At 37.9% G+C, this 63,228-nt stretch overlaps 1 protein-coding gene and 1 long non-coding RNA gene across 5 annotated transcripts; one reads left to right on the top strand and one right to left on the bottom strand.

The window, feature by feature from the left end:
* Positions 1 to 506: 506 nt before the first annotated feature.
* TMEM41B (transmembrane protein 41B) lies at positions 507 to 37,423 on the bottom strand. Of its 4 annotated transcripts, none has more exons than XM_019728837.2 (8): positions 25,006 to 25,150; positions 24,762 to 24,887; positions 15,414 to 15,531; positions 12,422 to 12,550; positions 5,800 to 5,893; positions 5,050 to 5,154; positions 3,611 to 3,749; positions 507 to 2,149 (listed from the first exon to the last, which is right to left on the bottom strand). In XM_019728837.2, the coding sequence occupies exons 2-8, from the start codon at positions 24,880 to 24,882 to the stop codon at positions 1,980 to 1,982; spliced, it is 876 nt and encodes a 291-aa protein (XP_019584396.2). In that variant the 5' UTR covers positions 24,883 to 24,887; positions 25,006 to 25,150; the 3' UTR covers positions 507 to 1,979. The 4 variants fall into 4 exon arrangements, with proteins under 4 accessions (XP_019584396.2, XP_019584416.2, XP_019584407.2 ...); XM_019728857.2 differs by having other exon boundaries at positions 24,762 to 24,884; positions 25,006 to 25,149; XM_019728848.2 differs by lacking the exon at positions 25,006 to 25,150 and having other exon boundaries at positions 24,762 to 24,999.
* On the top strand, positions 25,231 to 26,731 carry LOC141572231 (uncharacterized). Its single transcript, XR_012497507.1, has 3 exons — positions 25,231 to 25,528; positions 25,714 to 25,924; positions 26,451 to 26,731. It is a non-coding gene; the product is annotated as an uncharacterized LOC141572231 (long non-coding RNA).
* Positions 37,424 to 63,228: the final 25,805 nt, after the last annotated feature.

The following is a 63,228-nucleotide window of genomic DNA, read 5'->3' on the forward strand; positions in this document are numbered from 1 at the left end:
CCAGTAAAGGGAAAGAATCAATGATAAGGATAGGGAAAATACCTGAGAATAGAGTTAAGTACAATATATACACACTGGAGTAAATAGTGAGGCTTCTCAGGGCGGCCAGTTAGCTCAGTTGGTTAGAGCAAGGTGCTCATAACACCAAGGTTTGCCGGTTCAATCCCCGTATGGGCCACTGTGAGCTGCGCCCTCCACAATTAGACTGAAACAACTACTTGACTTGGAGCTGATGGGTCCTGGAAAAACACTCTTAAAATAAAGTTTAAAAAAAAAATAGTGAGGCTTCTCCTGAGTCCAAACTCTTACTTTTATTTTTAAAAGTCTGGTAAAAATTTATTCAATTACATTTTATACAGTAATAGTTAGTGAACTTTGTCCAAAAGGTTATGTTTTAAGTTCATTTGTAAAAATAACAAAAGCTTTATCACTCAGTCTCTGGTCAATAAGAAAGGAAGGAAACCCTGCTAGAAATAACAATAAATAATTTCACACAAAAGGCCAGATGACATAAGAATAGTATATTACTCAATATATTTTCTTTGTATTTACAGTAAATCCATTTGTTAATACTGTGATAGAAAAAATAATAAATCAGTCCACATTATGTAGTAGAAACAGGCTTTGAGGATGATCATACCTCTCACAATAAAAACATACAAGGATTTTCCCCACAGCTGAAGTACTTTTCAACATAACAGTCTTGGGTAAAGGTAAAACTGACAGAGTACTTTACGTGTAAGTTATGTCCAAGAATCAAGCATATACCATTAAGTAGCAGCAAAATGCTGTTTCGTTTTTCCAGGACTATTTAAATAGAGTTGTGATCATGTGAGAAGTTAATTATACTTTGAGTTATAAAAAGTGAAAACACTAAATTGGGAAACTGCATTAATCAAAAACAGCTCCAAACAAAAAAGCCATCAACAGAAATGAAACAAGGCATTCTTGTAAGTGTATCATGCAAAGGATAATTACATAATACATACTTTAATGACCAGACTAATAAATAAATGAGGTAAATTTTACAGTCATTGAACAAATAAACTATACCTTAAATGTTGCGCTGTCACTATTTCTGTTTCAAAATATAAAGTAATATTAAATCTAACATCTAAAAACTACATACTTTGAATGTTTGCTTTTTTGATCCCCTTTTAAGATAGTAGAGGGGAACTGTGTAACAAAATATTTCTGAATATAAATTATCACCAATATGATACAATTATCATGTAATCACTATTTTGTATATGCACAGTGGAAATACTGTGAAAACTAGAAAAAAAGATGAAAATAGACTGGTCAGAATTTTAAATTTCAGACTAATCCATGATATAATCTAGAACAGCAAAAAACAATAACAAAATTCACTAAATAAATATAACTTGATATCCTTCCCAAAGTCAGTAGTCCACTAAGATGCAACTTCTGAACAAATCCATTACCGCAAACAGAAAAAGAGGAAAAAGATGTAAATATCTTTTGAGCTTTAGTTTTAAGTTTATGCTCTGAAAGAAGGCTAGTATTAGCCAGAACTACAATATTATTTATAAAAATCTAGAATCTTTCCTTTTATATATCTATTTTAGTTATTAGTAAGAGATGAGAGAGAAAACTATTAAAATATCAAGTCAAGGGTAAGTATCTATAGCCAGTTCATGAATATATTAAATTGAATGAATCAACTAGGTCAAGAATTTCTTACCATGCCATTACTAATTATCTATAGCTACCCTTGGAATAGTAATTTACAAGATGGCTACCATAACTACTGACAGCATTTTCCATAGTATATCAATTTTCATTCTCATTTTCTTCTGTCCCTTGACACTTAAATGCGTTATTTTAACTGTCTTATAGGAAATTTTATTTTACAAATCCCTTGTTTCAATTACTAAAGAGGTGATTTTAACACATAAACCTGCCAATCCTGAGATGATGATGATGATGATAGGAAAACTAAAAGCCAGATGATTTTTTCACACAAATTTCTGCTTTAGTTTTTTTTGGAAGATGGCTGGGAGGATAGAGAGAAGAGCCAAAATCATTAGAACAAATACTGAGTTCCAGGAAACAGCTTCCCCTGCTGTTGTAAGCTGGTACAGTGTTGTTCCTGCCTTGATCGCTACAAAAGAGGGAGGTGCGACACCTAAAAACAAAAACAGTAAGAATCATCAATTGTTTTTTATAATTAAAATTTTCTGCATGTAAAAAATTTATTTTAAGAATACAGTAATCTCCATTTTGGAAATTTTTAATTTCATTTAAAGCCCCCCAAGTTAATATTTCCATATAAAGAATTACATATTTCATAATCACGTCTTAAGGATAATAGATTTAAAAACCCAAGAAAAGTTCCCAGGAAATTATTTTATTTGTTGGTGCAAAAGTAATTGCGGTTTAAAAGGTTAAACATAATTGCAAAAACCGCAATTATTTTTGCACCAACTTAATATAACATTTATCAAGAGCCTTTAAAAAAAAAAGAATATGCTCTGATCCAGAAATTTCAACTTTAGGAAATAACAGTACGTATGAGCAAAGATCTAGTCTCAAGAACGTTCATCAAATCATTATAGTAATAAAAATCTGGAAATAATCCAAATGTGCAAAAATAAGACTGAGTAAATTGTCTTCATCCCTGGTAGAATATACTTAAAAATGAAGTGGTAGGTGATACTCAGAAATGGAAAGATACTCCAAATATGAGTAAAAGAATATTTTAAACAAGAGCACATGCAAAATGATCACATTTCATTAAAAACCAGAACAAACTGAAAAAAAATGCTTTACCCCAAACTGAAATTAACTAAATCTCTAGGTATTTCATCTGTAAAATTTGGACAAAAAATCTCTTCTCATTCCATGAATGCTAACATTATTTTATAAAATCCAAAATTACCCCAATGAGATTTTTAAGTTTGTCAATGAATTTTTCAAAAAGTAACAATAAAAAAATTGATTTTGATTCTTTTCAAAAAGATCTATTCTCATAAGTATTAAATTTTAATTTAACACTCACTGTATGAAAAATCTGCTAAACAATTCAACTTAAATCTGAAAGAGCAGAATACTCTTACTTAAGAACCATCAGAATTAATAAAATATATAAATGAATCTTTATGTCCACTGATTAATTTCAAAATTAAATGTCAGCTCCTTGAAAGCAAGAACATTTGTTAATCCTTGTTTCCCCCATACTTTTGGTACTGCCCATAATAAATAATGGTTTTAATAAAGTGAAAAATAGGATCAACTCTCTACTGAAAATTAAAGTTCAATATTTCAGTACTTGATTAGAAAACAAAGGAGAAAATTATTCAAAAACAGCACCTTGATTTTTCCCCCCCTCTCCACTGAAGGAGAGAATGGAGTTTTAAAATGCTGCTTAATACTTCATGATTGAAAAAATATCCAGTAGAGTGCTCTTCTTTAAAAGAAGTATCACAAAAATCAACATAGTCCAACAAACATATCTGAGCATCTATTTATGAAGGCCAGGCTGTGTCATGGTCCTGGCACGTCTGTGAAGAGGTGAATTCTAGCCTAGCTGGACATTGGTAGTTATGTACACAATGAGTTCTAACACAGCATAAACTAGGGGCCTTACCTAGAAAAGTGCCAATAAAAAAAACTTTCAAAGGTACATTTATTACAGGAGATGTAATGTTAATAAACCAATTAGGCAGAAATGGTGTTATTCTCAAAAATATAATGTAGTTAATAAGATGTTCTCTATGACGTTCAACCTGTCATAAGAAAGAAAAGAATTAGGATCAAGATGTAGTCAATCTTGAAAATAAATGCTTAATATAAAATACTTTATTTCAAATTCTCCTCTTTGATAGTTCAGAGTTTATCCATTAGAAATGATCAAAAGAGGAGTTTGAAATTATAATGAACTACTTATCAAATGCTCATTACCAGAACTAAATAATATGGAATGAGAGGTTTTTTTAAATTGTGCTTCTAGCTTAACATTACACTACTAAAGATGGTTCTCCATCAGCCTATGAGTACATAATGATGGCTCAACAATGACATTTTAAACATAAAATGGCAAATTTAAACTTATGACTAGATATAAAATATACATCAAGTAACCAACATTTTAAGGCCTTTAACTTCCTACAATGTAAAGGACTAGGATAACACATCAATATACCTAGCCTCCAATTTTTTAAAAATTCAGATAATCTTTATTTCATGTTATTATAATATCACATGAGTGAATTCATTCATTATTGATAAATGAGATTAAACAAGTATATGGAAATATTTAATCAATTAAATATAAGCAGTGGTTACAGTTAACATTTCTTTGAATAACTAATAAGCTCAATTACAGAAAACAGCAATTCAAAAGAAAACTTACATGTAAAATGATTTTAATATTCATTACATATGTGGTAAAGTGAGAAGAGCATTAACCTACAAGTCTAGATCTTGCTTTACATGGAAATGTGATTTGGGGCCAAATGTTTAATTTCCGTTAAAGTCCTAGTCAGTAAAACAAAGGGGTAAGGCTAAGATCTCTAAAATTCCCCCAAGATTTAACAGTGTTTCTTTTGATTCTTTATTAAAATAGGATTTTCTAAGCAATATATGTTGGACTTTTCTGTGTAACAGTGCTTATTTTTATTATTGCTAGTCTTTACAGTAATCCTAAATGAAGATAACGTTGTTCCCTCTGATGAAATGCTTTATTAAAGGAGCGGGCTGATACAAGTTCTTCAGTGACCCGCTGACAGCATAACTGCATCAACACAGAACAGGTGAGGCAGCTACATATGTGGATTCCTTTACATCGACATTTTGACTTCTGCTCTAATTGAACTTACTAGGAATGAAGATTTATAATTACTGTTATAGGTACAAAAACTTTGTATTTGAAATTATTAACCTTCATTATTTACCTACCGCTTGATTTTGTTTTGGCCAAAAGATCATTTTTATTAAAGCCCTGAGTCTGTTAATTTATGTAGAACTATACATTAACCCCCAATTAGCCAAAGAATTACATTAAATAATTAAAAACTACATGTTTACCTGCTGTGACCATTTTACTGCTTTCTCTGTTAGGTATTTGTACACAACTGGCCTCCCAACTAAATACGAGAGCATGTAGCAGAATGAGGCACCGAGTCCAGAACACTAGAAAATAACAAGAAGCCATAAGCATTTTGTATTTTTCCATCTTATTCACATGAATGTATTCATTGAAGGAAAAGCTCGACTAGTTTACTTCTCTTGGGGCGTAGGGAGAACACTCTGCATGGCATCCCTTGCAGAGAACAGGAACCCATTGCATCTAGTCCTTTCTCAAACCAAATTATAACTAAAATGAGACCAGCTACAACAAACTGGCATTTGTGATTAAATTTAGTGACTATATCCAAATAGTTAATGTTAGCCTTTAGCCTAAGAATAAAACTTCAAGAGCCGATTTTGTTTTCAATTGCAATGCTTGAAAATACCACCCCCAGCCCTGGGCCTTAACTCATTTTGCCCACCGACACTCTTGGACTATTTTTATAAAACACATAAGAAAAGGTAAAAACAGAGCCTATGAATGCAATTAAGGCTATGATACCCCAGTCCGAGGGAAAAAAAACCAAACCAAACTATAACACCTCCTTATGAAGGGTCTTAGATATTACTTTAACATTAAACACCTCTTAAAACTAATGAGTTTATGCTTATATTAACTAGCGGGATTAGTAATGCCATCCTCCTCCTCATTCTATTTAAAGTATGATTTTTTTTTTCTAGTCTCCCAATTTTACTTTATATACTTACCAAACAAACAAGAAATAAGGCCAGTGGAAAGGGATAAAGAAACCCTGAGAGTATACTGAGGAATATGGAGCCTGGAATAGCAAATGTTTGCAAGCTGTTAACTTTTAAGTTAAGGATTAAAACATAATTAAGTGGAATTTTTAAAAGACAAATCCAACATTTCAGGAAAAAAGTATCAGTACATAAATTAGCATGTTAAGATTATATCCATATTGCAGTATTAAAAAATAAAATTATAGTCAAAAATTTAAAAATATGACTCCTTGGTTGTAATGCCTTTAACTCGAAATTGAACATTTACTAACACGTACCAGATACAGAGGAATTCGGCCAAAAAAACAGGAATTAGGAATTGGAAGGAAATAAAAAAAGACACAGAAGAAAAAGTTCTTCAGTAACCTGTTAAATAATATGCTTCTCAAATGCATTGCATTTACTCCCCAATGTTTTCAGGAAACATGATTTCCGTGGAAATCTAGGTACATATAAAGTATAATAATTACTTATTTCTAATTTAACTTATTGATATTTGCCTCAATTCACTAATTTAAAGAATGGGTGAAAATTATAGTAAAAATCACAAATCTTATTTTGAAAACAATTGTTTTCAACTTTCCTCTAGTTGCTAGTTTTGTCTTGGAGCCAAAACTAAGCCACATGATTTACTTACAAGGCAGACTGAGTGAACTCCTTCAACATCTCTCCTTCCTACTTTAAAATTTCTATCTTCATCCATTAAATCTCCTTTTTTCTCTAGTTTCCATTTTACTCATGTTTTCATTTCAGTTTTCTTCCTTCTGGGTTCTTTCTCAAATTCTTGCTCTTTCATGGGATCTGTCCTGTATAAAACCACTCAGATGTCCATAAACCAAAGAATATCTAGGCTTTCCCTGACAGAGGTGTATCTGTCTCCTTGTTACCCAGCTTACCGGTCCACCTCCTTACTGAAATATCCTCGCAGCCTAAGTTAACGACTTTTTCTCAGGTCATTTTTTAGTGACCCCTGCATAGGATTAAACATCCTCTCTCATGAAACTTCCTTTTCTTCCACATTACAGATCATTCCTTCTCTAGTTTTTTCCTTCTCCTCATCCTCAAATCTGGGGCCTCTCTAATGCTGTTAGCCACACTCTCCCTTTCCTTTAACAAAGACAGCAATTTCCATGGCTTCAAGTATATGGCCATATATACCGATAACTGAATTCTCTATCTCCCATTCAACCTTTCCAGTCAAATAACCATCTCAAATAACCGTCTTTCCAGTCTTAAATTTTCCGTCTACTGCATATCTCCATTAAAAAATAATTAAAAATAAGCTTTATTACTTTATTACAGAGCTCTTCAGAACTTGATGGAAAGTTTGAAACACATATGAAAGTAGAAAAACTAGTATTATAATGTCCTATAAAGCCATACACAGCTTCAACAATTAACACACAATCTTGGTTTGTCTGTATCTCTTACATTGGATTATTTTGAAGAAAACCCCACATATATCATTAAAAATACGCAACTACTTTAATACCTTTAAAAGAATTCCTTTTCTTTTTAACATAAGTATAATACCACAGTCAGAATTCAAGAAATTAACTATAATACCTTACTATCCTAAATATCTACTGGGGATGCCAGAAAAATGTATCCACATGACTTGTATTCATCTTTTGTTATTGGTATATATTTTTACAATTTTAATAGTTTTTCCTTTTTCTTTTATCAGTATATATTTTTACAATTTTAAAAGTTTTTCCTTTTCAAAAATGTGCACACATTTTTTTGATACCCTCTGTATTTAGTCTGTGTTCAGATTTCCCAAAATTTTTCTTTTACAGCTAGTTTGTTCAAATCAGGATTAAAAAAAAAAGCCCACACATGGCATTTGCTCACTGTAGCACTTAAGTGTAGTTTCCTTTTTTTTTTTCCTTTCAATTTATTTGTTGAAGAAACCAGGTCATTTGTGGAATTTACCACTGTTTGAATTCTGCCTATTGTATCCCTTAGAACGGTTTAATACATTCCTCTTTTATTTTTTAGTATTAACAAAGCCATTTTTCTCTCTGCATGAAAATGTAACTTGAGCTTAACTTTCTAGTTTTATTTAGATCTGTATTTCTTTTCTCTTACATGAAAAAAACTTCGTTCTTAATGTCACAAATACCTATTTGCTTTACATACTATTAAATATGTCTTATATAAAATATATACAGTAGTATAGTTCTGAGACTTTTTATATATTTAAGAATTTCAGAACAATATTACCAACAATATAATAACTGAGAATAGTTTGATTTCTTTTGTATTTATCCCAGAAGGGATATACAGTCACATTATTGTTTTCAAGGTTATTTGAAATAATTCCTCTAGATAGTCACATCCCCAACAACTGAATATACTGTTAAATTCATCATTTAATTTTGCTTTAGATTTTAAAAAATTTTGGTAAAATTTACCATCTGAACCATTTTCAAGGGTACAGTTTGGTATTAGTTAAGTACTATCACATTGTTGTGCAACCCATCTCCAGAACTCTTTCCATTGTGCAAAACTGAAACTCTATACTCTTAAACAACACTCCCCATTTCCTCCTCATCATAGCCCCTGATAACTATTCATTGACTTTCAGTCTCTATGAATTGGACTACTCTAGGTACCTCATACACACAGAATTATATGGCATGTCTTTTTGCAACTGGCTTATTTCACTTAACATGATGTCCTTAAGGTTCATCCATGTTGTAGCATGCATTAGAATTTCCTTTTTTTTTAAGGCTGAATAACATTCCATGGTATGTACATACCACATTTTATTTATTCATCCATTAAAAAACACTTGGGTTGCTTCCACCTTTTGGGTATTGTAACACTGCTATGAACATGGGTATCTCTTCAAGACGCTGCTTTCAATTCTTTTGGTTATATACCCAGAAATGGGATTGCCGAATCATATGGGAATTCTGTTTTTCATTTTTTGCAAAGACATTATCTGTTTTCCACAGTCGCCGCACCATTTTACATTTCCATCAAGCATGCATAGGGGTTTCAATTTCTCCATATCCTCACCAAAACTCGTTATTTTCTAGTTTTTTATAGTACCCATCATAATGGGTATGAGGTTGCTTTAGTTTTCAGATTCCTGTTTCTCTTTTCATTTTAATTGGTTTTATAATGATGTGAAATATAAAGTCAAACTTTAAAATAATTTTGACACAATAAAATAATTTAGAGAAGTTTCACTTTGATCCCTGTTTCATCTCTATCACTTAATAATATATCCTCGATATAACGCCTTAAGAGCACATATACTTCTCACCCTTTTTAACAGCTACATAGTACTCGTGTTTACATTTACCATGGTTTCTTCAACCAGTCCCCTACTGACTGACATTTGGGTATAGATACTTCTATTTGAATATTTAAAACTCAGTATATCTTTTTTTTTTTCTTTTTTTTTGCTCAAGGTGCCGTGTTCAATCTTAGTTGCAGGGCGCTGCCTACCATTACTTGCGTGACTCCAGAAATTGAACTGGCAACCTTGTGGTTGAGAGTCCACTGGCCCATGTGGGAATCAAACCGGCAGCCTTTGGAGTTAGGAGCACGGAGCTCTAACCGCCTGAGCCACCGGGCCGGCCCCAAAACTCAGTATATCTTAAATCAAAGTAAATGTTAATCTCCTTTCCCAACCACAAACAGGGCCCTTTACCTATTTCACTTTTTTCTAATAGGTCAAAAATACAAATTCAAAGAACTTCCAAAAATAAGACCGGCATAATATTAATAATTGCTGAAAATGGGTGATGGACACATAGGAGTTCATTATATGATTTTCTTCACTTTTGTGTATGTTTTAAACTTCCCATAAGAAATTTTTAAGTTACTCTTTTAGCCTCAGGGAAACAAACAGGAATGAGATGTTGGTGACACTTTTACTGTCAAAAGTTCTCAATGACTACTCAATACCAAATGGATATTCTAAATTCCTTAGCGTGGTACTCGAAGATCTCCATAATCTGAGTACAGTGCCTAGACAATCTTCCTAAAATTAATTCTAAATAAATAAATAAATAATAAAATTAATTCTTAACCCTCCCCTGCCCGCACCTTATACCCTACCTAAACTGGATTACTGATCACTTCCTAATCATGCCTGGTGCTCGTAAGCGCTGCTCTAGACTTGCTCTGTCTAGAATGCGCCATATCTCTACCCATAACTACCTATTATTCCAGATGGAAATAGTTCTGCTTTTGAATGCTCAAAACTAGATTTGTACTTAGCATATAATTAGTATTTTTAAAAGCTGGTTAAATGAATACGTGCTAGGGATGAAGTAATTGTAATGTAAAAAGTGATTTCTATACAAGAGTTTGAAGCTAGGTATTATAAATGAAGGTCCTAGGACTGCACTGTTGAGTAGAGCCCACTAGCCACATGCACCTGTGGAGACGATGAAATGTGTCTAGTCTGAACTGAGATGTGCTGTAAGTATAAAATACACACATTTCAAAGACTTACTATCAAAAAATAATGTAAATTACCTCAGTAATAATTTTTATGTTGATTACATGTTGAAGCAATATTTTTGATATATTGGTTCAAGTAAAATGTATCATTAAAATGCATTTCAGGTGTTTTCTTTTTACTTTTTCAAATGTGCCAGCTAGAAAATTTTTAAATTACATGTGGTTCATATTAAATTTCTATTAACCAGTGCTGTACTAGTTATATGCCCTAAGATAAAGTTTTTCTCATTCTAAAAAAGTATCTTTTTAATACTCAACTTAAGATTCAAAAGTGTAAATAAAAAAAAATTCATAAAACATTAACAAATTATCTTATAAAAACTCTAAAACGTGATGCAAAATCATTACAATTATTTAATTATTAAACAAACAGTAATATGCAATAAAACCTTATAAATGGACATTAACCAATAATTTAAAATTTACAACCAAGTGTATTTTGTAATAATAAACCCATTCCTACACTTCTAACTCACTTTCTACAGGGCACTTTATTCTCTTCTACTAATTTGCATGCAGATATTAAGACAATCAGGCTACAACATTACCTGATAGGTGGTCAATATTCATTTATACTATCTGGCTGATTGACCCAATGGGTGGGCATTGCCTTTATTCCTCAGCCATATATCCCTCCCTAAATGGGGCAAAAATGATGATTTTCTAAAGTAAATAGAAACTATATGCCATGTTCATAAAATGTTCATAAAAACTTTACAAAGCCAAATAAAAGAGATAAACCAAGTTTTTTTCTTATTTGGGGAAAATATTTTAATTTATGGTTAAAGAATATAGACGGAAAATAACCTGTGAGCCTAATACTAAAGATTTCAGATGGGTGACAAAATGGAATAGGAAAAGGCAGCAGTTATGGATTTCTTAAACCAGTTTATATACAATTAAAACAGTTTATATACAAATAACTGCCCCAAGTGACCTGTCAAAAGACAGGTGTGTAATAATTATTCTCCAAATTTTCCCCAAATTCGAATTTTTCTAATAATACATAGGGAAGATAATGACAAAGCATATATCTACATAAAGTATGCTACCTAAGTAAAACTGTATGTCACCAGCTGAGTAAAAGAGCAATGTTTGTATTAACAGCAAAAGCTTTCATAAATGTATTTGTCACTAAGATATATATATATATATATATATATATATATATATATATATTCCAAAAGAAATCCAAGAAAAGAAAATGCTATTGAATTTTATGAGAAAAGGTTTTAGTTGAAAAGTCCAACAAACCAAAAGAAATTCTGGACACAAAAAAGAGAAGCAAGCATAAAAATAGTATGAGAGAATAACAAAGCAACTTGCCTTTTTAAAACAAAAGCTGGTTTTAAAAGGACAATGATTACTGTTACAACATCAAAGATGTTTTTCATTAACTGAGATTTGGAAAATAGAATAAAAGATACAAAAAATCAGAAATTAAAGTCCACAAATTGCAAGATTTAATCACTAGTAGCATAAGCAGCTTGAAAATATTTAGAAAGAATAAAGTTATTTTCCTGACTAGTTAAAATACAACACATACATTTATAAAACAAAGAAATAAGTACTTACATACTATGAAAAAAAAAAATCCTTACTCTTTAAATGACTAAGTATCCTCTTAGGATTTTTTTTTTACAGAAAAAACGATTAAATGGAAGAAAAAAAATCATGAGGAAAAATGCATAATATAACATGTAGAAAAGCAAAAATATTAAATACAAATTATATCGTCAAACCTAAGGAAATTTTTAAAAATTATGGTATGATGACTATTAATTCAAAATAATTATTTAAATTAAGACAATCAATTAACTAATAATAGTAAATAAAATAATTATCTCAAATACAAAGGAAAGGAAAATGTTTATAAGTAGAATGAGCAGAATACAACAAAACTGGTAATAAATATCCAGAAATAATAACTGAGTTGAAGATATAGGATTAAAGAATTTTTTACAATTTTTCAATATTCTATTTAATATCACTATACTGCATTAACAATTTGTTAAAGGAAAAAGTTACGCATAACTGAACAAATCTTTTACAAAAATCTTTTTCTTGAACAAAAGTAGAAAACATTTTTCAATTAAAAGGATACAAAATATATGTAGCAAAATATGCTACAAGTACTTGTACATAAAAGGTGTCCTTATATTTGGATAAAACTTTTCCTAGAGCCTTGGCATCATCCATATCTCTGGGAACCTTCATATTCACTCTTTCTTCTCTACAGAAATAAAAGTGAAAAATTTTAGATCAGAAATTTGCCAAGATAATTAACATTACAGTCAGTCAACTTCAAAACATGAAGTTTTATCCAAAATGATGGTGCCTTGATCTGTAACATGTTAAGTATAAATTCACAATTTTTAAGTTCAAAAGTCTAAAATTATTTGTTTTTCAGTGCTTTAATATAATTAATATAGTGAAACATGTACTCTATATATGAAAGCTCAGGATGACCCAAATTAAGAAGATTAAAAGCATCTGCTTCAAAGTTAGTGTAAATTTTGAATTAAGAAATGAACCACTGATGTTAGCAATATTTAAAACATTTTTAACATTATTTTGGGTAATTCTCATGATAAGCTTAAGTCAATAATCAATTACAACTGAAATTAAGTAAAAATTTTATTGAATTTATAATTTACACCTTTTCTGCAATATTCCACTCGAAGTTCAGATAAAAACTTAAACATTGTCTATGTTGTACATCTGAAACTAATATAATATTATATGTCAACTATAATTGAATAATAAATTTAAAAAAAACTTAAAACATTTCCCTTTCTATTAATTTTACTTTATATTTGGTTTCTTGTTTGGAATGGAATGATTTCTTGCTCATAAAAACCTCAAATAATTATCTTTGCATTTAATGTATATTGTGCCAATTTATTTACATGATAAAATTTAACTGACCTTGGACAATAATGACAGAATGCTGTTTAAGTCCTATAAAAATAGCAGGTAAATGGGTTTTCCCATCACAAATTTAAAAACTGAGAAAACTCTTTATAGGGGTGTACATGCACACACATACAACACAAACACAGAAAGAAATAAGAATAAAAGGTTTATAATAGCATATTATACATGTGATGTTATTTTCAGAACAGACTGGGAACAAAGACAATCTTAATCTACACTCTACATTCTTTCCCTCTTTCAAGTCAGCTTTTTATTTCTTACTGTTTGATCAAAACCAGAAAGGATCTAAAATTCAATCATACTAATATTAACACAATACAACATGCCATCCTCCCAAAGGCATTTACATTGATGCAGAAATCAAAGTATTAAAATATAAACAGGTTTAACTATAAATTTTCAAGCATAAGAAATTGTTAATGAAAGGAATTTAGAGGAACAGGAACTTCCTGATACCTTGAAATGACATTTCAGTTATACATTACCCCACCAGGCTGGCCCTGGTTGAAAGTCTAACTACATTTTAGTAGTCCCATACGTAATCCATGATTACACAAGGGTCGTATTATTGTGGTTAAATAGCCATGGGATATTTTGCCCTATTAAAGTATGTTTCAGGTCCATAATCTCTTCCCTAAAATTCAAGAAACTCTGAAAACCAACAGTTCTTTATAATTTGTCAGCAAAACTTAACCCACACTTACATGAAGTTCTTTATAGTCTTTTATGATGCAGGTTTCTCTGCAAAACTATTAATGTATTTGATTATGGGTTGCTGCCCCAGATTCCTGCTGGAGGTACTACATAAAGTTATTTTTCAAAAATGAAAAAACTGTAATTCTGAAACTCATGTCACCCCGAACGTTTTCGCTAATTGGGGATGTGTATTAGATATGCAAGTCTTTTATAAGGTCCATTTTACTGTGAAAAGTACCTATTCAACACTATATCATTTCCATAAAACATGGAAGAGAAAAAGAGCTAAGTGACACAGATGTGGTAAGTGAGGAAATGAATAGAAGCAAGACAAAAATTGGTCACAAGGAAAAGCAGGAAGAGTGAACACAGGTATAGAAAAGGCGGAAAGCAGAGACCATCAGTGTTTTTCAAACTGCAGGTCAATACCTTTATGGACTGTAAAATAAATTTACTTGGTCACTACTAGCATTAAAAAATAAAATGAGCTCTTCCCTTAAGCAGCCTGAGGTAACTCAGAAAATGGTTCGTTATTCGCTTGACCCAGAGAACCCCACAAAAGCATGTAAATCAAGAGGCTCAAATCTTCATGTTCATTTTAAGAACACTCGTGAAACTGCCATCAAGGGTATACATATCTGACAAGCCACCAAGTATCTAAAGGATGTCACGTCACAAAAGCAACGTGTGCCGTTCCGTCATTACAATGGTGGAGTTGGGAGACATGCCCAGGCCAAACAGTAGGATTGGACACAGGGTCAGTGGCCCAAAAAGCGCGCAGAATTTTTACTGCACATGCTTAAAAATGCAGCAAGTAATGCTGAACTTAAGGGTTTAGATGTGGACTCTCTGGTCATTGAGCACATCCAGGTGAGAAAAGCTCCCAAGATGCAGCACAGAATTTACAGAGTTCATGGGTGGAAGAGGAGGTTGCACAGAAGAAAAAGGTCACCCAGAAAAAAATTGAAGAAATAAAAACGTATGGCCCAGGAGTAAATTTAACATCAAATAAATGCTAATAAAACTATAAATAAATAAATTAATAAAATAAGATAAAATAAAAGATATAATAAAAGTAAAAATAAAATAATAGTTTAGAAAATATCAGAAACCACCATCCATTTCACAAAACTTGAACTTAGTTTTGTATGTATATATACATGCAAGTGAAGGGGGAAGAGGAGGAAGGCATAGGCACATGTATGTAGGATCATCAGAAAGATGAGGCCTTAACTAGGGGAGCAGAGCTAGGAAAACCCTGCATAGAAAATCAAGAGGCAGACCTGGAGAAAAGTATTTAAATAACAGTGTCAACATGGACTCCTACAAGCCATAAGAGCTGATATACTACAATCAGCTCTGTTGCTTACAACAGTTCTATTGCTTAAAATTTAGTTTAAGTTTTAATCCACTTTCAGCTCTATAGATGTCTAGACTTTTGCAGTTTCTTTCAGTATACTTACTCACTAAGCTGAGGAAAATTTTTATATACCAAAAACATAACAAAAGCTGCAGATAAGAAAATGGACACCAATATAAGAAGCGACATTCTTGCTGACCCAGCTTCTACACAGGCTTTTTCTGAAAAGGAAAAACAAAAAAAGCTATAATTAAGATAAATATAAAGGACGACAGTATTCCAAGCCAGCAAATAATTTCCTTAAAGGCTTTCCTCCCAAAAAAGTGTTCACACTCTGGCCAAAACACTGTGTCATTAAATTTTAAGTACAACTGTATTTGATGTTTATTAACTGGGCATAGTACTTTTCAGGGCTCTGTCCATTTTAGAAGCACGAAAAAGCAGAACACCAGAATCTATAGCTTTGGTTTGTTGAGAAGCCAAATGGGGGGAAAAGGCATTACTCTAACTGTTGCTATCACTGACTTGCAGTTGTATGTATCTATGTTGGGAGCTGACAGCACAAACAGAATGGTCTCTTAGGAAAAATGAGGCATCTGGCATGACTTCAACTGTCATAAGAACCCAAAGATTCGCTAATGCAACTGGTGAATGTTATACTTTCTCTTTACACCAAAGGCTTCAGCATATAGTTGAACCTCAAATGTTCTGGGTGGCTCTGTCTGTAATTCCAGGAATGGGAGAATTTGTTTGCCTTCCCTCACAAGGTAATTCTTAGTGTCATCTCAAAAATTACATGCGAAATAAAAGAAATGAGATCCAGGAAACAGCAAGCAGAAGAATGAGCAGGGCTGTTTCTCCCAGAAGCAAGTCAATAGTGGGGAGGCCAGGACACCTTAATACCTAGTACTGATTGCGAAAGAGGAAGAAGTGGGCGGTTCAATTTGTGTTGCCTACATTTACCATTACCCCATGTATATAATACTGATAACACTCAGGGAATTTTAAAAATATATGTATACTATAATTAGGATTTATCATTTTTAGTTCTCTGAGAATGTTCTCTACCACTGTGCCCCAAACTACTGCCTATGTAACTTTTATATATGCTTTTATGAAGTATCCTAAACAAAACTATAGGGCTGTTCGTACTCTACTAATTTAGCAAATCATTCTTCATAAACATTCATAAAGGTGTATTAGACAGGTGTCCTTGCCTGCTCTACTTACCGCTCCCCTTCTCTGGAAACTAGCACCTTTTCCATGCCCACACATCACCCTCCCCCAAAAAGGCACCAATCTCACTGGCCCTATTCTTACCATGAGATTCCAACACTACCTCCCAAACATAGTAGGCTGACTCGCCCAAGGTTGGACATCTGATCCAAGTAGAAACATTCATTATTGGCTGACCAAATTTTCTCTTCAGAATTTAAAGAAAAAGAGATACTGTTTTCAAAGAATAGTAAATCTCGAGGCTGAGGGTCAAGCAGTGAAGGTCACAGTCAATAACATGGCAAGCCAAAGACACGTGCCAGAAAATGTAAGAGGGGAGGTTGGAACAGGAACCCAGAGAGCAGAAATGGGAGAGATAGCTAACTTGCTCAATTTTTTAAATTTTCCACTTCCCTTGAAGCCTAGTTAGATTTCATTTCTTGTTCATGGATACCAGCGAAACAGTCTCTTATGTTCCTAGAACTTCCCTTCTTTCTTTGTGCTGGTTTAAACTGATTTCTGTTCCTTTTCAACCAAAAAGCCTTAACTTTCATTTTATCCCTTCTCTCACTATGGCAGTTTTATATACGTTACAACTGAATTAGTAAGATTTTGCTAAATTTTATGTTGAACATAGAGCAGCAGCAACCATCCAGCCCCTTCCTACTCAAAGTGTGTTCTGCGAACTACGTGAATCAGCAAGCATCACCAGTGAGCTTGTTAGAAATGCAGACACTAAGCCAGCATCCCAGACTTACTAAATCAGAACCTGCATTTTAATAAGATACCCAGGTGATTTACATGCACAGTAAAGCATAAGAAACAACAATCTGGTTCACCCTACCTATTTTACCCGATGAAAATTTACATCCGCTGACGGCGGTGTTCAAGTTTACCCTATGGGCTCAAAAAAATTTTTCCCTCTACTGTGGAGTTCAAGTACACAGGCATAAAATAGTCAAAATATCAACTTTTTTGTGTGTGGATTTTGGACACATTTAAAAAAAAAACAACACAAAACTTGAAATCAATTAAAGCAGCGAAAGGGTTAAAGTAAACAGAGGCCCAAAGGAGGTTGCACTATCTGTTAAAAAACAAACCCTAAGCAACTGAATAGTGTTAAGTATATCTCCAAAGCATTTTACTATCCATTTATAACACATTCAATTTCTGCTGAAACACCAACTGCTAAATATATTAAATATAAATTATTCTTATCTGTTCATTGAAGCAGGTTTCTGAGACACAATATTAGGTTTATCGAGTTCTAGTGTATGAACAGTAAGGTTAAAAAATAGTCTTTTCCAATTTTCTGTAACCTAAACATATTAGTTAATCAGCCTGCTCTCCCAACTAGTCCCTATCATTTTATCTTTATGTTTCATCTTAATCTCAAAAACGACTTTTACTTCAAAAACCAAGTCACAAATAGAAACTTATTTGCTGATATCATAGTTCTAAAATTTACTGCAGGAAGAAATGGGATCATAAAATAATACAAAAGATGCCTTCAATGGAATAATAAGCCAGGCATCCCTGCCTCCTAATACTCTAGTTCATTAATTCACTAATGTATTTATATTCATGCTTTTTTGCAGAACAGAGAATTAAACAGAGACTTTAAACATCTGAGGTGGGTCAAATATGAAAAGATCTCTGCAGAATCTTATGACAAATGTCGAATTGTCCACTACATTTTGCCCTGATTATATCTAATTCAATGCCTGTCTTGAAGACTGTTATCTACTCACCCTAAAAAGAAAAAGAGTAATCAGCCAAAAGTTAACAAAAATTACAAGTGTGCACCAAAACCAATTCAACCAAAAAACTCCTATTTAAACACAAACTGTTCTCACAAGGCTAAATGGTTATTTTCCTACTTTACTAAATAAAGAGGCACTCTACTAGAAAAGGAATTAAGAGTAATACATAAATAGTGAGTATTTAGCACAGGTGTCTATGGGTTGACATCAAAGCAAAGACATGTTAACACTGTGTGATTTTTCTGGAGGCCTATTAATTCTTAAAGGTATGCTTTTTTAAAATCTATCTGGAATTAATTAGCCCAGCCCTCACTTTTCATTTGCCTGTTAGAATCAGGTTGAGCACAAAAAGTACTGATACAAATAATTTAATATTATGGATATCTTTCAAACTCTTCAAAACCATTAACAACTTTGTTTTTTGTTTGTTTTTCAGCCTGTAAATATTTATAGACACTGAATTTACCTGTAAGAATAAATGGCTGATTTTTTCTCCCTTTCTTGGAACTTCTCTTTAGGGTTTCTACTACGCAAGGTATGCACTCAAATGTAGAGTTGCTTAGGACTATCTGCTGAGCAACTGTTATGTACAAAATATTTTGCTTAATGTCGTTCCCAAGAAGCTATATCCTCAAGACATGGTACAAAGGGGCTTCAAGTTGATAGGAAAGCAAGATTATTGGTCTAGAGTGACCAAAGCAAGATTCAGGGGACGGGGAAATTTAGTTGAAGACGACAAGACGAGAAAAGAGTTTACATCCTTCTAACCTGTATTGCAGCTAAACATATTTTTGACACTTCAACAGGTAACACAGTTCTCAAATTAAAAATTAAATAAGACATTTAGCATGCTGGCTCCAAAATTAAACGATAATATTTTTCTTCCCACTATGAATTCACCAGTCCTAAATAAGGGATCAGAGGGGAGAATGGTATCAAACATTTAACTGGACTATATAGAACACTGTCTACCCTGAGAATTCTCTGAGTACACAATCACTCTGAGTGCTACTTGTCGTCTCACAGTCAGATGATGGAATATATATACACTTAAACAAAATTAATCCAGGTTAATTTTCTTCACTTTCTAAAATAAGGCAAACTTTTGTAAGCACTGTGTAACACAAAAAAAACAACTGATAAGAATGCAATAAAACTACGTGACGTTCAATTATGAAGCTCTCTCACACAAACTGGTAAATAGGGAGTGTTGGCTATTATGATTCAAAAATCCTTCTTGAGTATAATTCTAATAAACCCAGCAGCTAGCATGTAATTCATTTAGTTCTAAACAGAGAGAAAAGGTAAAGATCTTGTTCTAACTATAACTCTACATCTAAGTGTGTAGCATACAAATTTATAATATGTCCTTTTCCAGCTGCATTAGACACGTGTGTTATTTAGCATTTAGAGCTACCTACACCAGTACTTTATACATTCATTAACCTCTAAATCTTCCATCATACTAACTCCCAATCTGAATTATCCCATTATCTACTTTTCCAATCCCCTCCCAGGCCAAAGGTACTGTTAGAGAAAGTCAGATCATCATGCTCCCTTGGCCTACAACTAGTTCACATGTTTTTCCATCTTCAACTAAGGTTATCACTGGCAAACAATAATCCTTTTACAACACTCTCCAAAAGGGCTATTTCAAGCCTCTTCAAGCTTTTAATTCTACCTTTCCCTACTTTCAACCAATGATACTGCCTCCATACTTTATGAGCTCCCCAATCTATAACTCAAGGTCTGCTCACAAAATTATCTTCCGTTGTCCCTTTCCCTTATCTTTGCATTAAATGCAAGCGCACTTCTGTCCAGATCTTGCTCTCAAAATTCTCCATTCACCCTGTATCTTCAATTCTTTCCTCTTACAAGCGCCTTTTCTCTAACTTCTATCCTGAAAAATCATAACCTTAATGCCCCTGCAGTAGTTCCGTTTCTCTTATTACTTTCATATCAAAATTTTTTGAAAAGCAAAATCTTCCTCTGCCTACAAGATCTTAGGAATGACTTTTAATGGTCGTCTAGTCCACTAGTTTTCAACATTCAGTATTTCCTAAACCTATACTTGATCCCACCATGAAGGAAGCAAAGACCCATTTCTCCTGAGGACATAACTTCACAGGGACTCACAAGTTTCTTAAGGTCTCAAAAATCGATTGCTGTATTGCTGGAAGTAAATTTTGTTTCAAGGGCTTTCAAATTTTTAAATTATTTCAATAAAAAGTGGCCGTATAGAGTATAAATTTAAACAGCTAAAAATAACTATAAAATACAAAGAATTAACCATTACACACACACACAGAGCATGTTTGTAGGTAGCAGAAGAAATAGCACTACCAATTTGATATAAAAGCTCATTCATTTTCCAAGGTTTATGCCCTGCAACTCTGTTACCATTCAACCCACACACCCTCACTCATTATCATCTGACCACTTTCAGGCACCTCCCCCAGTTTGCTGAAGACAGTCCAAGCTTACAGTAAACTTCTTAATAATCTTAAAAGATTCATCATCCATTTAGATGATCCACCCAGCCTCAAAGTTCTTATTGCTATTTCTATTCAACTTTAGCCACCCCCTTCCAGGGGTATCCTAAGTTCTCTCATCACCAGAGACTGCTCTACCTTGGACATTTTAAATCCCAATATGCCATTCCTTGATCACCTGTATTCTTTGATGAGCTTATTCCTTCCATTTCCTCCCCTCTGTTGGACTCCTCATTTCTCTTCCTTCCATGCCCTGCCTGGACTCCATGGTGTATCATCTGAAGCAGCACCTTTGTTTGGAATCCTTATTCTTTCCTTATATCTAATCTAACCCAAAATCGGTGCTTACAAGTTCACTTTCTTCAGTCCTACACCAAGATAGTTAAACACAAATAGAGAAACATCATGAGAGATCCATCACAGAGATCCATGTCTTTGGGAAAACTGACTTAGCCTAATTCCTACTCCCTTTTCTAGGTGTAGGACACGAAGCAGGCTGAGCCAATCAGGTTACTCACACCCTCTGACAACAGTGATAGGTTCAGGGACAAGCATTTGATCTGAGGCAGTATCATCAGAGTGACTATCTAGACTTTTATTGGTAATGCTAGGAAAAAGCTTCTCAAAATTAATAAGGAAGCATTTACCTGGACCTTCAGGAGGAAACAACTTTAAGGTAAAGCCGACATCAAGTAAGCAAACCAAACAAAGAAATATGATCCTGATGAGATCACTGAGCCCCTGGTTCCAGACTAAAGCCAGTGAGTCCCACTTAAGCTCTCGACTATTTAGTTCTACGAACCAATAAACTTCCTTTCAGCAAGGGTTTCAATTGTGTTTTCTATTGATTATAAGCAAAAGAATCCTGACACCTAATATTTGGGTTGAAACTGGCATCAACCAATAGGCTGATACCTTGATGTCCAGTTGCCAATTTTAACCTTTAGTTCCCAGTTATCAGTAATCAGAGCTTCTTTGTTCTTCTTAGCCAGTGTCTTGCTCATAGCAGATCTTCAAAGAGTATTTGTTGAACCTAATTAGCAAGGCAGGATCTAGAATAGGCATCTGAGAGGGATTAATTATCCAAGTTCGAACAATATTGTATTCTAAAAATAATAAAACCAACTTCAAGACAGTGTTTCTCACACTTTTTTTTTTTTTTTTTAACTGCATTCCACAAGAAGCAATATATCATGATCTGGTACACACAAAATCTATATAACTGGGAAAAAAAAATTCAAAGAACAATACCCCCTACTACATGCAAAGCTATTTTCTCTTCCATTTAAAAAAAGGGGGGGGGGGGCTCATCATTACTAACCAAATTCATTTCACATTGCTCACAAGGGTAATGACATATATGTTGAAAAATATAGTCCTAGGAGTTCTCTTAAATCAAAATGGGGAATTTCTATGACTTGCCAGGAAACATATCAGCCAGGGCAAACAACACAAAAGAAAATAAAATACCCTGGTTCAGGCACCCTTGCACACAGATTAGGGGAAGAGCCTTTTAGGTGGTCTACCTGTTGTCTGGTCTCACCCTTCCTTGTCATGCAAGAATTAGACTTTCAGTGTTATGTTATTGCCTTGCTCAAGTCTTCAAAGTGGTCCTCAGTCTATAAGGCTCAGTCAGACGTTAGACTAGAGATCAAAGTAATGGCAAAGAACCCAGTAAATGTACCAAACACTGCATCAAGCACGGAAAATACTTCAAACATACACAGAATTATTTGTCAAAGTTTGTAGATATCTCAGTGAACAAAAATACAAATTCATTTAAAGTGTCATTACTATGTATTTCTCAATCAAGAGTTACTTAAATTTTTACCTAGTCTCCAAAATCTTTCCTTTTTGAATGCCAAGTTAACATCTGCAATTATCGAAAACTGTTTTTCATAACCTGAAAAAAAGGTGGCTAAGTAGTTACTAATGACATCACATCCCCAGCTAACTAATACCAGCAAGCAAATCAAACCCTCTTATGTAAAAGGTCCACAAAATCTTTTGTCTAAAGAGAGAATTTCTAACACTAATTAGAGAGAGAGAGGGAAAGGAAGAGAAGAAAAAGAATAAACTGGGAATTACTAATAAAAAGGAAGGATCAAAAAACTTCCTTTGCTTAGCACTTTAAAGCCCTCTATACTACGTAGCACACCATTTTGACCAACTTTATCTCTTACTACGCACCACCCAACAAAAATCCTTCACTCCTGACGAGTTACTCTTTATTCACACATAAAAGATTCATTCTAACCCTCAAGCCTACTGATTACCCTGCCCGGAATCCCATTCCCTTCTCTTATTTAAAACCTATTTATCCAAACCCTGCTTGTCTATGAAGGCATGCCTTCACATCTACTCCCCTCTACCTTCCTATAGATTTATTTGTTGTCCACAGAAGTCATTTGACAACATCATAAAAATAATTGTTGAATGTGTTGTGCATATGATAAAATAAGATAAACAGTTTAAAAGCACTTTGGAGATTTCAAGGTTTTATTTTCTGAACAGCATTAGATTTAAAAAACAAAAACCAGTAATAAGTCAACTGACTGTTATCACAAATCAAATGACAATCTTTAGGGATACCCTACCTGGTAAACACTTTTTCAGGAAACCCCTGGATTATTGTTACTCTCATCAGTACCATCTTTAAAACAACGTTCCTTTAATTTAGAGTGCATTTATATACATTGAGAACAATTCATTTCTGAGCTATTGAAGTTATTTGGCTCTACTGTCTATACGGTGGGAAAATACCCACATACATAAAGCTTAAAAAACCAAGTAAACTGAGACATTTTAAATTAATTGAAAATTAAATATCATTTTCAGTTAGACATTCTTTTTGCATTTAATGTTTTAAATGATTTGAAAAGTACTTCAGCTGAATGTTAAACATATTATGTTTATACATATAAATGTTAAGTGCACAGTATTTTATTGTTGAATGTAGTGACAATGTTGCTTGACATTCTTAAAAGACCTTCTCTTTACCCGTCACTAGTGGTGGATCATACTAGTGTCAGTAAGCTGCAAACAACATAACGGCCATTTGTTAGGATCTCCTCAAGTTAATGGGCTTTAACAGCATCTACAGAGCTTGATCATTTCAACTGCTGAAAAGCAATGAAAACTCTATGCCAAGATGGAATCAAAGTATTTAATTTCTAGATACACTTTTTTTCTTAAAATAATACTTAAAGCCCTGAGAAATGCCAGGATGATGTAGTGTGGAAAACGCTTTTAGAATAAGAGATCTTAGCTATAATAGTAATTGCTAACATTTATTTAGTTTTCGCTTCATGTAAGCCAAGCATTACACTAAAACCTTTACATGAATTATTTCACGTAATCCACGCACCAAACTAAGTTGATACTATTACTATCATCATCCCCACTATACAGTTTAGACGTTGAGCTTTAAAAGATAACAAGTCCAAAGTCATAAGTAAATGGTAAAGCAGGGACTCAAACCCAAGTGTTCCTGCCTCCTGGAAGTTGCACTTGGACGTAATTAAGTCTCTGCTCTTTACCTACTACTCGATTAATGTGGTTTTGTCACTTTGTGCAAGTCACATATCCATTCTGGGCCTCAGTTTCCTCATCCACAAAAATAAAGCGAATGCTAAAGTTCCTCACAGCTCTGCCTAGCCTCGATATTATCAACTTTACAATCTCCCTGGGTGTCCACATGCCAGTGTCATTCCTTTTAACTGAATTCAACTGAAAAAACATTTACGACGCACTTACTTGGTGTCCGGCCTTGCGGTGGGCAGCGGCCCAAGCCCAGGTGCTCCACTCTCTCTGCTCCCTCCGCTGGGTGCCAACGGACGCCTTCCACCCTCCCCACTCTCCCCCACCCACCCCCACCCCCGCAAACCCCGGGACCTGCTGGGGTCCTTCCCCCTCCGGAGCCCCTACCGACACACTCCCGCCTCTGGGCCAGGCCCAGGTCTGGTCCCTAAATCCACTCACCCTTCAGGTGGTCTCCGCTGCCTGGCGCCGTGGGACTCTGCGTCCCCACTGCCCGGTCCCCCGCTGGGGTCGTACGGAGTGCCCCAGTCTGCGATCGTTCGGTAAGTCTACTTTTCGCCATGGCTGCTGGGGGGAATGGACAGGGAGAAAGGGGTGATGCTGCGCCACCTTAACAATTCCGCCCCAGTTCCTTATAACACACTGGGGGCCACAGCTACAGCCACTTCCGGAGTGACCACCTCACCTGAGACGACCTCAGCCCCGCGATAACACCGACGCTCGACTGAGCCCTGCTGTGCCCACTAGCACTAGGCGCCGCCCCGCACCGCCCCGCACCGCCCCGGAGCCTCGCGCGCTCGCGCCTGCGGAGTAAACAGCAGACAAGTCAGGGTGCTGGCCCTCCCCATTCAGTGCCCTGCCCCGCCTCGCGACTGAGAGGAGCATGCGCAGTCGCCGCTCTGGAGTCACCTGGTGTGACTCGCGGACCCAGACGTCTAATGCGCAGCTTTAATTATCCGGAAGTGAAGTTTCAGCGACTCAAACCCTCTCTCCCGGTCGCCGGAAGTGCCCGCGAGTGATTAGTGGCGTTTGTCGGTGGGTGCTGATTCAGTCGACTCGTTTCTCCACCAATTCCACAAGCTACTGTCCTGAAATTGGAGGGGCTAGAGAATGCTGGGTCTGAAGATGTTGGAAAACCTAAAACCTGAGCCGAGTTTCCACCGAGTTTTCGGAAACAAAAGCTCAAGAAGGCGCTATAACCCGTCAAGGTCATAGGGTGGCAGAAATGGGTTTAGAATCTGGTTTTCTTGTTCCCAAGCAAAAGCTTTCCTTTATCATCACCCTGCAGCCCCTCACGAGTAAACCCAGATCTGCTCATTAGATTTGTCTTTGCTTTTTGCTAAGCCCAAACCTGCCCTTTTTTGACAATTAACTTTTTCCATTCCTATCTCAGAGCAGTATTCTGTCTACATCATTGGAGAGTTTACTGGAATTCCCTCTTGAAAGCAACTTGGCAGTGTGTGTGAAAATACTGTTCCTGTCCAATAATTACATTCCTTGGAAACTATTCCTTGGAAATAACAGAGAGAGTTGCTCTGCATTAATAAATATAATGGTAAATGTGGAAGCAATCTATAAACCCAACACTAAAGAAAAATGTTTAAGTAAGTTATGGGAGATCCACTTAATGGAACTGTATTATGTGTGCGTCCTCTGCCTACTTCTAGTGGCCTTTGGGTGACCACTGTAAGAGGTAGTTCTGTTGTGGGAGGCTCGGTTCTTGCCAATGCAGTGAAGAATCAAAAGTCAGCAAGCTGATGAGTTTGCAAGCAGGGTTTATTAATGATTATCTTCTCAGGAAAGAGAACCAGCCTAGACACAAGGTAGGGGAGAGAGGCCTAGGCCTCTGGTCCCCTAGTACCAACAACTTACAGTTTGCTGGGTGGGGTGAGGGAGTTACATATTGATTTGACAGAAAACAGTGGTGCGACCTCCTGAGATTTGTGGAGGTCTGTTGACTCATCCTTACCTTGCCCCAGACCACCTCTTCTCATGTGCTGTAAAAACATATGCTGGGGCTGGAGGCAGTTAAAGCTATTTATGAGCTTATTCTTTAGGACCCCCTCACTCTTCCTCCTCCTCCATTTTCTGACTTCTACCTAACAGTTCTTCATTTTATTTCCTTCATAGTGGTTATTAAAAGCAATAATTATTTGGGCCGGCCCGGTGGATCAGGCGGTTGGAGCTCCATGCTCCTAACTCTGAAGGCTGCCGGTTCGATTCCCACATGGGCCAGTGGGCTCTCAACCACAAGGTTGCCAGTTCAATTCCTCGAGACCCACAAGGGATGGTGGGCAGCACCCCCTGTAACTAAGATTGAACACAGCACCTTGAGCTGAGCTGCCGCTGAGCTCCCGGATGGCTCAGTTGGTTGGAGCGCATCCTCTCAACCACAAGGTTGCTGGTTTGACTCCCGCAATGGATGGTGGGCTGCGCCCCCCCCCCCCCCCCCGCAACTCGCAACGGCAACTGGACCTGGAGCTGAGCTGTGCCCTCCACAACTAAGACTGAAAGGACAACAACTTAAAGCTGAACGGCACCCTCCACAACTATGATTGAAAAGACAACAACTTGACTTGGTAAAAAGTCCTGAAAGTACACACTGTTCCTCAATAAAGTCCTGTTCCCCTTCCCCAATAAAAAATCTTTAAAAAAAAAATTGTCATGGTAGAATAAAGATAGTTTAGATATAAAAAAGGAAAAAAAATAAAAGCAATAATTATTTGGATTATTTACTTGTTTATTCTCTACCTCTACGTCTAGATTGTAGGCTCTATTAAGGTAAGCGCCTTGTCTCTGTGTTCATCATTGTGTCTCCCAGCAGTTAAGTGGGCATTCTATAAATTAGTTGAATAAATTTTCAACCATAGAAAATGATGTTTATGGGGATACGAACATTGTGGACAATGCATATTCAAAGACAATTCCAAGAGATAATTACAAAAAACAAAAATATTGGAAGAAATAGACTCGTATAAGCAAATAAATTTATATATTTAGTGTAGAGGTGTTCCAGAGCAAGATATTAAAATTTTACTACACAGAAAAATTAAAAATGAAGTATGACAAAAACACCAGAAAATAAACTCTAACACTAAGAACAGACTGAGAAAAAATATTTGCTACACAAATAAGAATTATGACAAATCAATAAGAAAAGCAAAACACGAAACGAAAGTGGACAAAAACTATTAATAGTCAATTCACAGAAGAAAAAATTAAATAGTCAACAAATTTAACCGCATTAATACAGTGTGATAACACTGAGAGGTGTGTGGATTGCAATGGCAAAAGAGAGGGGTATCTAAATTAGAATGGGGATGCAGGGAAGTTCTCCTAGGAAGAATGATTTTTAAACTGATTTAAAGGATGAGTGAGAAATAACAAAGAAAGGAAGAAAGCTTTTCTAAGGCTGGAAGCTACTGTTTATTTTTGAACAAGCTGCAAGCAAAGAGAAGGACAATGGAAAGAAATGAGATGAAACAGATAAAACAAAGACCTTATGACAAAGTGCTAGAAGTTTGAACTTAACCCTCAAAGATACCCGAAACCATTGAAGAACTTTTAACTAGAGAGGGACATATTAAGATTTGTATTTACAAAGCTTATTCTGACTGCCCACTGACAGAATTGGAGGAGTGCCACACTAGCAGCAGAAAGAGAAGCTAAGAGGTTATTGTAATAATCCTGGCTTGAGCCAGGGTAGTAGACTGGAAGCAAAGAGATGACATCAGATACAAGATAATGTATGAGAAAGACTATTTAAACATTTATTACTTTAATTACATAAATACATACATTGTCATTCCAGAAAAGTATTGAAAAAGCAAATTATAAGACAGAAAAACATAAAAATCATCTTTAATACCACCATCCATAGATAATCATCATATTTGGGATTTACCCTTCTGGAATATTTGAAATGTTAAGGAAGTAGAATCTAGAGGACTAATACCCTAATTAGACAAAGATACTAGTGAAAGTGAAGAGGCTAGGTACTTAGAGAGTTCCTGGCTTAGGAGGCTGAAGGGAATACTTGCTGTGAGGACAGAGCCAGGAGAGCAGTTTCCAGGCTCTAGACCTCATGTGGAAAGGTGCTGGCTCGGGTAGTAGATGGCCATCAGCTGTAACCAGTTAGCCATTAGCCACTAATATAACTGCCATGGCTACGCTAGGGGATGGGTTGGTTGGCAGAAAAGTGGTTGGTGGATTGCACATCGTGTGGAGCCTACTTCCTGTATCTCCAACCCAGCCACCAGCAAAACTATAGTGGCATGAACCCCGCATCCATGGCTCTGTTGGTGTTCCTCTTTGGCCTCACCATATCCTGTGTTCTTATGCGGGGAGCGGGACCAGAGATCCCGCATGATACTTGCATTTAAGAGATTACAGGAAGAGGAGTTAGATTGGAGGGAAAGACACTGAATTTCGTTTTGGATATTCTCTAACTATACGTACTTAATTCCTGACTACCACCTTTTCTCAGCTGAAACTGCTCTCATTAAGATCACCAGTGAGCTTCTTTTCATTGGATTTAGTGGTCAGTTTTTAATCATTGCTACCTCTCTGCATTGCTTAATACATTAACTATTCCCTCCTTCATGGTTTCCATGATAATTCTGACCAGTTAATAAACCCTTTTGAAGAACACTCTTCTTTTTCCCACCCCTTAAATGCTGGTGTTCCTTCCAGAGATCCACTCTCTTCTCAGACAAACTTTTTTCTAGGCAATCTTGGCCATGACTTCAATAATCACTTACACATACATAGATGACAAATGTTTACCTCAAATACCAGAATGGCACATAAAACTCAGTAGATGTTTCCTCCAGGGTATACCACAAGCACCTTTTTAAACTAAAAATCTTTAATTCCCATAACTGAAGTCTTTTTTTAAGTAAGGTTTTATTGAGCCAAAAATGCTAACCAAAAAGAAGACCGGTCTTGGGGCATGGATTTAAACCACCAGCATCATGACTAGGTAGAAAAGACAACATGTCCACTATCCCAGTTTGCAAGCATTTTTATACATCCAGTAGGGGGAAGGGGGAAAAGGTACTCTGAAAGAATTTACATGAGCTATAGGCAAAGGGGTGGGAGAAGGTGAAGCTGGGCCAGCTCTGGCATAGCAGAATCCGATAAAGAAATGTCCTCTTCTGTGGATTGGCTATGGGCAGTAGTTCGGAATGTCCACGTGTAATCTATAAGTGGTGGCTCCTGGAGTTACGTGGCGCCTGGATACAGTAATATTTGGGAATAGCCACCTGGACATTAATCCGAAGTTCCAACAGGCAAGAGAGGAATGTGAGAAGCCTTTTGTTAGCTGGTCAGCAGCTATTAACAGAGTAGCAGTTCTGCCTCTTTCTGTCACTCTCCACCACTCTAATTTAGAACATCTCAGGATTATTTTTCTTATCAACCTCAAACTCAGGACATCCAAATCTGAAAGCAATATCTTACCTCCTAAATTTTATCCACTCCTTGTATTCCCAATCTTGGGAGATGGCACCATCAGCTCCTCTCTTGCTCAAGCCATAAACCTAAGAATTCTCATTTAACATTCATTAAATTCAACTTGTTGAATAAATGAATGAATGAATTCCTTCTTGTCTTCACACCCATATCCAAACACTGGGTCTAGTCAGATCGCAATCTCCTTACCCTCCTCATTCAGATTTTATGATCTCTCTTCTCACTCACCTCTAAGCAGTTTTTCACATTACCACTAGAGTGGTTTCCAGGAGACAATCTTGAAGCCCTTCTTGATTTGACACAGGCTCAAATGGTCTAGCTCACTCTGAAGCCAACATAAATAAACAAATAAATAAAAGAAACCATTCTGACAACACGTAGTACCCTTAGCGTGCCATACATACTCATTTGTGCTGCTGTGCCTTTGTAATAGTTATCCCTGTGCCTTAAATATCTTCTCCCCGGTGTTTTTGTATAATCAATTATTGCTTACCTTTGAAAAGTTGCCTTAAGGATACCAGTCTTAATAGGTACTTCCTCTCCTCTATTTTAGAAATTATCTTGTTATGTTTTAATTGTATACTTATCTGCCACCAGACTATAAGCACCCTTTAGTGATCTGGCACACTGTCTTTTCTCAATATGTTTTTGTACAATGAATGCCTTTCAGAATGCCTGTAAATGCATATGATCACTGGTTAAATATACAAGTCTGTCGCTCAGCAGAGACTGAAACAATCTGATGTTAAAAATACTGATACTTTTTGAAAACAGAAGACTGAGGATGGTAGACCTGTACTAGCAGACATAAAAAATTTATAAAGCTATAATCATTGAAACGGGGATGTACTGAGGCAGGAAAAAAAGTAGGCAAATAAATGAGATCAAATAGACCCCTGTAATTATGGGGGTTAGTATATGATAAAGGTAGCATTTTAAATCAGAAAAAAAAGATAATAAATGCTACTGAGAAAATTGTCTAATTTTTTTCAGTCAGATTCCTGTCATATACTATCTACAAAATTAATTATTAGATGATACTAAAACTTTAAAATTAACAAGCAAAACTATGAAAGTACTAGAAGATAAAATAGAAAAAAATGTTTTTATTATCTTGAAGTAAAAAGACTTTTCTTAGCATAATGTATAGGGAAGCCTCTAGTTTCACCCTTGTGCAACCTTAAATCAGAGTTTAGCATTTTATCACACTCAAAAACAAATCCACTCCCCTAAACAATAATGAACAATGTAGAGTTTATGAATTGTTTGAAGAGAGACAGGGAGACAACTAATAAATTCCTTTAGATGTTTCTGTTCTTCCCTCTTATTGTTAGCTCCTTTTTTTTTTTTTTTTTTCTCCTTCTAATCCCTAGAGCAAACACAGTTTTTTTCTACTTTTAATTCTGACTCACAGGCCCTGGAAGCATAGCCTTTGCGCAATCATAGCAAAATATTTATCTAATAAAAGCTGAGAAGCCTTTTTGAGAATCTAAAATCAATATTGGAATAGGGAAGACATATTCACAGCTCAACCATGGGAGTCCCCAAATCAAGAAATAGAACATTACCAAAACCCAGAAGACCCCATCCTTCCTTCCAATACACTATTCACCCTCCCCACGAGAAACCACTGGGAAAGCCTCCTAAACTGTAATACAAAACCCAAAGCCAATTTGAGACTTCCCTGTCTAGCCATGACAAAGTAATTGGTACCAGACCAGCCTTCCCACTGCAAACAACTAGAAAACTGGACAAACTATCTGAAACAACTGTTTTCAGGTATTGAATAGTCAGTCAAGGACTGTCATCCTTGAGAGAAAGGATTAATAAATAAGGTGAGCCTCAGGAGCCTCATTGCTTTCTGCGTAGAGTCACTTTCTGGACCACAGCAAAGGGAGGGGTAGCCCAAAGAGAGCACAAAGGTGTTACTCAGCCAAGGAGAAAGGGGTTGGAGTTCAAGGCTATCAATTTGGCTGGAATTTGCAGGACAGTTTACCAGAGAAGAACAAAAAAGACACTCTAGATAGTTGTATAGGAGTCTCTTTGGGTCTTTGGTTGAAAATCTGCACAAGCCAGGGTAAGACTATTTGAAGTGGAGCAAAGAATAAATGCTAGGGAAATACCAAGTACTGGAAAGTTATAAACTGAATGGAGATTCCAGCATTTACAGGGGCCTGGAAGACATTAAATTTCCAATCAACCAGAGTGGAGAAAACTTGCTGGCCACGTTGGGCATTCAGAAAATACCCCAGAAAGACAAATCCTTAGTATTAGGGCTAATTTAACCCTAGAGGAAAAGCTGCTTTAGACACACACTAATAAAATAAAAAACAAGATTCAAAAGGATTAATTTGATGCATAAATAAATTAACTGTGTGCCAGAACAAAGCTCAACATTGATCAGAGCTCAATTTTTTAAAAGAGAAAATAAAATCAAGATGTTCTGTAGCATGAATCCACAATGTTCAACATGCACTCTAAACTACTAGGCATTCAAAGAAGCCATAATCAGAAGAAAAAAAATCAATCAATAGAGGGAGACCTAGAAATGACTTAAAAAAAAAAAAAGTGTGGGGGCTAAAAAAATAATGCTTTTCCTTCCACTTTCTAAGTTCTTCTAGCTGGGCTAATAATCAAATTAACAGAGACAGATCAACAGGAGAAAATAAAAATTTTAATATGTGTGCATGGGGAATTCACATAAGCATGAAAATTCCAAAAACAGTAAGGTAAAATTGGTTATATATGTTATTTTGGACAAAGGAGAAGTGGGGAGGGACAGGATCTTAGATTTCAAAAGTGAGAAAAAGCGATTTACAGGTAATCGAGGAAGAGCAGAACACACGTGAGAAGTTAAATTTGGGGGTAGGGGATGTTTAGTAAACAAATTCCTCAGAATCTTGTCAGATGCTAAGGTGATTTTGCTAAGGTTCCCTTCGTGAAGCAGTTTTTTTTTCCCTCTGAATCTTTTAGGCAGGAAACGAGAGGGAGGGTCAAACTGTCTTTCTGAGTCTTTTTTAAACAACCAGCTTAAAAATCAGTATCCCAAAAGGCAAAACTTTTGGTCTCCTTCAAAAGCTATTATGAATAAAGGAAACGATGAACATAATAAGGTGGCAAATAAGAAATAGCAATAAAAAAAATTTAACCCATAAAACAGAACAAAATAGAAATTCTGGAACTGAAAAATACAATGTCTGAAATGAAAATTTTACTAGATGGGCTTAACAATAGATTAGACACTACAGAGAGGAAAAGGAAGAGTTTAACACATGTCTACTTAATTTCAGAAAGAAAGAAGAGAAAAAATTAGGTTATTTGAAGTATATGAAGAAATAATGGCAAAATTTTAAAATAGTATTGAGCCCCAAGCAGGATAAACATAAACACACTTAGGCATATCATAATGATACTGACAGCCAAAAATAAACAGAAAAGTTTTGGAACAGCCATAGGGAGTTTAGGGGAAAAGATACATTTCATTCAGGGGAAGAACAATAACAACAAATATATATATATATATATATATATATATACATATATATGTATATATATATATGTATATGCAAATAAGCAAAAATGGAACTTTTTTAAAGGCTTAAAGAAAAAAACTGTGAACTGAGAGTTTTAAATTCAGCAGAAATATCTTCAGATATAAATGTGAAATAAAGGCATTTCAGATAAACAAAAGTGGAGAGATTTGTTATCAGCAGATATGGAATATACTCGTAAGATTATTGAAGGAAATGTAGATCTACAGAGGAATGAAGAGCACCCAAAATGGTAAATGTGGGTAACTATAAAACACTTTTTTCCTCATTATATAATTTTTAGAGGATAATTGATAATCATACATTATTGGTGGGAGTATTAATGGTATGACCGCTCTGGGAAAAGGTTTGGCAGTTTCTTATAAAACTAAACAAACACCTACTTAATGACCCAGTAGTGCCATTGAATTTACCTACAAGGATTGAAAATACATGTTCTCAAATATGTAGTGATGGAAAGAGAACTGACTCTGGGTGGTGAACACACAATGTGATATATAGATGATGTGTTACAGAATTGTACACCTGAAATCTATGTAACTTTCCTAACAATTGTCACCCCAATAAACTTTAATTAAAAACCATAGCTGAACATTACCAATAAAGTGCTGGACCTAAAAAAAAAAAAAAAAGGAAATACATGTTCACAAAAATGACTTATACACATATATTCATAGCAGCTTTAGTCACAATAGCTAAAAACGAAATAAGTGGTGGGAGGACAGCATCCCTGAAGTGGGGAGACCTGCCTGATGTAGAGTGTCAGAGCCCAGGCAGAATGAGGCGACTAGCTCAGCAGAGGGGCTTAAAACTCAAGCAGAGTGGGGAGAAAGAAGACACAGCCCAATGTGGGGTTTCAGAGCCCAAGCAAGGTATGTCAGAGGTCCACAAGACCACCCCCAGGTTCAATGATTAACTAGCAGGACTCAGTAAATAGTTATATGCTCATGGCTATGATTTATTACAGCAAAATGATAGAAACCAAAATCAGCAAAGGGAAAGGCACATGGGGCAAAGTCCAAAGGAAACCAGATAGAAGTTTCTAAGAGTTTTCTCCTGGAGGAATCACACAGAACATACTGAATTCCTCCTGCAACAAATTGTGACAACATATGTGAAATGCTATCTACCAAGGAAGCTCAATTAGAGACTCAGTGCCCAAAGTTTTATTGGCAGCTGGTCACATAAGCACTGTATGCCTAACATGTACCAAAATTTCAGATTCCCACAAGGAAAGCAGTTGTTCAACATAAATCATATGATTTATACAAACGGTTTGGGCAAAGTGGGCCATTCTTATCCGAATGGGAATGGTGGGAACCCTCCTGAAATCCAAGTTACAAGATGCCAGCCAAGGGCCAACATTGCAAGCAAGCTCTTCTAAGAAGAGGAGTCTCAGACCTGCTATATTAACACTTTTCTGCACACCAGGTAACAAGGATATCCCTTCGGATGTGTTGATAGCTTGGCTGGTAAAGGAACACGCATGGTCAGGCAAGCTAAGAAAGTTTTTATTGTAAGAGACAAAAGTCTTATCAGGCAGAGCAAAAGATGGCTACAGCCCAGGCTGCATGTCTAAAGGAGACTTGCAGCCTGGAAGGAGGGGGTGAGGAGGGTTTTATGGGGGCTGTGCTGACAGGGTAGCATTGTTTCAACAGAAAATGCTGACTGCCTGTATGCCAGTAGCTGTTTTATGGCGTTTTCTGTTATCCCAAGTTTGGCTCTGTCTGCAGGTGCAGGCCTACAGACATTTTGTTGTTTTCTTGCAGACATGGCACTGTCTGTAAGTCAAGGTCTCTGAGACCTAACATTCAGAGACCTAACATTAAGTCAAGGTATCTAACATTCAGAGACCTAACAGGGGTAGCTCAAAGCAGGTTTCAAATCCAGAGGAGGGTGAAGAGAGTCCACACAGGGGGCAATGATGGCATTAGCCCAGAGTCAAAACTAGGTAAAAAGGACATCTGTATAATGCAACTTGGTGCAAGGTATTGGAGTTCAAGTGGGATAAGGTGGGCATCTGCCTTCGAGAAAGGGTGCAGCAATAAGGGATTGGTTACAAACTGGTAGATTGACTAAAAAATAAGTAGTGGGGCAGACAAGTGGCTCAGTTGGTTAGAGAGGGAACTCTGGGCAACGGGGCTGCCAGTTTGATTTCCACATGGGCCAGCGAGCTGCGCCCTCCACAACTAGAATGAAGTCAATGAGCTGCAGCTGAGCTCCTGGGTGGCCAGATGGCTCAGTTGGTTGCGGTGTGTGCTCTCAACCACAAGTTAGCCAGTTCGACTCGCTCAAGGGATGGTGGGCTGCGCCCCCTGCAACTAACAACGGTGACTGGACCTGGAGCTGAGCTGCGCCGTCCACAACTAAGATTGAAAGGACAGCACCATGACTTGGATGGAGCTGATGAGTCCTGGGAAAAACACACTACTGTTATCCAATAAAAAAAAAAGTCCTGGAAATACACACTGTTCCCCAATAAAGTCCTCTTAAAAAAAAAAGTAGTAATATTAGGGATAATGTAAACCCAGATTTTATTACCCTCATTAGAGTTAGAAACTTGAAAGAGAGAAAAGTAGAATGAAACTTGTGATATTGGATTGAAATTAAAAGTGTCACTGTGAAATCATGGTTTTCAATAGATGATTGATAGATAGATAGATAGATAGATAGATAGATAGATAGATAGATAGATGTTGGAAGGAATATAAATGTAAATGAGTACCCACTAAAAGGGCCCGGGGTCAGTAACACCCCAAGAACAATGAATATGTTTAGTGTCAAGATCTTGGTTCTAAATAATATTCTCCATTTCTTAGAGAAATGACTGATCACAGGGTTGGTTGGAACATGGAAAAATACAAGATGAGTCTGGATTATCTAATGCAAGAAACAAGTAAGTGCTCAAAGAATGACATGGACATATCGAAAGGACTCAAGAGACAGATTGAAGAGGCTTCAATGGCCAAATCAGGTATAATTTGAGCTGCAAAATATATAATAATATTAAAGACTATAACCCCTTGAATAAAATAATAAAATCATGAATCTGTATTTTTAAATCGATGAATAAAGTTTGATGAAAACAGAATATTTACATAGTTTCAAAATATCTATCATAAAATATTAATCAATTACACAAGGAAAAAGAGTAATTATACATATATCAACAATTCACTCTCAAGTGGTTCAAGAAAACATTTCTCTGTACTACTAGCAACAATTCTAAAAGAAATAAATACACAAGTCATTATAATTAGAGATTCCACTACTTATCTCAGTAATTAATAGAATAAGTAGTTGTTATCTATCCAGCTGATTATGTATATTTGTTAAAACTCACAGAACAGTACTGCAAAAAGTAAATTATTCTGCATGATTTTAAAAATAAAATAATAAAACTTACATAAGTAATAATGGGAGTAGCAAAGTAAATCAATAACCTAACTTTACACCTTAAGTAACTAGAAAAAGAACAAAACTAAACCCATAGCTAGCAGTAGGAAGGGAATAATAAAGAATAGATTGGAGACAAACACAATAGAGAATAGGAAAACAATAGAGAAAATCAACAAAACCAAAAGCCAATTCTTTATAAAGATCAACAAAATTGACAAATCTTTAGCTACATTGACTAAGATATAAAGTGAGAAAAATCAAGTAACTAAAATCAGAAAATAAAGTAGGACATAACTGTAAAAATAAAAAGGAGCACAAGAGAATACTATGAACAATGTGCTTCAAGGAAAGGAACTGGATGGCAGGGGAACAGTGAGATGTTACATTTTGAATTTTGTCTTCTATACATGGATAATATATTTAACCAATAACAGCAAACTTGTGAGCATGAGAACAGATCAAAAGAAAAATAGTAAAGTGCATATTATTTGAGCTGCACTTTCTAATGTTTTTGTAATAAGCTTGTGTTAACTTCATAAGAGGGACAAAAGATTTTTGTTTTCAAATTTAACATCATATCAAGTTTTACCTCTTCTTTGACCGGAGTAATTCAGTGAAAACAGCATCTTCTCCTTGGCTGTGGGCAGGAACTGGAATTCCTAAGCTTTGCATTCCCAGGTGAGGAGACCAGTCTGAATTGGGAATGGAAAAGTTTAGAAACAGAAAAAGAGTACCAGTTTCTCAGGAAGCCAAAGAAGGAGGATGTTGTCCTAAAAATAGATTGGAATGTGATGGCTGGACTCAGGCATTCAGAACTAATTTTTAAGTCCCAGTGTTCAGGCAGCTGTCAGACAAGACAGGCCGGAAGCCAGTGGGATCAGGTCCCTGGAAGCCAGCTGGGGAAGCTGGAAAAAAGCAGGCTATGGATGTGGGGTCGGCAGGATCAGCACCTTTAAATACTGACTGGCACAGCAGTGAGTTCTGTCCCCATACTAGGTGGGGAAAGGCCTGGGCTCTGGACAAAGTTATGAGCCAGGTCAAACTCTCTGGATTGACATCAGTCTTGGGCCAAAAGAACGCAGGGAGCTCAGGCTGCCTTTTAATTTGTGCTGGGTGGAGAGAGTGCTGGACAAAAATCCAAATAGTTCAAAGCTTTGCGGCTTGGCCCTCTGGCCCGTTTCACTCAGTCCTGTTATTTATTTGCCCCGGCCAATACAAAGCCCTGGTCTCTAAAGAGTCAAGAGTAGCTGAACAAATCAGAATATCATAACTCGTTTTGTTTTTTAATTTTTATAAAAGTTTATTTGAGGGCGGCCGGATGGCTCAGTTGGTTAGAGCCAGAGCTCTGAACAACAGGGTTACCAGTTGGATTCTCACATGGGCCAGTGAGCTGCGCCCTCCACAACTAGATTGAAGACAAAGAGCTGCCACTGAGCTGTGGGTGGGGCGGCCAGATGGCTCAGTTGGTCAGAGTGCTTGAGCTCACAACAAGGCTGCCAGTTCAATTCCCACATGGGATGGTGGGCTGCACCCCCTGCAACTAAAGATTGAAAACGGAGGCTGGACTTGGAGCTGAGCTGTGCTCTCCACAACTAGATTGAAGGACATTGACTGATGGGTCCTGGAAAAATACACTATTCCCCAATAAAAATTCTTTTTTAAAAAATTGAAGAATATACTTCAAGCAATTGTGTTTTAAAAAAAAGGTTTATTTGAGCCAAAATGACAACATATGTCAGGGAGCAAGATCTCAAATGCCCTGGAGAATAACAGTTTTGCAGCTTTTTTAATGCATTTGAAATTAAGGAGGAAACTTAAGGAAGATTACATGGAAGTGGGAGAAGCAAGGCAGAGATTGAATTATAGGACAGTTAACAACAGAATATCATAACTCTTTTAAGTAAACCCTTTTATTTAAAAAAATTATTTTTCCATAGGATACTTCATCAATCATCATTATATTATATGGAATATTTGTTTGGATTTTTTTGGTTTTGTGTTGCCTCCGCAGTTGAAATGAGAGCTCTGTGAGGACAGGGGACTCTTTCTGCTTCATTCAAAGCTCAGAAGACTGCCTGGCACAAACAATTGCTTGGAACATTTTTGTTGAGTTACAAAAAAATAATGTTGCCAAAAAATTGTTTAAAAAGTTCAAATAGTAAAGATAAAAAAGTATAAATTGAGTCCTTGTCCCTATCTCCATCTAATTGTACTCCCCCAAGATAACCATAACATTTTTATGTGTACAATATGAATCCTAGCACAATCTGTCTCCTTTATTTCTGTAGATGTTAAGCAGAACACAGTGCCTGGCATAGAAGAGGTACTTGATAAAAACTAGTTGAAAATTCATTGAATGAGTTATCAGAAGTCTTGGGGTTGGGGTGGGAGGGCGGCTATAAAACAGTTCGCAGCTATAGGTTATTTCCTCAAACAAGTTAGAGTGAGTCCCTTGAGTTAGGCATTCATCTATACATCACAAGTATACATCACTACCAATTATTTATTAAGCACTTACTCAATGACCCAACCATATAATGAGGAGAGAAAATTGATTATCCAGTCTGCTACACAACTTCTGGCTTCCTTAAATAAGACATCTTGCCCTAGTAAGCCAGCCCAATGCCTTCCTACCAAAGCGTGCTGGCCCCAAGGCAGACCTCCCAGAGGACATTCCCACAGGCCAACAGACACAGACACCCATGCTCGTGCCCAGCATGTCTGGATGGAACGCTGCCAAGTTAGAACCTCTGAGAGACAGAGATCTGTCAGCATCTGTCTGAGGGTATTGCAGGGGATTTTTCTGAGTGCCAGCTTCTCTGTGGAAAAGGCAGCCAAAGCCAGAAAAGTCAGCGACTCCATCACACTGAAAATACAATCTTGAAGCATTAAGCTGGAATGTGGCAACTTACAGCTGTCATACCACACTCGGTAAGTGAAATCACATTTTGTGCCAGACTTCCAAAGACATAATCACATGAAAACTATTTTTATTGCCTTGATGCATGGTTAAAAGTAGTTTACCACAAATGTAAGAAAGTCTATTACAGGACTTCTGTTGAGAAGCATAAATACAGAAAGCAAAGTGGTTGTTTTCTATTTTACTTTAGGAAACATTTAGTTATAAATGAAGTGATGCACAAGCATAGAAATGTGACAGGGTGGATTCCCTGTTAGTTAATAACTTTATTGAATCAAAAAAATTAAATCAACTTTCCTAGAATTCACCTTTATGATAGAAAAACTTCTCAGTAGGCTGGGTACACTTTTAGGCTCCAATTTACCTTTATTTTCTTCTTGGCTTTGCTTGTTTCCATACCAGGTATTTTACCTTCCAGAAGTTAACCAAAATTCTTCCAATCTTGCATTGTACTTACTGCTGAGTTCTCTCGCTAAGTGTGGGGAATGGAGCGAAGGCCTCAATCTCAGTATTCAAACCATTAAAAGTTGCCAAATAAGTCTTCAGGCCCTTGCACCTGCTAGCCCTCTGGTTTGAGAGGCTCTTTTCCCGAATCTTTGAGTGGCTGCCTCCTCATCATTCACATTTTAGTCAAAAAATTACTCCTTCCTGACTATCCTATTTAATATTGCTCTCCTCCTAGCACTCTGTTTCATGATACTTAGTCTTATTTTCCTCCCATCACATCCTCTGAAATTATATTATTATTTTGGTTATGGTCTGTCTCCTTAGGTAAGACCTAAGCAGCATGAAAGCAAGCACCTTGCCGCCTTGGTTACTACAGTATCCCAGCACCTTGAACACAGCGCCTGATACACGGCAGGCTTTATATACACATTTATTTATAACTGAATAGGCAAGTGATTAAGTGCTAGAGCTTTGGAGGAGTGATTTGTTTGAGGATTTAAAAAAAGATTTTTAATTTTCAGTGAATTACCTTCTTGCCAACAAGAAAAATGAATGGGAGTTATCATGTCCATTGCCAACTTCAAGTTGTGCCAAAAAGACACTTTATGGCCCTTATACTAGTGGTGAATTGATATAAAGTAAAAATATACGCTTGCATCAGAAAAAAAAATAACATTAGCAAGCACAGCTATATCCTAAATGTCCAAACTATGACTTTGTTAATATTGCCTCTCTGAAGTCTTAACTAGATTTTTTTTTGGTCACTGTGGAAATTAGTATGTAAGAAACAGCACCCTCCAAAACAATGGCAATTGATTTAGTTCCTCTTACCTTCACAATCTTCCTCCGTAAAATGGAGTTAATAATCCTTATTACATAGAAGAGATAATGTATACTAAGAACCAAGCTTTAGTAGATATTCAAAAAATATTATTTTGGGTTGCTGCTCTTTTTAAAGTACCTGAAATTCAGAAGTCCTTTGAGTAACATCTGACCCATTCTCTGATCTCCGTCACCCACACTGCACTCTATTACACATCCTTCCCTAGGAGGTTATTCAGCAAGCAGGTGGGAAACAAGAGTGTTCTGATTGTATCTTGTCAGAACAACAACAAAATCAAGCATCATTTTCAGTCTCCTGTCCAGCATCAATTGTGCCTCAGTAATTAACGCTAGCAAGGTATCTAAACCGTGCACATAAGGAGCTGGTGCACCCACCTGGGTGGAGGCTACCACTTCATTAGAGGCTGTAGTAGAGCAAAATGAACAAGAGTAGCAAATTTCAGAGACGTCTCCCCAATAAGAGGCAACTATCTACATAAGAAGAGCCCTATCTCATTCCTCTCCCTGAGCTCTTACTCAAAAACAGGGAAGGGGACAAGGTGTCCCAGGGCATGGTCACCATGGTCTAGGGAAGGGGACAAGGTGTACCAGGGCATGGTCACCATGGTCTAGAGTGGGTGGAAGATTGAAAGTCATCCTGTCTCTTCCTGCTGTAAGGCTAGCTTGCATTGGAGAAAGCAGAGAGCTTTGAACCAATCATGAGATTGCCATTTTAAACCAGACTGAACTGAGTTAGTAGTCAAATCATAGAATCTGCCCAGGGTGTCGTTAAAGTACCTAAGAGGGGGATTTACCATGTCACAGCTTAAAGTGGTAATCAAAAAAATAATAATAACACCTAATAATTACTGAGTGCTTACTATGTGCTTAGCCTGTCAAGAACTTTGCATACATTATCTTGTCTAATCCTCATAATAACCGTGTGAGGCAGGTCCATTACAACCTCCACTGCACACAAGAGGGAACTAAGTTCATTTGCCCAATTCAGACTCCGACAGTCCTTCTCCAGGAGCTTCCTGACCCATAGGCTCTAACGCTTCTTATAACCCGATAGGTTGAGATTTCTTTGTAAGCCTGTTACTCACATATTTGGGACCCACCACCTGTCAAGACCATATAATGCGTCAGTTTAGAGTTCTCTCTTCCACTTACGTAAAGAAGAAAATCTCTCAGGATATGAATTTCAAGAAATCTTAGTTTATTCAAAGCAGGCATTTTAAAGATAAGGCCCATTCGAGTTGTAGGATAAAGGCCAAATTCAGTCACCTACCAGGAAAGTTAAGCATAGCAGAGAGGGCGTCTTCCCTATCTTCTATTGTCGATCTCTCACTCCATTTTGAATAGCAAAGAATTCATATCTTTCAATTTATATCTGAAAGTATATAATATCTTTCTTAAGCTATGTGAACTCTTGTCAAAGATCTCTGCACTTCTTCCAGTTAGTTTTTTCTATGATTCAATTTAACAAATATCATTGAGCCTGTGAACTATGTAGTGAGCACTGTTATGAAAGGTCCTTCTCTCAAGAATAATCACACTCTAACAGGAGAGAAAGGAAAACACATAACAAGCAATAACTCAACAGAGACTGTAGTATTACTCTAGTGGCTCTATGCGAGCCACAAGAAGTGCATACTTGGTCCTGACAGGAGGCTTCATGGAGGAATTAAGAATTGAGTTGGATTTTGATAGGTAAATAGGATTTAGATAGGACAAAAAAAGGGGAAACAGCACTCCAGGGAGAAGAAAGCCATAAGCAAATCATGGAGGTATAAAAATGCATGACATGTCCTGGGAAAGCGATATTTAGCAAGGCTGAAAGGAGGAGGATGACTGTAGGGTCAAGGCAGGATTTAGACAAGAAAGTGAGAATGGGAGCAAGGCTGAGGTAGGAATGGGGTACCAAGAAAGGGAGCCTAGGGGAGAGGAGAAGAGATATTGGGAGAGGAAGGCTACAAGACTGAGCTGATGACTACAAGAGAGTATGGTTTACAAGAGAGGTTCAGTGTGGGAGTTACTGGTGGTTGAGGCTAAAAAATTTGAGACTATTTTAGGGAAAGGAGAAATTCAGTTTGGGACATTTTGCAGTATTTGCAGATTATCTAGAGGGGATATTTACCAAGAGACTATAAATTAGGACCTAAACCTCAGCAAAGGTTATGGTTATGAATAGTAAATGAGGAAGTCATCGGCCTATGAGTGAGAGAGCAAATTGTGGTATTCAGCAAAAGAGTTATTCAGCAAAGAGGGTAGAGCAAGATGAGATGGCCAAGAACAAAATCTTAAAGGGAAAATGGAGAAAACAGTAAAGGATACTGAAAAACAGCTATCAGAGAAGGAAAAGGAGAACTCATGGAGGGGAGAGCAAAGAGATTCAAGAAGGCAATGAGAGCCAACATGGCAAAAAAAAAGAAAGAAAATTCAGTAAAAGTCACTGGGTTTGGCAATTAAAAATCAGTGACCTTTGTGAGGGAAGGTTCGGTATAGGAGAGATGTTTTCTCTACAGAAAGTACACAGCAAAGATTATCACTAATTTTCTTTCCTAGTTGTCTTAGGCATTGTCTTAGTCAGCTAGGGCTGCTGTAACAAAATACCCGCAGACTGAGGGGCTGAAACAACAGATATTTACTGCCCACAGTTTGGGAGTCTGGGAAGTCCAAGATTAGGTGCCTGCTGACTCTCTTGGTGAGAAAGTTCTCCCTGGCTTTCAGACAGCTGCCTTCTTGCTGTGTCCTCATGGCAGAGAAAAAGAGCTCTGATATCTCTTCTTCTCCTTCTTCTTCTTCTTCTTCTTCTTCTTCTTCTTCTTCTTCTTCTTCTTCTTCTTCTTCTCCTTCTCCTCCTCCTTCCTCTTCCTCTTCTTCTTCTTTCTCTCCCTCTCCCTCTCCCTCTCCCTCTCCCTCTCCCTCTCCCTCTCCCTCTCTTTCTTTTTCTTCTTCTTCTTCATCAATTAACCTCATCATGGGGGCCCCACCTGCATCACTTCATTTAAATTTAATGACCTCCCAAAGACCCCACCTCCAAATACCATCACATTAGGGATTGGGGCTTCACCATAAGTATTTGGGGGCTTGGAGGACACAAACATTTAGTCCATAACAGTCATGATTCCTTTGGTTACAAACAAGAGAAATTCACTCCAAATTAGTGCAAAGAGAATTTATTTCACCCAAAGTACTCGGGATACAAAGGGAAAGGAAACAGGACCTGGAAAACCATTAGGAACCATGATCCTGATTGTTACCATCTCTCATCTTGATTTCTCTCTGCACAGTTGTTCTGGTATCCTCTGTCTTTGATGACTAGCTTTTTTTTTTTTTTTCATTTTATTGGGGAATATTGGGGAACAGTGGGTTTCTCCAGGGCCCATCAGCTCCAAGTCATTGTCCTTCAATCTAGCTGTGGAGGGCACAGCTCATGTGGGGACAGAGCCCCAGAAAGTAGTTTACAGGCTCTCGGCCTCACGTGGAAGGGTGCTGGCTCGGGTGGTGAATGGCCATCGGCTGTGGCTGATTGGCCGTGGGCTGTGGCCGGTTAGCCAATTGGCCGCTGGTATAACTGCTGCGGCTACAAAGGATTGCCGAGGAGCCGAGCAGAGCCGAAGAGAGTGGAAGAGGAGGTCCGAGGAGAGCGGGAGAGGAGAGCCGAGAGAGAGGAACAGAGTCGAGAGAGTGGAGGAGAGTCGTCGGCCGGTCGGTTGGCGGAAAGGGGACGGCAGGTCACGCGTCCGGTGGGCCCAGCCTCCAGTGAGACCATAGTGGTATGACTCCCCTACCTATGGCTCCGTGGGTGTTCCTTTTCGGCCTCACCATATCCTGTGTTCTTGTGTGGGGAGCAGGAGCAGAGACCCCGCAGGCCGCCCAGCCTGAAAGATGGCGCGGCGAGAAGGCCTCCACGCACGACAAATGGCACAGCGAGCAGGGTCTCCCGCACGACAGCTCAGTTCCAAGTCCAGTTGCCATTTTTAATCTTTAGTTGTGGGGGGGGGGGCGCAGCCCACCATCCCATGTGGGAATTGAACTGGCAACCTTGTTGAAAGCATGCGCTGTAACCAGCTGAGCCATCTGGCTGCCCCAATGACTAGCTTTTGATATTTTGATATGCATGTGGCCAAATATAGCCACTCGATAGCTTCCTGGAATTCACCTCCTCACTCAAGCCGCATACAGGTGCTGAAGTAAAATTGCACAAGTCCAGTTATAGTTCCTGATAGAGCCTGTATCCCTGAATTCAACTCCACTTTTGTCAGGCTTTAGATAGGTGGAAAAATAGCCTTTCCTTTTTCACTTCAGGTTGTCTAGGTTGAGTTTCTGTTACTATATGCAATTGAAAGAGTTCAGAATTTTTTATGGTAAAAGTTGTTAAACCCCAGAATGAGTTCCAAGAAAGGCTTTATTTCTAAACAAACTCTCCAAGAATTGCCCAGAAAGGATAATTCTTTCCTTTAAAAGACCTCAAGTCTAGATTTTTTTCCCTATGATTTTAGGGGCTTGACATAACTCTCTGGTGGCTGCTGTGATGTCTGCTAAATGGGTCATCTGGTATTTCTAACCCAGAAGCAACCTCAAAATGAATATTATGTAGATCAGAGGCTGCTGTGGCTTAGCTCTACTGAGCCTCTTGAGTTCCTGTTGTTGCTGAAGGATCAGGAAGTAAGGGTGGGGAGGGGAGAAGGAGGAAGAGAGGTCACACCAGAGTAGCTCTGTGCCCCAAAAGGCTGTATTATCAAAGGCCAGCTGTTCCTTGCCTGCAATTATTGTGCAATAATTGGAAGCACCCCAAGCTTTCAATCTTCTTGGTCATGCACAGTTTATTGAGCTGGTGTGCTGTAAGAACATAAAGTGTGTGCTAGTGATTGCAACTGGGGTAAAGTCGCAGATAGGCTATCAAAGTCTGAATAGGAATACACCAAAATATAATTAGTAATGTGTTCAGTTAGTGGTATTAGAGGTGACTTTTTCTTTTCAATTTTTTTGATTAGTTCATCTTTTAAATACTTGTTACGAGAAGAGGGAGTAGGGAAGGGGAGAATGCTGTACCCTTGAGACCTGAATTTCTAGGGTCTACTGTAATGTGTATATATATATATATATATATATATATATATACACACACACACACACACACACATATATATGCACATATATATTTATATATATGCGTATATTTTCAAACGTATACACACGGTGTGGCAATTAAGTTCGTTGCAATGATGTTGCTAAACTTTTTTGATATCAGAGGGATTATTCATTATGAATTTGTACCAACTGTACAGACAATTAACCGAGTTTATTATTTGGAAGTGCTGAAAAGGCTGCGTGAAAAAGTTAGATGACCTGAACTTTTTGCCAACAATTCGTGGCTCTTGCATCATGACAATGCACCAGCTCACGCAGCACTGTCTGTGAGGGAGTTTTTATCCAGTAAACAAATAACTGTATTGGAACACCCTCCCTATTCACCTGATCTGGCCCCCAATGACTTCTTTCTTTTCCTAAAGATAAAGGAAATATTGAAAGGAAGACATTTTGATGACATTCAGAACATCAAAAGTAATACAATGAGAGCAATGATGGCCATTCCAGAAAGAGTTCCAAAATTGTTTTGAAGGGTGGACTAGGTGCTGGTGTCAGTGTATAGCTACCCAAGGGGAGTACTTCGAAGGTGACCATAGTGATATTCAGCAATGAGGTATGTAGCACTTTTTCTAGGATGAGTTCGTGAACTTAATTGTCTGACCTTGTATATATCTCATAATAATCCATCCCAGTCTATGAATCAAAGCTCATCCGAAAACATCCATGGAATTACAAAGTCGTAGAACATCCCTTCAAGGTACCCTAAAGACAGTCTAGTACAATTCTTCCTTTGATAGAAGAAAATACTGAGATCCAGAGAGATCAAGCTGTTTTCCATACCAGCACAGCTAATTTGTAGGAGAGCTGAAAGGAGCTCATGCTTCTTACCATTTATCCAAAGGAAGGAACAATTTTTATTCTTACGATTGCCTTTCAAAATCACTCTGTTAACTCTCCCTTTCCAGCCCCTTAACCTACCATGTTTGGTCCCCCTCCCAGCCTCTCACCTAGCTCTCAGGTGAGATAAGACATCAGACTCTATACCCCACCACACAGGGAACACAGGTCAGATTGTCCCAAGAACTCTCTCACCATACTCCGCTCTAGTTCCCAGCTACCTTACAGCATTTTTTTCCATTCAGCATATATCCACCTTGATATGTTATTAATAGTTTGTCTCCCATCCTGACAGGTCCCTACTATTTACCTTCCCTTGACCTAAGAATGAGAAAACCACAGTCCTCTAATAGTTCTTTTCAAAGAAATCCTTACTTTCAAACCTCCTCTCCTTGATTCTCTTTTCTCAGGCCAGTGGGTGATAGGCTACATGTTTCAGAACCAATTTGGGGGCCATTCCTTGAGCAAGTCATGCATAATTGACCTGACATATCTCTTTATAATATGGGGTACTTACCACCTATTATTCTAAGCTCTGAAACTAAGGAAACAGGGAAATCTCATCTAACATCCTGTTACAATTACATCTATTTCTTTCCCAGTTCTCTTTGTTTCTTAATACAGTCCAGCTGAAACTTTTTTCAATTTAATTTTTTATTATGCATTCCAATGAGAAAACACATACCACTTAAATTTCTTAGTGTGTTAGATCCTGTTGTGGGACCAACCTCTATCTCCCTTCTTCCCCTTATCTGAGGCCATTCGATAGCACCTGTAGGCTCAGTCTTGACTTAGTCACTGGACATAATCCTGCACAGAGGCAGGAGGAATTTATGGTGCTTTAGTTCTTCACTCTAGAGTTTCCTATCAAGGCTGATGCTCGTCTGGACTTATGACCCATTTCTATCAGATAACTGACCCTCAGTCGCATTCTTGAGACTCAGCCCTGCTTTGGACTCTAGACTCAGTCCATGGATTTTAATGTAATGTCTTAGATCCGATTCTAATACTCTGCCCAGTGTCCTGATCCTCCTGCAACTGGGGCACGCCTGCTTTTTTCAATTCCCTACTCCTTGGGGCTGGAATGCCCCTAAACTTTAGTCTCTTATCTATTCCTGGCCCTAGATACCAACTGCTTGCCTATGCTACTGCTTGTTATTTGTCATTGTGCCCTCTGAATGGTAGAGTTGGCCTGCCCAGTGCTGCTACAACTGACAATATGTCCCCCTGTGGTATCAGATCCCAGTCTCTTCCTCTCACTTGGCCCTAGGACATAATGCTAGGACTCAAGCCAGGCATGAACCATTTCCCATGAGTAGAATATTTTATTATATAACTGCTCTGAAGAACAGTGCAATATTTGGGACCAAACCGGGAAAAGCACAGTCCTGTGTAGCGAGCCCTTGGAGGACAGACAGATCATGGAGTCACCTGCAGTCTCTACTCAGGCACAGTCAACCTGGATGAGATTGTGAATATGTGTGTAATAAATATCAATTTTGCCTGCCCAGTATTTCTTCTGGTCTGATACCATAAATTTTCCTTTCTTTCCTAAATCCATAGAGTTGTGGTAGGGTTGACCCAAACCCCAGCTTTAGCCCTGTCCAATGAGAGCAACACAATGCTCCTTGGACACAGTGATTGTTTCAGGGACGTGCATGTAACCCAAGCTGGGCCAATGATAGTCTTACCTGGGAATGTTACTGTAGCTATCAGAAAAGAGGCACTCTCTGCTGGGATTAATAAGTTTGTAGAATGTAACCTGGAGCTGCTTGAAAAACAAAAAAAAAATGATGGGGAAGGACTTATATTCATCCCTCCTCTGGAGGCTTTCTCTGCCTCCAGTTTTTCTCTATTCCAAGCTATTTTATATTTTATTTCCAGATTAATCTTCCTGTCCTGATCCTGTCATCCCAACTCCAAAAACCCTCATGACCAGCCTCTATCTACAGAACAAATTCTTTGTGTTCTCATAGGAGGCTCCTTTTGGATGAGGCTGCAACCACCTTTCAGATCTCACTTCCTGCTATTTCATCAGGTATCTCCTGGGCCAGCCAAGCTGAACTACTCAATCGCTTTCCTGTCTCCACGCCTCTTTCATGCTGCACACTCTGCCTGGAATACCACTCCATATTCCCCTTCTCATCTAGCTTCATCTCCTCCATCCTTGAAGGCTCACTTCAAATGCCTTTGCTGACCCCTCTCCCTCCCACCCTGCCTTTGATAATGTCTCTCCATTCTGAACTCCCATAGAACTATACCTATATCTCTCTTTACGCATGCATCGTTTGCTTTACTCTGTAGTTGTTTATTTTTTAGAAATCATAATTTAAGACACAGTGTAATAAATAAAATAAAAATCACACATATCCCCACCACCAGAACTACCAATTTTTAAGTTTCATATTTGCTTCTATATGTTTAAAAGAAGTGAAACATTATAGATAACTTTAAGTCTCCTTTAACACACTCTCCCACTCAGTCCCATTGCCTCTCTCAAGGTCCAGTGGTAATGTAGGTGATGTTGGATCTGCTGGCACTTTCTGGGTGTGGGCCAGGATCGTGTCTCGGGAAGCCGAAGAATGGAAACATGGACCAGAGAGAAGCAAAAAGTTTTAAAAATAGGATAGTTTATTAGAGGCAGGAGAAGAGGTTGCATCTTCTGAGCGGGAGGGGGTCCCGAATGGGGGGTGCCCCATGTCAGAGGCAAAAGCTCTTACTTTTATACCTTCCCTTGCCTGCTTGGGGAAGAGGAGCTGATTGAAGAAGGGAACTTGTTTGAAGAAGAGAACTGGTGCCTTCTAATGAAATTTGTCTACCATGTTGGTTATGCTTGCCCATCACAAAGGAATTAGTAAACCCACTCTTTATCTATCAGATCAGCTCCATTTGTCAGACCAAAGTGAATTTTATGATTAACCTCAAGGCCTTGTTACATTATGTCCTGGACCAAAGGAGTGATTTCAAAATCTGAAGTTTTAGGATATGACTGTCTTTGTTTATTCCACCGGAGACCTCCCTGTCTACCTAGGGACATGCTAACTCTCCTGTATCAGTGGCAACTGCCACGATGAGTTTGGTGTGGATGCTTCCATTCCATTCCCTATAATTTTATTTATATACATACACAAGTATGTACCCATTACCAATGGATTGTGATGTTGTCTGTGTTCTTAAGTTTATATTGTTTATATCATGATGTATGTATCATTTTCATGTTGCTTTTACCACCCAAAATTGTTTTTGAGACCAATTCAGGTTAATATATAAATATACTACATTTTATTTATAAAAATTTAGGTTGCTTCTACCTTTTTGTTATAATAAATAATGCTTGTTAAGGCATAGGGTATGTACTTTTTTTTTTTAAAGATTTTATTGGGGAAGGGGAACAGGACTTTATTGGGGGACTTTATTGGGGAACAGTGTGTACTTCCAGGACTTTTTTCCAAGTCAAGTTGTTGTCCTTTCAATCTTAGTTGTGGAGGGTGCCATTCAGCTTCAAGTTGTTGCCCTTTCGGTCTTAGTTGTGGAGGGCACAGCTCAGCTCCTGGTCCAGTTGCCGTTGCTAGTTGCAGGGGACGCAGCCCACCATCCCTTGTGGGATTCGAACCGTCAATCTTGTGGTTGAAAGGATGTGCTCCAACCAACTGAGCCATCCAGGAGCTCAGGGGCAGCTCAGCTCAAGGTGCCATGTTCAATCTTTATTTGCAGGAGGTGGAGCCCACCATGCCTTGCGGGACTCAAGGGGTTGAACCGGCAACCTTGTGATTGAGAGCCCACTGGCCCATGTGGGAATCGAACTGGCAGCCTTCAGAGTTAGGAGCACGGAGCTCCAACCACCTGAGCCACCAAGCCAGCCCGGGTATGTACATTTTTAAAATTTTTAAATTATGGTTAAACACACATAACATAAAATTTACCATCTTAATCATTTTTAAGTGTAAAGTTCAGTAGTGTTAAATGCATTCACATTTTTGTGCAACCAATCTCCAGAATTCTTTTCATCTTGCAAAACTGAAACTCTAAGGGTATGTACATTTTTAATATATTATTAAGTGCATGACTTATTCATCTGCTAAACTGTGAGCTTTATAAGTGTGTGATTGTGGCCAAGCAGCAGCCTATCCATCTTTCCCCTCGTACCTGCCCCCAAAGAAAGGAGAGTCTGTGAGAAGGATCCTTTCAGGGACTTTGCTTTACCTTTGTGTTTGCACCTTATGTCTCCCTGTTTGACCCCAAAAAGATGGCTGGTCAGCGAATGACGAGTAAGATTCCCCACGGGGGTGGGGGGACAACTCAAGCCAGGCACAGTCAAGTGGGGACCAACAGGAGAACCCACAGGGTTCATAGAGGTGGGCACAGCCCCCCATCTTCCCCAGGCTAAGGAAAGCCTCTGCCTCTGTGGCTGCATTCCTTCCCAAAACCTGCAGGGGAAGAGATTCAATGATGTGTTCTCCGTTTGTTCATATGCTTATAGGTTGTGTCCCTTGGGGAAGTACAAACATCTTGAGACCTAACGGTTCTGCTGCCTTCAGGCAAGGGTGATTGGCTTGAATCAGTTTCCTATTATAACGTATGGGATTCACAGATCTCGAGATTGACAAGCTTTATCCCCACCTAACTAATAAAAGCTAATGCGTAGTCCGATTAGGCATCCCAGCCCAGACCTTCAGGCTGCAGGTCTCTTGGCCCTGCACTTAAACTCTATTCATGGCTACAGTCTTTTCTTAACCCTGCGCCGCCCTCCTCGCTCCCCACAACCCTTGTCCGCGGGTCGCGACATGTGATTAATATCTCATTAATTTCTACATTCAGCCTTGGAGAGTAGTAGTTTAACAGATAGATTCATAACAGCATTGAGTGAATGAAAGAACCAGTCAATCAAGTGGAATAATATAATTTTCACAAGTATAGTAACTTATGTTTTCCTCATTACACAGATGAGGTACTGGAACTCAGCTCTGGCAACCTCACCTATTTGGAATATAGCCTACAAGTGAAAAAGGACAGCAATGACCTCTGAACGGATAAAATAGCTAACCAAAACCAAAACCAAAAATCAATGCTCTGAAGCATATGCACTTTAAGTAATCCCATCTGTGCTTTTATTTATTTGGTGTCTACTTATTATTTCAAAATGTTATTATAAACTATGGCATATTTGGTGTAAAAATTAGGAGATTACAAAAAAGATATTTTAAAAATCACCCTTCGCTGCAGATAGAGAGATGTATCGGTCAGATTCCCACTCAAGAACAGACTTACTGCTCAGCTGCAGCGAGTGTGGTCAGCTGACAGCTTTCAGCTGTTAACCTCTTGGTCATCCCCAGCTTTCTAGCCAAGGTCACTTTGTTCTCAGAGTGGCCCAAAGCAGTGACTGTGGCAGGTGGTACAAAGGCCTGGCTATTTGCACCCACCACAGAACACCTCCGATAGGCAGTCTTTGCTTCAAAGTTCTCTGTTGAGCTTGCAGAGATTTTGTATCATGTCTGCCCAGTCCTGCTTCCTCCCCTTTTTTTTCCATAGGTATAACTCCCCAACAAACTTTTTTCTCTCCTAACTGCAACTCAGCATTTGCTTCCTAGAGAACCCAACTGGCATACTCTTAACTCTATCATCCTAATTCCCAGTGATAAACACCACAGACATTCTGAAGTACTTCTTTACAGTATGTTTACTATGAATATATGCACTTTTGCATTCTGGTTTTATTTTCACTCATTTTAAAATTGGCATTTTACTATGAAATTAAATAATTTCTGGAAAGTGTGATTTAAAAAATTATCTTATGGATGCACCATAATTTTAAAAAAGTATTTCGTTATGTTAGACATAGTGCATCATTGCCAGTTTTTGCTTCTAAATAAATAATCCTGCAATTACTACTGTATATAAATCTTTGCCCATGTCTGTAATTATCACCTTAGAATTTATACATAAAAATGAAATTACTGGGACAATGGGTTTGTATGCTTTTGTTTTTACCCATTTTTAAAAACTTGATGAAGTTTTAAAATATTCCATTGAAAATATTTATTGAAATATTGAAAAATATTTCCATACTTCAATATCATTAAAAAACATATAGTGAAAAACAGTAGTCTTCTGCCTCACTCATTTTCATAGCACAAAGACAACCGTTTTCCACTTTTCATTGTTGCTTCAGTTATTTGCCTTCATATTTCAAAATAATGTGTTTATGCTATTATTTCTTGATGTATCTGTGTTAAACATGCTCTATTACCTTCCTGTTGTGGTAAATGAGGATGTAGCACTCTAATAAATATACCACGTATCCAAACCCACTTCTCCTTGCCCATCCATCCTCCCAAAGTAGTTAAATCATAATCAATAATTGATATAAACCAAAATTATGATCAATATGAATAATTTTCACAGGTGAGTCAAAAAGTGTACTAGACTCCTTTCTTGAAAAACTAGGCTCATTTTACTTTATCTGCACCAACACTGGGTAATGACTTTAAAAATGTATTTCCTTTTTTTTAAAACTTTTATTTATTTAAGTGTGTTTTTCCAGGACCTATCTGTTCCAAGTCAAGTAGTTGTTTCAATTTGGTTGTGGAGGGCGCAGCTCACAGTGGCCCATGTGGGGATCAAACCAGCAACCTTGTTGTTAAGAGCACCGCACTCTAACCAACTGAAATAACCGGCTATCCCCTGTATTTCCTTTTATGACATTAAAAGTAAAACACGCTCACAATGAAAAATCTATTTAATTCAGAAACATAAAAAGAAATTTACATCTGCTGTAATCACAGTCCCTGTTTGAACTGCTGCTTGTCACCTCTTTGATCCCTTGTCTTCTCCAAATGCCCATGTCAATGCTACCTGGGCCCCTTGGAGCATCTGCTCTCTCTGCTGCTGCCATCTTGAATCTGTCCCTGCCAATTTACAGACCTCTACTACCTGTCTCTCTAGTTAATACGCAAATGCTTGTCCCTTTCTTATGTGTAGCTCTTCCTAGTAGGGACCCAACAGCAGTGTGTGCTGGGTTCATAATAATTCAATTCTTTCAGAATGCCGCCCAGAAGAGTACCTGGCCCCTGGTGAGTCAGAGTTTCCATTTTAGTATACAGCCTTCTCTTTCCCAGGACTAAGTTGAGCAGGTTCAAATGCAGCTTTACAGAATTCTCACAAACACTGTCCTCTCTAACACTCAGACCCTGTGGCTGATTCTACCCTCCATGGGAACTTCTTCCTCAATATAGGCCTTTTCCCTTAAGTAGTCCATTATTCCTTCCTACAATCTGTGTTTCATCAGGTGATGTTCATTTTTATTACTTAAATGTATTGGGGTGACATGGGTTAATAACATCATATAGGTTTCAAGTATACAATTCTATAATACATTATCTATATATTGCATTGTGTGTTCACCACCCAAAGTCAAATCTCCTTCTGTCACCATATATTTGACCCCCTTAACCCTCTTCCCCCTCCCCCCTTACTCTGTGGTAACCACTAAACTGTTGTCTATAAGTTTCTATTTGTCTTCATTTGTTTCAGATTTATATCCCACATATGAGTGAAATCATATGGTTCTCAACTTTTTCTTTTTTCTTTTTTTTTAATTTATTGGGGCCACAATTGTTAGTAAAATTACCTAGATTTCAGGTGTACAATTCTGCATTACATCATCTGTAAATCCCATTGTGTTTACCACCCAGAGTCAGTTCTCCTTCCATCACCATATATTTGATTTTTTTAATAACTTTTCTGACTTATTTTGTTTAGTGATCATTTTTAAACCCAAATGTTATTTCCCATAATACTTCTGGACCCAAGAAAATCAAGGGAAAGGGCTAGATGTTTCATGCCTTCCGTAACAGCAGCAGTCCAGAGCACACACTGCCTCCAGGTTCTACAACAAGGACACTGATCTATACACCACCTATCACAATGCTGGTTAACGCCTACTCATCCATCAAACCACCCAACCCCTTTTCCTCTTCCACCTCTATTCATTTAGTTGCTCCCTCTCCTGTTCATACTTGGATCAGAGCACATATTACACAGTATTATAATTATGTGCTTATGAGTTCATCTATACCCCTCTACTCCCTTCCCCAGCTCTCAGATGGCAGAAATCTATGTACCACACTGTAAGATGAAGAATAGGCATACAATATTTATGGGAGGGATGGGGGTTTGGATAAGCTAGACTATACTGTGGTGCTTTAAATACCAGGTAATGAACTCAAACCAAAAAGACAACAGGGAGGTGTTACATTTTCCTGAGCAAGGCAATGGCTTGAAGAACATAATGTGCAGTAAAAATATATCAGGTCATTGTGAGTTGGCTGGGAATGCGGCAAAACCAGTTAGGAAGTTACCACGGTGACCCTGCACTGAGATGGTAAGAAGTGCATGGTGGTTGCAGTGGCATGCGGAGGAAGAACTACATCTAAAAAGTATTTTTAAAGAAATAGAAAATGAGATTTGCTGCGTTCCTATTATTTTCTAGGCTGTGCCAAAATCACCAAGGTGGATGTGGAATTACCCCCATTTCGCCCATGCACAAAATGAGATCCAGTCAGATTAAGCGATTCTCTGGGGAATCACACGCACATGACAAGTGGCAAACTGAGTTTTCAATTTAAGTCGTTCAATTTAAGTTTTCAATTAAGTCACTCTCTGCATTGTGAAGTGAGGAATATTTTCAAGAGCTGAGCGCCTCAACTCCTCAATTTACTTAGAACGGCTTCGCAGGGCGTAAGCACTGGAGTTCAGGGGACCTTTGCCAATCTCTTTCAGGACCTTTGAGACCAGCACCTAAGGGCGGACGGAGGCGCGTCGCGGCGGAGGCGGCGGCGGCGGAAGCGGCTGAGTCACCGCGCGGTAGAAACACAGCGGGTTTGGAAGGGGCCCCGGCAGCCGCCGCCTCCTCCTGCGTTAATGAGACGTGACGCTCGCCGTCCGCACCTTCAGGGCGTTGGGGAACCACCCCTGACGGTGACCGGAAGAGCTGAGTCAGCTCAGGCGACGCCGCGAGGAGCGGCGGGAAGGGCGGATGCGCCCGCGCCGAGCGCCGCAGCTCCAGGGCCCCGCCACCCCCGCCTCCCGCGCGCGGCGACGGACCAGTCTGCGCGCCCGGCTGCACGCCGAAATCTCCGGCCATCCAGTCACCACCACCCCGCTCAGGAGAGATCTGGCGCAGGTTTGCGGTGATCCCGCCAGAGAATTGGAACCTGAGACCACAAATTGAAATCTTGAAGTGGCCCCAAGCAACATATGCAAGCAACATAGGTTTCAGTGGAAGCTACTGACCTTGTGAAAGGAGACATGGTACTATGTCTCAAAGACTGGTTAGATTTGGAAGATCAAAGGGACTTGTGCAGGACCAAAATTGATTTGCCTGACTCAATTCCAAAATGCAAATAAAAAAAACACACACAATTATTTTTTAATGCAAGAACAAAATTTCCAGAACTCCAAGAGAAAATAAACCTTGGTTTCAGAGATAAATTTCTAACACGATAGGAGCATTGCAGAGGGACTTTCTAGAGGTGCCTGATAAACTTGATCTGAAGGTCTTTTGCTGGTTTCTCCCCACTCCTCCACTACTGAGGCCAGAACTATATATATATAAATTTTTCTTTTTTTTTGTAAGGAGGGCGCAGCCCATGTGGGGATCAAACTGGTAACCTTGGTGCTACCAGCCCCATGCTCTAACCAACTGAGCTAACTGGCCACCCTCAGAACCCATTTTTGTATAATAATACTTTATTGGTTTTGTTCAAGTTTCTTTTTTAGTCAAAAAACAATACTATAGAAATTTCTGGGAGAAATCCTATCTAATTATAGTCCCTAAACTGGAAACCACGATTTCTTTTGCTTCTCTCAACATTTTATTCACAAGTTTTTATATAGCTGCATCATAGTTGTAATTTTCTAGTTTACTGTTTTCGGGAAGGTTACATATATACATTTGCCCATGTCTCACAGATCTCCAGGATCATTAGTTTAAATAACTGCCTTTTGCTCACCATATAAACTACTAAAATATGTTACTGTTGGTGTGCTTGTACATTGTTTATTAGCTGGAGTTGATCTTGTCAGTGTTTATCCTCCATCAGGAAAGGTTCTCACTGGGCAAAATGGTGGAAACTTACGAGGAAAAGTGGCTGCCAACCATTGCACTGTAGGAAAGTTTGTTTTTAAGAGTTGGCATCATTTCCCCAGATATTCATTCAATATTTTATCCCACTTGGATCATTACAGCCTTTGTTTAATGCTATAACTGACTGTGATAGTATACATTGAAAAACAGTTGACCCGCAAGGAGACTGACCAAGTAGGATTCAGAATTGTGTCTGAGATATTTTCTGATTACCATCAAGCAGTTTGTGTTCAAGTCCCACTGTTTACTGTCTTCTATGTAATTCAGAACAAACAATCTCAGTCTCAGTTTCTCATTAAAAAAATGGGGATAATAGTACACACTTCATTGTTGTGACAATTAAATTGAGATCATATTTGTAAAGTGAGTGCTTAGAGTGATGCTTGCACATAGTGGTCAATAAATGTTTACTTATAAATAAATATTATCTGTTTGCTATCAAAGAGAACAATGACTCTGTACTGAGTAATTACAAGCACATCTGCTATGGCCTCCAAGGCTGAAATGGTGGAAGTGTTTCCTTGTGAACTCTCCCTACCATTTGAAAATTAACTCAATATGTAAGTCTTCTTAATCAGATCAGTAATTTCATAGTTAGAGAAAATGGGTAAAGCTGAAAATAGATACAATGTTACGAGATCTTTTAAACAAAGTTGCATATTTAGAAATTTAGACCTATCTGGGGCAGTGGGACTGAAGGTGGGGAAAAAAGAAAAATTTCAAGAAACTATTGGGGCCAGTCCCGTGGCTCAGGCAGTTAGAGCTCCATGCTCTTAACTCCGAAGGCTGCCGGTTCGATTCCCATATGGGCCAGTGGGCTCTCAATCACAAGGTTGCCTGTCCAATTCCTTGACTCCTTCAAGGCACGATGGGCTGCACTCCCTGAAACTGGCAACTGGACCTGGAGCTGAGCTGCGCCCTCCACAACTAAGACTGAAAGGACAACATTACTTGAAGCTGAACAGCACCCTCCACAACTAAGATTGAAAGGACAACAACTTGACTTGGGAAAAAAGTCCTGGAAGTACACACTGTTCCCCAATAAAGTCCTGTTCCCCTTCCCCAATAAAATCTTTAAAAAAAGAAACTATTACTTTTCCTCATTAGCTCTTCTATACCACTTTGTAACCATGCACATATATTCTTCACTTTTTTGTTTTGTTTTGGATGTGTGGCCTGAGTACTCGCTTTTGAACAATCTGCTTGATGGTTCTTCAAATTGAAAACTAATCTGGTTCTGGTTTAACAGACACTAGACATTTGCTTTTTCATTTTTCTGTTTTAGGCACAGTTTTCAACTGCTGTTATTCATTCATCCATTCAATGGCTATCTGTTAACAGGTTATTATGTGCCAGGCACTATGCTAGATACTGAAGACCTTCTTCAAACAGCCTACCAAAACTTGGAACATGTTGAGTGCCAGCTACATAGAATGAATTTTTGTTAAAGACTTCTGTGATTGTGGGTCTGTGGGCTTATTGCTAGTGAATCTTGAGATTATCTAATAGGTAGCTTTCTTTGCAACAGAGCTAGAACTAGAACATTCTACTTCAAATTACAGAGTCCTGCACATGTGAAACAAAGATAGGACTGAATTAGGGCCTGGTGGTGTGGGAGTCTCTTCCACTAATACTGCTTTTCTGGAGCTCTGCCTGAAGATAATGTTACACTAAAGAGCCCTGTGGGCACTTTGCTAGAGAAATTATTTGATTCAAATCAAATCAATTCAAAATTATATATTGAGTGCCTACTACTTACAGGTACTGAGGTAGGAGTGGGAGATGAGCCAAAAATGAAAACAACCTAGGCCTTGAAGCTCATCATATTTTAGGAGTCATATCTTCCTGAAGATTGTTCTGATCCAGACACTTGTCTTTTTAAAATTTTTCATGGGTCTCTTTTACTTTCAGATGTTTTTTTGTTACCAAAAACACTAAATTTATCTGAGTACTGGACACTATGCTAGGAGCTAAGGATATCATTTCAAACAATTACATTACTGACTGCAATGCTGTTGGTGTGATCTGAGTCACCCACACAACGTGCTTCCTTCCATCAGACTGCATTTGTAGCTATAAAATTTATAATTTTGCTATGTATAGTTGCAAGCATCCTAGTACTATTTTATGACTTCTGGTGTGGTTGTCCACGAACAATTGCATATTGAAATCCATATTATTTTATTACAAATAATTTCCTTTTATTTTTCCCTTGTATTACAGTTACAACACTACATTGATTTCTTAAAAAAAAAAAAAAAAAAAAAAAAAGTGTATATTTAAGCTATAGTATCCGTGGACCTCATTTAAGAATAGTAGAAGGGACATTACAAAAAGAGACCTGATAGGGTTCAGAACTACTACTCTAGTCCACTAAATATAAATGGATTATCCTGGCACTTATGGCCATCATTGTCTTGTCCCAGGGTTATTCCTCTTTGCTATACTTAAGATTAGGCCAAGTTGTTTACTTGATATTCCCAGTATTGGAGCTGCGCCTTCCACTCCCATGACTCTTGAGATCACCTTGTTCTATACCACAGGACTCTGTCACCTTTGATACATCTAGTTGACCAGCCTATTCACAGTCTGTCCAATTACCCAAGAGTGGTTCAATAGGAATGATAATAATTAACCAAATCAATCAAATTTTCTCTTGCAAAGTTGAATTTGAGACCTGGACAGTAAAGTAGTTAATAGCAGACTCAGAAGCTGAAAGGCACACAGAGAAAAAACTATAACTAAAAGTTATGATACAACATAACAATCGGGGAGTAGACAGCAGTGTTGAGTATGCAGACACATAACTAGAAGTTAAGTGGTAGTAGCAGGAGCTGTTGATACAGAGAGAGCATCCCTACATAGTGACAGACCATAGAAAGGGATCCAGACAAAATACCTGATTTTTAAGAGCTGCCTTGGATCCAGCATAGCCTCCAGTTCCCACACTGAATTTAATCCCATAAAAGACCTCAGTCCTACATGATTGAGATTCCTGTCTTCTTTATTTTCCCACAAACCTTGAAAGAAATCTTTATCACTTAAAGTAATATGATCTGTGCAATCAAAGATCCTAACTACCACATTCTCTAAACCATGCTCTCCCATTTCTGTGCCTTTGTCATCTTCTCCGCTTGCATGTTTTGCCATCACAGTCTTGGTATTACAGGTTATGTATCTAGAGTCCAGCTCAGACGCCACCCCCTCCATCCACCCACCCTGATGTTTCAACTGCAAGTTAATGACTCCCTCTCTCTTCAGAGCTCATATTTCTACTTCTTTTAAGAGTATTTCTCACTCCCACCTCTGCATTATATGAAAACATCATTTCTATTACATTATGAGTATCTTGAAGTAAATACAATAACTATTTCATCTGTTTCCTTTAGAGCAGAACTAAGCATGGAGCCATGCACAGAATAGGTACTTAATTATTTACTGCTACTTCTATTGATATGTTGCCTACCTTCTCCCCATTTCTCAGATCTTAATTTTTTCATGGTGTCAGTTATCTTTAAGAACATAGCACTGAACCAAAACTGGTTTGCACATAGTAAAATTTCAATATATGTTTGCTGAATGGAAGATCTAACTTTTACTTGATATCTAGGTAAGCATCACATCTTGTGCCCTGGGCATCACAAGGATATACACAAATATTTCAAATTAAATGTTTTCAGTGGTAGGCATGCCCCTCCTACTGTATTGCAGATTTCTTCTAAAGGCATTACCACCTTACAAGTCACTCAGGCTTAAAAACTTTAAGTTGTCTTGCCACCACATCTGAAGTTGCCTTGTCGTAGTATGTGTTTCCCCAAACGTAGAATATGAGACATAATGCCAGTAGTTTATCTGGAAGTATAATTCCAAAAGGCAGAAATGAGAAGTGAAATTAGGAAGGAGAAAGAACCAATACAAAGAAAGGCTTTTGGTTGTCTACCACTAATGGAGATTGGCCTGTGGGACTGTGAGAAGATTTATGAAATGTATCTCAGAACCATCTAACCAACTGAACCATCAGGGAAGGGGCGGCCAGATGGCTCAGCTGGTTAGAGCATGAGCTCTGAACAACAGGGTTGTCGATTGGATTATCACATAGGCCAGTGAGGTGTGCCCTCCACAACTAGATCGAAGGACAACGACTTGGAGCTGATGGGCCCTGGAGAAACACACTGTTCCCCAATAAAATCTATTAAAAAAAAGAAAGAAGGTAAGAATCAGCAATAGGTCAAGGGTTGCCTCACAGACTATTAATTTCCCCCACACAACCAGGTTGCACATGCATAAGAGCCAGGCATGTTTCTAGTATGCACATTCTGTGATACAGCATCAGAGAAGCTCTGGGGTAGGAATTGAAAGGCCTTTGGCTAGGCCTGAGGTGAGGCTCAGTCACACAGACAGGTTGCATGACTATATGTTAAGAACTGTATTTGCAAGCCACACTTTCATGGATGCTGACAAGATATGAGACTCCTAGATCAGAGACAAAGGACTTTATTACTCAGACTAATTAGTTTTATGTTTGTATCAATGTTCTCCATTTCTGGAGTAGTTGTCAGTACTAGTAAGAACTGATTGCTGCCCCTCCAGGGAGGAAGGGATCTGATATAATCAGTTTTCCACCAAGTGTCTGGCTGGTCTTCTCAAGGGATAGAGTAATAATGAGGGCTCAGTATTAGTCTCTTCTGCTGGGAGGTTGGGCATGCATTCAGTCACGATAGCCAGATCAACTTTGGTTAGAAGAAACCCAAATGTTGTACCCATGCATAGCCTTTATTCCTGCTATTATGGCCACTCCATGTATAGGCCCATTGTTTAAGCACTGAGATGGCCAAGTAGAGTGTCTGGCTGATATCCACAGGATAAGTCATCATGCCTACCTGGTTTCTGAGTGCATCTTTTGTAACATTTGTTCTTTGGTGGACATTATAATGAGACACAAAGATCTATAAACTTTGTGCCTATTTCTTTAAGTCCATCTATTCATCTTTTCCCAGAACTCTTTATCCCCACCTTCTGATATTTCTTCTTCTAGGACCCTGATTAATCAGACAAAACATTCACTTCTAGGAGTCCACATATATCCATATCTCAGGCTACTTTCTTTCCATGCAAAGTGAATGAATGAATATACTGTTCTCAATTCTACCTACTGGGAAGATTATCCTTCACCACTGTCTTTTAGGGTCAGTGTAGAGCTGTAATGCAGCATAGTCTATGTTTTATTAGTACCAACATATTAACTGACCTTTCTGTGAACTTGACCTAAGCTTCCTGTCCCCATCGTTGGAGTGAATTGAGAGAGAGGCTTCAGTGCAGCAGAGGTAAGTGACAGAGGAATTTGGGTCATCTGTCATTGTAATTTATTCATATCTTCTGGTCCTGCTTAGACCCAATTCCAATCTTTGTTTCATTCCTCAGCACCTAGAAGCTTCTATCTGGCAAACCTTGGATGGTCTAACTCTGTGTGTGTACATCACAGTCCTGAGCCCTGTTCTCATGGGAGACCGCCACTACAGAAACTTTCAGGCTTCGCTTCTCTACACAGCTCCCTCCTCTATGAAATCTCACCTCAAAACTTTCAGCAATTTCTCTTGTCTTAAACTCTTATCTCTGCCTCCGCAAATCAGTGGGATCCCTGGGTTCTGCCAGAACCCAGTTCGTTGAGCTGAATTAAGAACTATTGTCAGACAGATGGACAATCGTAGGGCTCATTTTGTTAGTTCCTTAGGGATCAGAGTCTTATACTTTTTATTTTCCTTTACCTGAAAATGGATGCCTCACATATTTTGTTGGTAAGTCTATTCCTGTAGTTACTGCATTATGGTCAGAAGTGGCATGTGAATGGGTTTATAATTTACATCAATGTCATTATGCTATAAATTTTATTAACTTGCTTCCTTTTTCACACGACACTGTTTTCAAGACGTGTTTATATTGCTATAGATACATAAAGACTGTTGCTTTTAACTACAGCATAGTGTTCCAAGGTGTGAATTTACTACTTTTATCTTTCCACTGCCCTAGTAATAGATATCTGGGTTGCCTCCTACTTCTCCCTACAACAACAAAAAGCTATGAAGAATATACTCTGTAATTATAGACCTAGGACTGGGAGTACTGCCTTACAGTATATAAGCATTATTTGATTTTGTT

Source organism: Rhinolophus sinicus, linkage group LG06 (genome assembly GCF_036562045.2).
Source record: "Rhinolophus sinicus isolate RSC01 linkage group LG06, ASM3656204v1, whole genome shotgun sequence".
In the NCBI taxonomy this organism is placed as follows: Eukaryota; Metazoa; Chordata; class Mammalia; order Chiroptera; family Rhinolophidae; genus Rhinolophus; species Rhinolophus sinicus.

Bases quoted from the DNA above. Each gene is read 5' to 3' on its own strand.
- TMEM41B (XM_019728837.2), bottom strand. From the start codon at position 24,882: ATGGCGAAAAGTAGACTTACCGAACGATCGCAGACTGGGGCACTCCGT. The intron at 15,532-24,761 runs GTGAGTGGATTT...TTTCCTTTTCAG, and splicing joins CAGCGGAGACCACCTGAAGG to AAAAAGCCTGTGTAGAAGCT. The intron at 5,155-5,799 runs GTAAGTATATAA...GTTATTTTCTAG, and splicing joins CCTTATTTCTTGTTTGTTTG to TGTTCTGGACTCGGTGCCTC.